The 72089-nt window shown below is 35.0% G+C and overlaps 1 non-coding gene across 1 annotated transcript; it reads left to right on the top strand.

Annotated features, from left to right (window-relative positions):
• The first annotated feature begins 64370 nt into the window (after positions 1–64370).
• Positions 64371–64477, top strand: LOC131156829 (small nucleolar RNA R71). Its single transcript, XR_009137099.1, has one exon. It is a non-coding gene; the product is annotated as a small nucleolar RNA R71 (small nucleolar RNA).
• Positions 64478–72089: the final 7612 nt, after the last annotated feature.

Genomic DNA, 72089 nt, shown 5'->3' with positions numbered 1-72089 from the left:
TGGTACCGTGCTCATAACATAATGGTCCACAGGGTTCCTAAAACATATTATGCAATTTAAGTAATAGAAACATATTTCATACTCATTTCATATAAAACCTGCCATTTAAAACCTCTGGCCCTCGGCCGTCATATAAAACTCGGCTTACAGCCGTTAAACATAATCCTAGCCCTCGCGGCCGTAAACATAATCTTGTATTTTCATAAGCAGTTCCAGTATTTCACAAATATTCATCATTTCGGTTACAAAAGAGTACATACATATCATTTTCCTGCCACACAATATCCTGTACTTTAAATATAACCCGTAGGCAACTGAGAAAACATAGCATATATAGTTTAAAACATAAAACCGAGCTTCCCACCGTTCATTTATACTAAAAATACCATAATGTATATCCTAGGTTTGAAAACGGATCCTTTGAATAGTTGGTTTTAGAAATCTCAACTGAAAACATAAATATACTTACTTTATAAACATTTCAAACAGTTCAATTTCATTAAAAAGCTAACTTAATTTAACCCCCTTCCCTATTTCTAAAAAAGAATCTGAAACGCTTGAAAAACTGAATCCTAACTTTTTCCCAAAATCAAGAATCTACTCCGCTAGGATTGTAGATATTTGCTCCCTAATCCTCATGGTAACCTCTGATCGACGAATCAGGTGACGAACAACCAAGAAACCGAAGAGAGAGAGAGTGTGTGTGGGCGTGGGTTAGAGAGAGAGAGAGAGAGAGAAGATATTTTTATTTCTTAACAATGAAGCAATTGAAAATCTATTTATAGGCCCCTTGACCCGGTCAAATTCGTCGATGAAGTGGCGCCTTCGTCGATGTGCTACATAAGGTCGTTCATTGACGAGAGAAGGGTTTCATCAATGAACCCTAAACCTAATATTTTTTTCGCCATTATGGATCTCTTCGTCGACGAGACTTTGAATTTTGGCAACGAACCACATAAGGGCCTTCGCCGATGAGAACTTGGACCACGTCGACAAAGCCTGCTGTTTTTTTTTTTTTTTTTGAAAATTTTCCCTTCTTATTTTATTTTCCTTATTTTCCAGGTTTGGGTCTATACATTTTTACCAGCGGTCGCAATTTGCAGCTAATAGTAAACTTTTACCAGTAGCTACAATGTACAGCTAATAGTAAACTTTTACCAGTAGCTCCAATGTGCAGCTATAGCTAATAGTAAACCTTTACCAACGGTTATCAATCCGCAGCTAAAAACAGTCTATACTAATAGTTTTCAAAACTGCCGCTAAAGATTACCTGCTACAGTAGTCCAGACAACCACTGGAACAAGTAATTGGCTATGGGTTTTATAGAAACGATCATTAATTAGGTTTTACCAATAGTTATTAAAATTGTTAACTAAATTAACGATTGATGCAAAGGAAAATTACATCATTTAAAGTTGAATAAATTATTAGAACTCACAACAAGGGGACTCTTCACTAATAAATTTTCATCTACTACCCCACAATGATGTAATTAATGATGATCTATATGTATTAATTAAATGTTGTCCATGAAACAATTAATTAATTCCCGAATGCATAGTAGTAAATAAGATGCTTAGATCCTTTTAAGGTAGTGTGCATTACTAGTTGTTATGAATGCAGGTAGGAGAACAAATTCCAAATTAATTTTTGTGGTTTTGAGATATAAAAGATTACTATCTTTAAGGTGATATTTGTCTTCACTCGAATGAGATTGATGCGAAAACAGTTGTACAATTCACCTCTCTAATACAACAAAATCATTAAAAATCTAAAAACAATAAACCTAAAGATTTACATGCAAAACTTCTTTTGAAAACAGAGTATTTGACTTATACAAAATGTTAAAAATTGAAGAGAGAGAGATGAATTTGAGTTGATTAACTTGCTATAAGATCCCTTATTTATAAACATGAAGAGACATAAATAATACACTTTTATATATATATATATATATATATATATAATAAATATATAATCCCTCTTCCAATAGACATAATTCTTTAAAGAGTTGGACTTAACTATTATATTCAAACCAATGGGTAAAACCATGCAGCTATATATATTTCCAAGTTCGGCCCACTACAAAAATGCATGCGGGAACCTAAGTCTAACGGATAAAACCATGGATGGTACACATACCCTACATTTGTAGGGCAATTACCCCGCAGATATACAGCGGTGGGGAAGAGATGGACAAGGTTCTTCCTGCAGGGGGCGGGGTGGGATCGAAACCTAAAAGGGCACAATGCATAATGGAGCTGAGAGTGGTCCACAGTAACTAAAGGGATGGACCCCAGAATTAAGCCGAAATGGCTTTGGAGGGAAAGCCAGCCCCTGGGGTGGCCATCAGCCCTGCCCCCTACTGCCGGCCTGCCCTGTCTTATCAATCTCTCTCTCTGCGGATTACAATTGGTGTGAGCTTTATATGTGTGTGTGTGTGTGTGTGTGTGTGTGTGGGGATATGGGGTATCTTTATCTTTTGTGAAATGTGGTTTGACGCAAAATTGAAAAGAAGAAGAAAGCCAGAAAGGGCATTTCAAAAGGAGGGGGAGCTCTGCAGTGCATGCATGGATGATATGATATGATGATCACCGACAGCACCGTCGCAACCCCCGCCCCTTCCCTTTTACGTGTGAACGGTACTTGCGTGTCTGCCCTTCATTTGCTCAACCCTTCCCCATACAGTCTCCATCTCCCTTCCATTGACCTCCTCATCTTTTTAATTAATTCATTATTTTATTTTGCTCATTTGGGTCCTTCTTTGGTTAAATTATTTATCGGGCCAATCTTCTTTCCAAACCTGCTAAATAATTAATTAATTAATTAATTGATTAAACCACAGCCATGAACCCACCGTCATTTGATTCCTCCAGATTTGGCATTTGGAAGTAACTGGTGATCTGAAGATTATGAGTCTGATTTCTTTTTTAAAATTTATTCTGATAAATTATCAGAAGTGACTCTCACCTCTTCGAATTTGGTGTCACATCATAATATTCAAAATGACACGATAATAATTGTAGTCTCCACATTATTAAAAAAGAAAAAAAATATAGAATTAAATAAGTGGCGTGAAAAGCATCTTAAAAAGTTAAAATTCTCAAATAAATATCATGCATTTCTGAATATGAACCACATAGCTTAGCGAAGAAATTATTGAACCATTTCAGCATTTGTCTCTCATGGCTACAATATGTTTTCGATGATATATTATGGACCAACAATGGATGGTATGCGCATATGCCTTCTTTTGCAGGGGTTTGTAGGCCACACCTTTTATGTTCAACTTATTCATGAGGCTTTGAGCCAAACCTCAAAGATAAGCATAAAGGTTTTTTCACATTTTGTTGTCTTTTGTTTTGTTTGATTCATTGTCTTTGTTTGTTCTCTCTCTTTTTTTATAAAAAAAAATCTCATTTTTGGGTATGTTGTTGAAAATTTTTGGGGGGACTGTTTTGGGGGTTAAGATTTAGATTTTCGAGAGATTTTGAATTAGAATTTGTCTGGATTTGAACTAAATGTAATACAAAATTGTATTGAAATTTACTCAAATCCATACAAATTTAAATTTAAAGTTCGAAATTCATATTCCTAAATGTATTGTAAAAATAAAATAATATATGATAAAAATTTTATGTGATCAATAAAAGTTTTTTGAACTATTTTTATTTTTTATGCACTCAATTAAGAAAAAACTAATTTTTAGACTAATATATATATGTTTGTTTTGAAAATTTTAGTTAGTGATATTTATTTATTTCTTTTACTTATGATTTGTGTTTTAAATTATAAAATATTTTTAAAGCAAATTATTAAAATCTAAGCAAACTGTTTTTAATTATATTTTTTCCTTGATTTTTTTTAAAAATTTTATTTTTTAAACTTGCTTTAGTGTGTGTATATATGGGTAAATTTCTCATTTTTAAATAATTTTGTCCGCAATCTCACAATCAAAGTATATTTTTTAGCGGTCAACGCAAGTAAGGGATATAAAAGTAACTATAATTTAAATTCTATAGGGGATAATTAGATAAATTGCATTTTCAAAAAACTAAAATAAAGTATAAAAACTCTGAGAAAAGATATGATAATTTACTCTTTCCAAAATCGCCATAACAAGGTGAGTAAAACTTGGTTTAGTGTTTTTGTGTATGAATGCACCAATGAGATATTTAAAGTACGACTTCACTAATTAAAAAAAAAAAATTACTCTTCAATCTCTTTCAACACTGAAAACATCCATTCGAAGTAAAATGTAAAATCCACTCTGCGAGTCGAAAGTGAAAAAGAGAAATTGACATGAAGTGGAGCTCTCGATAGATGGACAGATGTATGTATGTATGGCTAATAATAATAATTAGCTTATCCATCCGCTGCTCATACCAACGCTTTTTCCAGTGAAAAAGAAAGAAGCAAACTGACACTATTCATTTATTACATATACTTCTCTGTCCAGCTTTGTTCATGTTCTGCTTTTTCATTTGATATTTATTTATACATAGATACATACATCAAACAACCCATCCATCATCAGCCATTCTTCTTCCCAATCCTTAATTAGTCAACGTGATCACACATGTGTCATTAATTAATCACATGATCAATGCCTTAATTAATGATTCCAAAAATTCAAACGAGAGAGAGAGAGAGAGAGAGAGAGAGAGAGAGAGAGAGAGAGAGAGAGAGTAGGGCAGCATGATTTGGAATTAAGTGAGAGTGGGGGGGCCGGGGAACTAGGGACCAGTGGTGGTGTTCACACAAAATGTTAGCATTGAGTTATCAATTCAATCTGTAGGAAATGAAGGGTAGCAATCAAAAGGGTCTCCACCCCCCCCACAGCTACCTAGCTTTTTCTCCATTCACTAATGGCCGGAGGGGTTGTGCTGGTCCCCCGCCGCTGGGGCCATTCATGCTTGTCCTAGGTCCCTCCCCGGCCCAGCCCACGGCCACGATTCACCACTGGCAGTCATCGATGCACCGGCCGGAGGGAGAATGCATGGCCATGGACCAGTGGTCCAAAGCCAAAGGTTCAGTGAGTCCAAATCTGCGTCTCCGGGGACCAAGTTTCGTGATGTCTAATTCTCACAATTTGGCATGCACAACCACAAGGGAGCTAGCTGACGTTGATGCATAATGTGCCTCCTCTCAATCCAAAATTGGAGGGGTCCATTTTCTTCCCTTCTTTTCTTTTCTTTTCTTTTCTTTTCTCTTCTCTTTGATTGATTCAGAGATGCCGGCATGCTGGCATGCGATACATGGATTATGATACCTAGTGATCGCTACGCACACATACGTTTGAAATCAATAAATTTTTTAATCCATAAAAATACGATTCTAAAAAACTCTCTTACCCAATATGAAGAAAACAACTTATTAGAAAAAATAATAATAATAAGTCAAAAAGATTACAGTTTTTTTGTGACGACATAAATTTGACTTGGGTCTCTCTCTCTCTCTCTCTCTCTCTCTCTCTCCTCCCATCTCCCCATCTCCGTTTCTTTTGCCTCTCTCTTCTCCCCTCAGTCTCTCTCTCCTCTCTCTCTCTTCTGATGTTGGGTGGTTTGAAAAATGAGAAGAGCTAGGGTGGCTATTTAAGATGTGCACGTACCCATTTAATGAAGAGTTTAATTTCCATAAATGCAGGTGGGTTCGGATTATTCATTAATGGGATATATATATATATATATATATATATATATATATATATATATATAAATGAAATTAAATTAATTGGGGGGCTTCAGCCTTGGCATGAGAATTAGGTCAACTACCACAGTAGAGGCCCTGGGATTTTGTGCGTACCACGGTTGTTTATTGCGTTGCGTACTAAAATGAAATTAATATGTTAAGCCAATATAAGTGAATATGGGCCCAAGCTACTGGGCACCATCGCACTAGCTATAAGTATTTGGAAAATAGATAAAGTATCCTCAGACAGTTGGATTTTTCTCATAAAAATGTAAGATAAGATTGTCGGTAATAAATTTATATTATGGTTCATCTATTTTTAAAAGTCAACATACAAGAAAATTGTTTGAATCGAGCTGCCCTTCATAAGAAAAGAAAAAAAAATTTATTTTTTTGAGTTTAACGAGTGTAACATACATCTCAAAATTGCATGATGGACTTACTGACCCTACATAGGTATACACATTTTTATTATTTCTAATTAAAAGACAATTAACTAGTTCTTTCAAATTGTAAATTGGATTAATCATTTTTAAAGAAAAAATCAGTTTAATTTTTTGTTTATTTATGATGATAATATATATATATATATATATATATATATATATATATATATATATAGGAGTAACAAAACGGATCGAAACTTAATGGGTAATCTGTGACCAACCTGTTTAAGCAGGATTTGGGTTTTATACAACTTGACCCGTTTATTAAACGGGTTAGGCGGATTTGGGTCGAGTGACCCGTTTAAAAATAAAATGAAATGTTTTCTTTTAATTTAAAAAGTCATTTTATATAAAATGTCTAAATATTTTTAAAATAAATAAATTATATTCTTAAACGGGTAACCCTTTTATTAAACAGACAAATTTGAATTTATATAATAATCATCCGTTAATAAATAGGTCACTTGAGCCTATTTGACCTCGATCCTTTATAACCCACTTGAATCCGGCCTGTTAACCTTTTCGGCCACCCCTATATATACTGAAAATTAATTCATATACAGCTTGGTGCAGGAGTACTAAGTGTGTACATATGGATGATGATTGTTTGATAATGTGAAGGCATGGGTGATGACGATACACAGCATGGGACCATTGGACGCATATAATGCGAAAAAAGCAACACTCTTCAAATGATTGAGGCCAAACTTTTGAGGCTAAACCACTGGATATGTGCACTTTCTTTTAGAGGTGCTGAGTGTTGTGAGGTTCCGGAGTGCGTGAGTGGCAGCGAAATAAAAATTGTGATTTAAATTTTTAGAAAAAATTAGAAGGAATTGTCACTAATCTTTTAGTATGGTTAGAACACCAAATTATTACCCAATTAAGAGTAGATTTGGTTTGCGTTACTAAAACTAGGATCAAGAGTTCGGTTATACGAGGGAAAGGTACAAGCACCCCCTACGCGTTCATTCTTACAAATGGTACCTAATTAATTATTAAATTATCCCTAAATAAATTTAAAAAGTCTTTAAAATTACTCCATTTTAATGAATTTTTAAAATATCAACAAAAATATATATAATATATATTCTCTCAGAAACCAGGGTACGTGAAGCACGAAAGAGCTTGTACCCTTTTTAATTGCTATCATAGGGATAAAAATCGAAAATATTTAATAAAATACACTCCTAAATTTTGAAATCTTATAGGGTTTTTCTAAGTATGAAAATACTAATTTGGAAGGTTTTTGAAACTCAAATGGGGTCAAAAAATGATTTACAAGTTTCAAAATATTTTTCTTGACTTTTTCTATTTTTTTGATTTTTTTATATTGTCCCACATTTTTGTAGAATTTTGAAATAACAAAAAAAAAACAATTAAAGAAAATAGTGAAATTCAATTCAAAACGTTTTTAGAATTTTCTCCAAATTTTCTATTTTTATGGTTTTTTTTGTAGTTAACCGAATTTTCAAATATCTAATAAAGAAAATAATATAATATTAATACTATATATATCACAACGCGTAAGTATCATATATCATAATACTTGAAACTTCAATGATAAAGCCCCAATATTCACAATCAACCCAAACCTAATAATACGACCTAGATATGCGTATGACCACCGTAATGAAGAAAACCCAAAGTAATGAATATACACTCACCATGGAAACCCTAAATATGCATCTATTAAATGTATCAACAACTAAATAAATCCTAAATGTAAACATAACACCAATAATCAAGAAAACCTAAATGAAGATCACACAAAGAAACGAAAACCTTAGGAATACATATTAAACCTCAAGAATGATGTAAACCTCATAATGTGAATATTAACCTTTTATTAACTACTACCATAATAAAATCATAAATAACAACCACACCCTAAAGAAACAAAACTCTTAAATCACAAGTGGAACGTGTGGATGCAAGATAGATAGAAAAAGCACAAGTGGAACGTGTCATTTTCTAGGACACTCTTTAGTCTTCTGGTCTTCAAAGAAACAAAACTCTATAGCATTATCCACAGCAGAAGCAGAATACATAGTAGTAGGGAGTTGCTGTGCCCAAACATTGTCTATGAAACAACACTAAAAGATTTCAAAATTCATTATCAAACTATTCCAATAAAATGTGACAATACAAGTGCCATTAATATTTCAAAAAATTCGGTATCTCACTCAAGAACAAAACATATTGACATAAGACATCATTTTTTGAGAGATCATGTGCAAAACGAAGATATAATGCTAGAATTTGTAAATACAAATGACCAATTAGCAGATATATTCACAAAACCTCTATCTGAAGAGTGATTCATATTCATTAGAAGAGAATTGGGAATGATGCATATTCAAGAAGTAAACTAAAATTTTTTCTACTTGGCAGGCAACTATCAGGCTACTGATTTTCAAGTTTCTTTATTGACAGGCGTCTGCCTTATCCTAGCAGGCGACTGTCTCACGGCGGGTAGGGTTTAAAACCCTGTTTTATGTCATTTTAACTTCCTTCAGGCGCCTGCTCCTTCTTCTCTTTCTCCAAAATTATTCTTTTCCACACAGACTCCTCCTCCAAATCAGCCTAAAACCGAGCATCAAACCTACCCTCCACATCAAATCGCAAATATAACCTAGGGTTTATCAGCTTTCCTTTTCAATACAAACATGCCACAGATGAAATCAGTTGGTAACAAGGGTTCTTCCTCTTTGACAAGGATCAACAATGATGAAGTAGAGAAATGGTCAGTAACTCCACATGCTAAGCAACTCTATAGGAATCAAATTGCTTCAGCCAAACCCATTCTAGGTAAAGTTCTTGATGTTACATTCTTCAATTCAGATTTTCCTGAAATTATGGAACTTTTTAAAGAAATTGGGTGGGATCGGTTTATTACTTATCAAGAAAGAGGATACTATCCAAACGTGGTTCGGATTTTCTATGCAAATATGGAACGGTTTGAAAATGGGATCAAAACAAATCTTCTAGGGCGAAATATTCATCTTACTCCCATATCTTTGGGAAAAATTCTTCGAGTCAGGCCAGGAGATTTTGAGGTCCACATTGTTGAGAAACAATTGATAATGTCTCAAGGATTTAGTCTAGAGGAATTTTTACCCCTAGTCATAATTGATACACCTATCTCCTTTGGGCATCTACCTCTTTACAAACAGCTCAATCTACAAGCTCTAATCCTGCACAAACTTATTACATATAATATTCTACCACGTTTCGGTTCTCATGATCATATTTCATTCTTAGATTGTTTTGTTATGTGGTTTATTCTTAAAGGAAAAAAGTTGGATCTTCCAAGTTTATTTATCAAATGGATTATTATGAAATTTGATGTCCCTCGTGTCATTTTACCATAGGCTGGAATGTTAAATATGGTATTTGCTCATTTCAATGTTCTTACACCATCATTTAACTTCACTAGAAAAACCCATTACGATATCTTTTCTGATACTATTCTTAAGCATAAGGGATATAAAAACTCTCCTCAAGGGTAGTTTCATAAGGGACCTCGTTACATATCATCTGCACCACCACCTTAGTCTTCCATACCAATCTCTTCAGTTCAACTTGACCTAGAAACTCCTTCTTGGTTCGATCCACTTTTTAATCACTATAACCTTCAGTGATGGAATGCAATCTAGACTTGGTACACTTAGGGAGAAGGTTTCTACTGTGGAAACTCATTGTTCCAGCCTTGTTCAGTGTGTTGACAATATTGAGAAACATCTGGCTAGCTCTTCTAAAGGCAAATCTCATATGGATATCAGCTCTGCTCCATCGAGTGATGATGAATCTGCTGAAAAATCTGGGGAACAAGAAGAAGAAGAAGATGAAAGTGGGTTTATGGAAGCCTCCGATTGATATGTTTCATCTATGTGCTATTTAACACTTTTATGTATTAGTGCTTCACCAGATAGTATGTTCTCTACATTTGTAAGATCTACAAGTACTATGTATTGCAGCACTTTACTATGTTTTTTTTTTTTAATCACTCTTTTCTCCTTTTTGATTGATGTCCAAAAGGGGAGATGTTTGAGAGAAGGGAGTGCAAAAATGAAAAATGTTAATATGCTCTATGATTTGTAAAACTATGAATATGTATGGATCATTTATGGATTATCTTGTATGGATCTTGCATGGATCATTTTGCAAGTAACATGAATTCATTACTTATGTAACTATGACTATGAATATATCATGCTTGTTGAAAGAGGGACTCATGAGTATTATCTCTTATTAGTTTTGCTCTCGATTTGTCATCATCAAAAAGGGGGAGATTGTTGGCCTAACAAGAGTTACAATTCTTATTTTGATGATAACAAATCATGATGTGTTTAATATGGTTTAAGTGAAAGTTTTTTAGTAAAAAAGCAAAGCTTAAAGTTAGTGACAAAGCTTAAAAGGATGATAAAGTTTATGGATCAAAAAAGATCTTGAAGAGCATTAGGATTAAAGATAACTTGATGAAAGTTCAAAAAAAAGATCAGAAACTCAAAAATGATGGAAGAACAAGGACTTACTTGAAGATCAAAAGGAATAAAGTTTTAAGGATGTTTGTATGTAAGTACTTCAAGTTAATTTCAAGTATAAACTAAATTGAAGCTCTCATAAAATCAAAATAAATTTAAAAATATATTTTTAGAAAAACCCTAAAGTATGTTTTTCAAATCGAAGAAAAAAGGGTTTTTAAAAAAGAAAAGTTTTTTAAAAATAGAAGGGCCAGGTGACTGCCTTCATGTGGCAGGCGACTGCCAAATAAAATGAAGAATTTTTCAAAGAGGCAGTAGGGTGCTAGGCGACTGCCTGAACATAGCCAGGTGCCTGGGTGGTCATGTCAGGCAACTGCTTGGGTTCTGGTAGGCGACTGCCAGTGTTCTGTGTTGTGAATTTCTTCTATAACAGGCGACTGTCAGGTCGTGGCAGGCGACTGTCAATGTTCTGTGTTGTGAGTTTCTTCTATAACAGGCAACTGTTAGGTCGTGGCAGGCGATTGCCACTCGAATGTTGGTTTAGAAACTTCCAACGAGAAGATTTTTTAAATGAATTTTTTAGACACTACTATTTTAAAAAACTTGGGGATTACTTCAAGGAAACTTTAAGGGTAAGGAATTACTTTTAAACTTCTATAAATAGCCCCAAACTTCAAAGATTTTATACACCAAGAAATTTCCAGCAATCAAAGTTCTCTAAAAAGCTCTCAAACTTTCTTGTGCTCATCCATCTTCAACTACTGAGTTACTGTTGATGCAAACTTCAAAGTAAAGCCTTCAAAGTCTAAATCTTTCAATACTTAGAAGATATTTGGTGATTTAAAATTCAGTATTGAGCTTCAATCCTTTTATATTTGATTTACTTTGAAGTATTCTTGTGTTGAATGTTGTATTAACCTACTCTGCTGTGAAAGTGTTTTCTTGTACACAAACTCTTCTTTATCTTGGCTCTTGTTTATAAATAATTCTGGGTTGTAGAATCGTTGGACCAAATGAGGGAATATCGTTTGGAGAGGTAGACTCTAGCCTAAAGGAAGGAGTGATTGTAATCGGTATTGTTCCACCCATCAACGGAACTAAACTAGTGAATCCTTTGGTGGTTTGCCAAAGGTGAGGACGTAGGCTGGGTATAAGCCGAACCTCGTAAAATCTTGTGTCTCTCTTCTTCCTTACTCTTTATTTTTCAGCAATACTTACAACTTGCGTGTATGCTTTAAATTGTTAATTCTGAGTGTATGGTTGACTAGAGGATAATTTGTTTTGGCTTGATCAACATTGATTGTGAAAATCGAAAGGGACTATGTTGGTTGATCATTCTAAACTTATTAATCTGAAAGTTTGTTTAAAAGCTAAACACGAAGAAGAATTGTGAGTTTGGAATAAATATAGGGCTTACATAAATTCAGCGTGCTTTACAATTTATTACAGGGCTATTGATACAAAGATCAAGATTTTGATTATCTTGTTGATTGGTTGTGGTTGAATTGTTTTTGTATTTACTTGTTGTGATTGTTGATATAAAACAAAGAATTAAAACTTGAAATAATTTTAAAATTCCAATTCATCCCCCCTCCTAGGAAGCTATCCTAATTTCATATATATATATATATATATATATATCACAATGCGTAAGTATCATATATCATAATACTCAAAACTTCAATGATAAAGCCCCAATATTCACAATCAACCCAAACTTAATAATACGACCTAGATATGCGTATGACCACCATAATGAAGAAAACCCAAAGTAATGAATATACACTCACCATGGAAACCCTAAATATGCATCTATTAAACGTGTCAACAACTAAGTAAACCCTAAATGTAAACATAACACCAATAATCAAGAAAACCTAAAATGAAGATCACACAAAGAAATGAAAACCTTAGGAATACATATTAAACCTCAAGAATGACGTAAACCTTATAATGTGAATATTAACCTTTTATTAAATACTACCATAATAAAATCATAAATAACAACCATACCCTAAAAATACCTACTAAACATGCAATAATAAAAATCTTAAATACATACCATAATGACAAATACCCTAAATATTCAACCTATAGCATAACAAAGAAAACCCTAAAATATTTTAATAAGTACAACTTCAACAAAAGAAATAAACATGGATATTTAAATGTAAAATAGTTGAATCCCACAACCATAATATTAACACGTATAAACTAAAAGCTTAAATATGAAAACTAAATACATATATCACAATAAATAGGGCATTATAAAAACCTAAACATTAAATATTAAACAGACCTACATGAACAATAAAGAAAACAAAACCCAAATATTAGATGTCAATACAAACCAAAACCAGAAAAGAAACAGAAATAAAAAAAGAAATAAAAAATAAAAATGAAAATCTCATGCATGTGTGTGTGTGTTCGCGTGTCTGCAGAGGCTGTGCAGCAGAGGGTGGTGTAGGGAACTCACTGCGAGGGGATGACTCGGTTGTGACCATGGTGGTGGTCGGAGATATGTTGGTCGTGGCGATGAGGATGACGAGCTGCTGGGTTGTGATGACCCAAAAATATATATACGATTAAAGCATAATAATAATAATAATAATAATAATAATAATAAAGAGTCATTAAGTTAATATCAATACAGAAGTATTTTTCTGTAGGATTCTTGATTCCATGTTTGATGCCTAAGAAAAACCCTGTTTTAGCGAGTGTCCACAAACCATTGCGACTCAGTTGCTCCCTAGAAGTCGACTTGGTCAAAATGGAATTTCATAACATAAACATAATAGACACTTTTTGTATACGTAAATAAGTACATATACATAAAATAGTGTTTTAGAGACATAATTTGTAGAAATATATGGTAAAATAAAAATAATAATATAGGTATCCTATGTGGGGCCCACATGAGTCCCAAAGTCGTGTGGGGTCCACATGAGTCCCGAAGTTATGTAGGGCTTATAAAATCGTGTGAGGACTAATGAAGTTACGTAGGACCCACTTGGGTCTCGAAGTTGTATTGGGACCCACAAGACCATGTGGGGCCCACATGAGTTTTTGAAATTCAAACTTAATTTTTTTAAAAAAGAAGTACTAAAACATAACTTAAAATAATAATAATAATAATAATAATAATTTTTAAAAAATAAAAAAATATTAATTAGTTAAGTAATTAATTAAAGGGGAGTGATGGCAAGCACTCCCACATGACCTCCATTCCTATCTCATACCCAACCCATGTCTAACACATCCTATGCCCATTCTTTAATTTAAAAAAATTATAATTTCACTAATCTTCTTATACTTTTACAAATTCTATTTTTTTCTCCAAAATTTTCCTATAAATAGGAAGCTCTCAACCTTCATTTTTCATAAAAAATTTCAAAAGAAGAGAATGAGTAGTAAGTGAAAGAATTAGCGGTGGAGAGAGATTTTTTAAGTAAGTTCTCACCCACTCACTCTTTACGATCTCATTTCTTAGAGATAGTCATTGTGTTCGTAGCACAAGGTAAAAGAAGAGTTAAGTAAATTTGATTATGTTAGATTTTTACTTAAAATTGAAACCCGAGTTTATCTGTAACCCAACACTCTCTCTTCCCTACTCCATTTAATTTCCGCATTTTACTTTCTACACTTATATGCATATATTCAATTTGTGTTGAATGTTATAATTATTTTAAATATTTGCATACATTATTATTTGTGGAATTGATGTTTGTTTAGAAAGACTCTAGGTTGTATTATACTGATTGTAGAATTAAAATAGGGATAACTTGACCTAAGAAGAATTTTTAGATACCCAATTCACCTCCTCCCCCCCCCCCCCCCTCCCCCTCCCTCTTGGGAATACACCATAACTCTCACACCCTATCTTCCACCCCTTGAAGACACACATTGCATGCTTGAAGGAAGTAAATATATAGTAAGGATAAGAGTAGAGGAGAAATAAAAGAAGAGAGATATTTTGTACAAGGGATAAAGAAAAGAGAGATATTTTGTACAAGGCCACTCCAAATCTTCTTGTAATTTCTCCTGAAATAGTGAAATTTTTTACTCCATTCGCCCATGGAGTAGACATATAGCTAAACCATATAAAATTTTTGTCCTCTCTCTATTTTATTTTATGCATATTTTGAAACAAAATCTTTTTCATTATTCATTCTATTTATATAATTCTTTGATACATACACTTATTCCATATTTAGAGAGACTTTGATTTGGAGTTGTACTGATTTAGATAAGATCATTTTTAAAAATTTTATTAAAATATATCCAAATCTATCCAAATTCAAATTTAAAATTCAAAGTCGATACTGTCTTAATGCATATTTAATTGGTGCTTAAATATTTAATTGTAGTACAAAGAAGTTTAACTAATGGTAATTGATGTCTGCATTCTCTATCAAATTTTGTTCTTCATTTCTTTGTTTCTATGTTTAGCGTAATGGATTATATATATACACTTAATCAAAATACATTTTTGAGTTAGCGAAATATGGATCCTAAAACCATGTAGTATTGCATTTGTGTCTCGCAACCATTCTAATTAATGCTTATAAAGATCAAATTAGCTTTCAAGTTAAAGATTTAAGAATTGAATATTTGGGAGGGAGAGAAGAAAAATTAAATAAGAGATAGATTATCTTCTGTTATGTGTTGTAAATCCAATATTAGACTCTAATAAACTTACTTTTTCCAAATAAAAGTTAGTTGATTTATTCTTTAAACTTAAAATTATATAGTTGAATCAATGCCCATTTGGCGAGTTTGATTAATTACAAAGAGTTAGTGAATTTGCGTAACAATTATTTCAAATTTTTTTAAAATAAAATATAATTATATATATAGTTGACAAGCTTTTTTTAACTTTTTGTAATTGCAGACCTAATTCATACTAATGATGTACTTTTGAATATTAATTTTCTTTGAAAATTTTATTATACACTTTTATATACACATAATTATCATTATATGAAGTATAAACCAATGATATGCATAATTTTGCTCCCTATAGCCTATCTAATTATGATTAAATATTAAATACCAACAAACGATATAAATATGTATACAATTAATTTTTCAATCTTAGTAAATTAAGAAAATATTTTTCATAATTATCACAAATGAGTGGACTTAAACTATCTATATACATACATACATACATTTAGGGGTGTGCAATTGATCGGTTTGGCCAATTAACCGAATTAACCAAAAAAATTTGGTTAACTATTCATCATAACCGAACCGATCAAATTACTCTTCTTACCCGAACCTTACCTGACCGAACCAAATTTTCGGTTAATTCAGTTAACCTAATTTAACAAATCAAATTATAATTAATTATGAAAAAAATATGATTGTATGCTTTCAATATTTAATTTATATTTAATTAATAATTATGGAACCATAATTATAAATTATATAATTTATTTTTAATTATTAATTAATTCTATAAATTAGTTAAATCGGTTAACCTGAATATAATTTCTCCATAATCAAACCGAAAACCGAATAACCGATTTTACCGAAATATAAAACCAAACCAAAACCAAACCAAACCAAACCGATCAAATTTGATCATTTATTTCAATTAATTCCATTTTCACCTAATTATGTACTACCCTACATACATTCATATACATATATAATACTTATTATAATGGTATTGCACTTTAACTTTACTATATTTGTAACGGTAAATTTGCAAAGCATGTCATTATAATAAGTATTTTTCATACACACACACCCCCCGGCGCGCGCGCGCGCATACACACACACCGATATATATATATATATATATATATATATATATATATATATATATATATATATAATAGAATAGAAGATCAATTATATATGAGATGGTCATGATCCTATAGATCTAACTTCTGTACTGCATCATGATTTGATGCAAACCAAACTGGGTGCTACCAACTAAGCTAAGCTAGGCCTATATATATATAATATGGTTTAGTTTCAAGCGTTGGGGTTGATCTTGGAGAAATTAAATGCTGTATTTTTTTTTAATGGGCCAAGCCTCATTGGGCTACCTTTTAATTATTAAGTAGATGGATCCAATTAAGTCTAAGGGCCCTGGTTGGGCCCAGTACCGACACATGTGTTTCTTCACTTCTTTTTTTTCTTCAAGTAAAATTAGTTATCTTGCACACCATCATCATATCATTCCTAACATAAAATAATATTCTTCTATTTTAGGTAATTTAAAATAAATTTAATATCTTTTATCGTTTACATTTTGTTCAAAATTACATAATTTTAAATTTAAAATATGAAATTTCGACTCTAAATACAAGGTAAGTATTTAATTGCTCTTATAAAGTTAAAAATATTTATCCTATGTCTCGAAAAGGATTGGATTTGAATTTATATTGAAGTTGGATAAAATATAATATAAAATTGTTCTAAAATTTGTCCAAATTCATCCAAATCTATATTTAAAGTTCAAAATTCATACACTCAAATGCAACATTAATTGAACTTTCCCTTAAATATTTAGTAATTGTCTAAATTTTACAGCGAATTATTTTTAAAAAATTAATAAATACAAAAGCTGATTATAGGTAGAATTTACTGGTTTTTTCTTTTACGCAAATACAACCTCCAACAATAACAATAACAAAAACAAGCTTACCCAGACCAGTTCAAGTGGTAAGGGCGAACTTGTGACTTTGATGACCCCAAGGTCATGAGTTCCATTCTCCCTTGAGGCGTTACGTCGGTAAATTACCAGGAGTGCATCAATGGACGGATGATTTTCACCCCTCGAATTTGGTGTCGTACTATAGTGTCCAATGTGGCCTGTGGTGGCTGGAGTCCCTAGGTTAAAAAAAATAAAAAACAACAACAACCTTTCCTTGTAATTTCCTTGTTTATTAAATATTATCAAAAATGAAAGTTTGTTTTAATATGATTAAAATTTAAACAAAAAAAAAAATATAACAGTAATAATGTGTAAAATTAAAATTTCGTTTATGAATTTGATTTTTTTTTTCTCACTTTCTTTGATAACAAAATATAAAAATATGAATTTCTTAATATTTTTCTTTCCTCCCCTCAATATTTTCTGAGTTCGAAAGGAAGGGCTAATGTTTGCAACTATAATTTCAAATAAAATTTGTTCGAGGGAAGAATTAGGAAAATTAATTGTCAAGAATGATCTTGTATCCAAACACAACCCCCAAAATTTTAATTAATTTTGATGGTGACAAAAAGGAAGCCGAAAGATAGGCAAATTTCAAACCTACCAAAGTACCAAATCGCAAACAAGCATTAAATTATGCTAACAAACAAACAAAACAATGAAGAATGAAGGTAACTCTTACTTATTAATAGGCAGTAAAGGAAACTATCAACCTCATCTTTATTGAAGTTAGTTGAAAATGGGTCTCAAGACCAGGCCCATCCGGATCCGGATCTTACCAAATTTCTACTCTCTGGGTCCAATTCCAATATGTGCGGGCCCAAAGATCATGAATCCAGGCCCACCAATCACGGTGTGGAAATTAAAATCCCAACAGGAATTCAATTCCTTTCCTGCCCACTAAAGTTGGCTTTTTAATTGCTTACATAAGGTGGCAAAAGATTCGGATAATTGGACACAAAATCTAATTAAGTACAATTAGTTGGCCGCAATCAGACAGAGGAATTGAAATCCTGGCCTTTTCCCGAATCCATGTGGTACAAATATTTTCAACTGCAAAGTTGGGAATCCAAGCAAACACTGGATTGTGATTTCGGCAGAAATTGTAAAAAGGAAATTTCAAATTTAAAAAGTACATCATTAGTAGGAAGATTAGGAAGGATAATTAAATTGACCCACCATCAATGAGCTCACATGGCCACAGTTGTTCACTAATTACAAGTTCATGACTACATGCTTAGGAAAAAAAAAAAAAGATATATTTTTTTATCAATTGGTTGAATTTTTAGAAAGTAATTAATTGCCAGCGTACCTATCAAAAAATCTTATTTAAAATGTTTTCTTTAAAATAATAAATATGCCATGTGCATTAGTTTGAATAATCTTGTTCAAAATATTTTTATGATTTTTAATAAAAAATGACATTTAAGAGAATCAATAATATATTTTGTCAAGGACCCTTTTCTTAATTTCCAATCTCGTTTGGGCGAGTAGGTGTGAGATTCAAGATCCTTACTCACTATTGCAACAACCCAGAGGACCGCTTCTTGAAAGGAAGGGGATCAAGTCTTTGAGTCGGTTCGATTGAATGTCAACCCTAAAATAAAGAGAATAATGTGCTTAAATATTGTACCATGAAGTTGCCACTAACCTTATTTCATCCTAAGTGAGGTTAGAACACCTGATTAATTACTACCAATTGATTGGTCTCTAAACTAGTCTAGAGTCAATGAACCTACAGTCAAGGTCTATGAAACTAGATAAGGTTTGAGACTACAGTTATGTGAGATGAAAGTCTTAACACCCTTTACATGCCTATCCCATGGATGGTACCTAATTAACCTAAGACTATATTTAAAATCAACCGATTAAGACTTTCATTCTTCCATTATATAATTACCAAACCTTTGATATTGGATAGTTCTGCGAAACACAGAAACTACCCTAACCTCAGGATCCCCAAGGGCATGCACGGACATAACCCCCAAGAATCCCTAAGAGGAATTATTCTTCTGTTGTATAATGATCAGATATAGGAAGTACAACGAAATAAGTAAATGTAACAAGCAATCAAACACAACCAGTAAATGAGAAGCAAACAAGAATCAACACAAGGTTTACGTGGTTCGACAATGCCTACATCCACGGAAGCAATCGACTCAACAATTTCACTAAGAAATTATAAAGTATACAATACACTTCTCAAAATGATCTCTCTTATCTCACAATACACTTAGACAAGAATATATAGACTCTCCTTTGGAGGTCCCCCCCCCTCCCCCAAAAAAATCAACCAACTTAGCGTTCAAATTCAAATTTTGAATTTCTATCTCGTTGCCTAGAAACAAAATTGTCGACGGTTTTCCTGAGATTTCCTAAAACCGTTGACGATTTGAGATATCGAGAGCATGTTTTTGAAGATGTCTGAGATTTCAATGAAACCGTCAACGGTTTCAGAAAAGCCTTAGCAAATCGTCATCGATTTTCTCCCAGAATGTTGCACTATGTTCTTCTCCTTGTGTAAATTAGTCATTTCAAGAAATAAGCCACCATTTACAACAATCTCCACCTTGGCAAATTTTTGCTCCTTAGGAGAAACATGAAAAACATAGTCCGACACTCCACCTTGACCTTAGAACATTAAGTTAGGTCTGTCTCCCTTCTAACACTGACATACATGAAGTAAGTCCAAGTAATGCTTTAACTTTTTAGAAGTAACCGATTTCGTCAAGATATCCGCTGCATTTTCAAATGTGTGAACCTTTCCTAACACTAGTTCACCTAAAGTAATCAATCCCTGAACCCTGTGAAACCTCACATCAATATGTTTAGTTTTAGCATGGTATACTTGATTCTTCGCCAAGTAAATAAAACTCTGATTGTCACAATGCAGCACCACTTCATCTTGCTGTAATCCCAACTCTTTGACCAAACTGGTAAGCTTATATTCCGTCTCAGTCATGGACAATGCTACTAGAGATTGAACCATGAATCTCCAACATATATATCCTCCTACAAGGGTAAATACATAACCCGTTGTAGACCTTTTGTCATCCATATCTCCTACATAGTCAATATCTACAAACCCCATAACTGAAGGACAACCCTATTACTTGCCGAACATGATTCCATATCCCGATGTACCCCACAAGTATCTGAATATCTATTTGACGGTTTCCCAATGTTTTCTTGCTAGATTAGAGAAAAACTTACTCACCACGCTTATTGCATGTACCAAATCTGGCCTCGTACACACCATGACATACATTAAACTCTCCACAATGCTAGCATAGGGGACCTTTGACATGTCCCAGATATCCTCATCCGTACTTGGGCAATCTGTGGTAAACAACTTAAAATGACTCACTAGAGGTGTACACACCAGTTTTGCATCAGCCATACTAAAGCTCTTCAACACCTTATGCACATAATCGCCCTAAGATAGCCATAACCTCCCTACAGTTCTGTCTCGGCAAATCTCCATCCCAAGTATTTTCTTGGTTGAATCAAGATCCTTCATGTCAAACTCCTTATGCCACAGTTCCTTTAACTAATTTACCTCAGTTAAATCTTTTGTAACTATCAACATGTCATCAACGTACAATAACAAGAAAATAAGATAACCATCATCAAGTTTGCTCACATATACGCAGCAGTCATACTCACACCTTTTGTAACCAATCTTGATCATATAGGAATCAAATCTTTTATACCATTGTCTTGGAGACTATTTTAACCTATAAAGAAATTTCTTCAACTTGCAAACTAAATTTTCTTTCCCCAGTTCACTGAATCCCTCCGGTTGTACCATATAAATTTGTTCCTCCAAGTCACCGTGAAGAAATGCCGTCTTCACATCCATTTGTTTTAGATGAAGATTATAATGAGCTACCAACCCCAACACAATCCTAATAGTAGTATGTCGAGCCACAGGTGAAAACATCTCATCATAGTCTATCCCCTTCTTCTGTGAGTACCCTTTTGCCACCAACCGTACCTTGAATTTCTCTTATTCCTTTTCTGAAATTGCTTCCTTCTTCCTATATACCCATTTGCAACATATCGGTCTCTTCCCATTTGGAAGTTCCGCCAATTCTCAAGTTTGATTTTTATGTAGTGATTTCATTTTTTCAATCATTGCTCTAATCCACCTACCTTTCTCTTGGCCGTGCACTGCCTCTTGAAATGTAGTTGGATCGTTGCAACTGGTAAGAAAAGCATAAGTCTTCAAATCCATACCTTGGTAGAGGTCTGATAGTACATTTAGATCTCCGTATTGGAAGATTGTCGAGTTGCTGGTTTCTCGAGCTACAACTCCTTGCAACCATAGGACCATGATCTTTGTCATTGCCTTGAGCTTCCAACTCCACCTGCACAACTTCTTCATCACTGCCCCAATTTTCTAGCTCCTATTTCTTTTCATCACAATCTTGAGTACGCTTTACCAAAGCCTTTTCATCAAAAACTACACCCCTACTAATCACCACTTTATTTGCCACTAGGTCCCACAGCTTGTACCCCTTCACACCCTTTGGATATCCCAAAAAGATGCAATGACGAGGCTTTGGGTCAAGCTTAGAACTCTCCTTATTAGACACGTGAACATAGGTTGGACACCCAAATACTTTCAATCTAGAGTAGTCTATTGCATTTCTCGTCCATACCTCTTCTGCCACTTTACCCTCTAGTGACGCCTTTGGTGATTGATTTATCAAAAACAAGCCATACTAATTGCCTCGGCCCAGAAGTTCTTAGGTAGCCCTGTATTAAGTCTAAGACACCGAGCTCTTTTAGCCAGAGTTCGGCTCATCCTTTCTGCCACACCATTTTGATGAGGTGTCCAAAAAATGGTAAAGTGTCTCTTAATGCCCTACTGCACACAAAACTCCATAAATCGAGAATCAACGTACTCGGTCCCATTGTCCAACCTCAAGCATTTAATTCTCCTTCCCATTTGGTTTTCCACTTCAGCCTTCCAAATCTTAAACCTGGCAAACGTATCAGACTTGTGCCACTTGAAGTATACCTAGACTTTCCATGAGTAATTGTAAATAAAACTCACATAATACACATGTCCACCCTTTGATGCAACTCTAACTGGATCTCAAACATCGGAATGTACATAATCAAGAATACCCTTCGTCTTGTGAATAACTGACTTGAATTTTGCCCTGTTTTGTCACACCCCGAACCCGCGGATGGGTCCCAGATGTGAATATAGTAACCTAACCTGTCTCTGTATTAATTTAAAACATACATGATACTAAATTTAATGAGGGTCCGACCCCGTGGGGTACACGTACACCCTATACACATTCACATACATATCTATACTCATCAAATACGCAGTGGAAATGTTCTTTATATACATACATCATACCATACCAGAGTCTATATAGAACTAGAATATACGTTCCCATAATTACAGTACATACTCCAGTGTCTACAAAACTCAACAATGACAACCCAGTTACAAAACTCGTACTTACACAAGTACTAAATGCAGGTAACCGACACCCCCGCTTCCGGACGCTAGGATGCTAGTTTCAACTACCCGAAGGACTTGAAAAATATTTGTATATTCAGGGTGAACACCTCTCAGTAAGGAAGAAAGCAGGTTATATCAGTGTGTGGCTTACGAGTGTTATTTCAGCGTAAAACATAACACAATACAATACAATACAATACAGTTCCAATATTTTTCACAATCCAGTTTCAGTACATACAATACCCAAACATATGGTCAGTGTTGTCACATTAAGCACCTAATTACCCTGTGATAACCTAAGTCTCACAGCGATAATGTTGCCAATACGAGCACCCGATAACTTGCGATAACCGAAGCTTCACAGCGATGTCGTTGCCACTATGATGTAGCTCACACCCATCTGTGACCAGCCAAAAAGAACAGATGATATTTTACACCCTCGGATATATAGCCAGACACTCTCACCCACGGTAATTAGCTGAGACATGGCGTCAATGTACAGTAATTAGCCGCCCCTAACTAATTCAGCATACGGTAATTAGTCGCCCCTAGTTGATTTACAAAACCTGGAACAATATTGGAACTCGTGTCCCTATACTCATCAGCGTATGGTAATTAGCCGCCCCTAGTTGTTTTTACAAAACCTGGAACATTTTACATACAACATTTCATTCCACACTTATTTGAGTATACAACAAATCAAATCATTTTTCAGTTCAAGAATACATTTTAATACAAATATGGGTACGGTCATCTCAATATTACAATTTTATTACAACATACGATTTCTCTAACAAAATAGAGATGATACTCGAAACCCCCAAATTTTCCCAAAAACTATAACCCGAAAATCCTGCATTTTCACCGGATAGATTTTCTCAAATAAGTAACCAAAACATATATACGATCATAAACTGCAAGTTTACCGATTCCAATTTCCAAAAATAACTGATATAAACAGAATCCCCTTACCTTTTCCCTAATACCAAAATACGAACTCTATGGCTCCAAAACTACGAACCGAGTCACCAAAACCTAAATAATGAAGAACTATACTTCACTATAATTCTTACTACTACACGTATTCCGAAATGAAATTGAAATCAGGCCCTTACCTCGGTTTTGGGTCAAAACTTGAAAATCCTCGAAATGAAGATCTGATCCACTATTCTTGAAGAGATTCCTCCCTTGATCCACGCAGTAACGTCGAATCGTCAAATCAGGTGACGAACAGAGAAGAATCGAAGAGAGAGAAAGAGAGAGAGAGAGAGGAGAGAGAGAGAGAGAGAGAGAGAGAGAGAGAGAGAGAGAGAGAGAGAGATAGAGTTTTAGCTTAGTTAGCCATGAAGGAATGAAATAGGATATTTATAGCCCCTTTGACCCGACCAACCTCATCGACGAGATGACGCCTTCGTCGACGAATCATCCATACATTTCGTCAATGAACCGGCTCCTTCGGCGAAGAACCCTATTCCGATATTTTACAACACGTTTGGCATCTATTCGTCAACGAGACTTTGAATTTTGGTGACAAAGAGTATAAGGGCCTTCATCGATGAGAACAATGGCTTCGTCAACGAAGCCTACAAAATTTACCTTTTAACCCTTTTTCATTTATTCAATCTACATACCTCGGGTCGAGTTCTTACATGTTTTGTTTTCCAAGTACACAAATTTTGAAAAAAATCCACCTGACATGATTTTAGACCTTTCAAGAGTTTCCTCGTGTGTAATTCTTTCATACCATGTTCCCTCATATGCTCAAGACGCATATGCCACAAGACGGTTTCATTAGATTTAGCATCTACGGCTACAACTCCACCTACAATTGTAGTTCCCTACAATGTGTAGATATTCCCATATTACTTTTGCCCTTTTAATCACTGTCAGATTTCCATTCCATACTTTCATAACTTCACCTTCAGATTTGTAATTGAAACCATTACAATCCAAGGTGCCAAGTGATATCAAACTCTTCCTCAACTCCAGAATATGTCTTACATTGCTCAAGGTTCTCACAGCACCATCAAATATTTTTATCTTAATTTTTCCTATGTTAATGATCTTACAAGAAACATCATTACCCATAAGAACAGAACCTGAGTTCACTAAACTGTAAGTGCTGAACCACTCCTTGTTTGGAGTCATATGTTAAGAACATGTCGAGTCAAGTATCCAAGAGTCCATAAGGTTATCCGACCCTGGTGAAACTGAAAGAACATCACCATCACTACAAATTGAACCTCCTTCTTGAACCACATTCGTTGATTTCGAAATCCCCTCATGCCTTTCAGCATTTCTTTTCTTCCAATCCGGACACTCCAGTTTGACATGCCCCTTTTTACCGCATTTATAACACCAGATTTCCTTTTTCTTCTTGGATTGAGTACAAGATTTCTAACTTAACCCACTTTTAAACTTTCCTTTGCCATGCTCATTATTACCTTTCACCACCAGTCCTTCTCCTTCATTACATATTTTTAGCGTTTAATGAAAATTCAGTAAGACAATTGTTACCTCTTCTAGATCAAGAGTCTTTTTCCCCACATAATAGTGGTAACTATACTTTCATATATACAAGTCGAAGGCAAGGAGTTCAGTAACATCAAAGCTTTGTCATCTTCATCAAACTTAACATAAACTCTCATCAAATCACTTATGATTTGATTAAAGGCATTGATTTGTTGATCCAAGTTTGATCCTTCAACCATCTTAAGCCAATAGAGACGCTGCTTAAGAAAAAGTTTATTATTGTGTTTTGGACATGTACCGGATTTCTAACTTTTGCCATATAGCCACCAGAGAATCCTCCTCCATCACACGATAGAGTACTTCGTCGGTCAAACACAAGCATATTGTAGAAGCGACCTTTACTTGCAATTCTCCTCATGTTGCCTCATTCGTTCCATCTGATTGAATGCTAAGTAAAGCCTTTCCCATTCCTTGTTACACAAGTATGTCCTTAACTCTTCTCTGTCATAAACTGAAATTTTCGGTTCCATCAAATTTGACAATGTCAAATCTTGCAGACGATGATCCCGATGCCATGACAACAATCACTCTAATACCAAGTTGTTGTATAATAATCGGATATAGGAAGCACAACGAAATAAATAAATGCAACAAGCAATCATACACAACCAGTAAATGAGAAGCAAATAAAAATCAACACAAGGTTTACATGGTTCGACAATGCCTACATCCATAGAAGTAATTAACACAACAATTTCACTAAGAAATTATAAAGTACACAATACACTTCTCAAAATGATCTTTCTTGTCTCACAATACACTTAGACAAGAATAAATAGACTTTCTTTCGGAGGTTCCCCCCCAAAAACCAACAAATTTAACGTTTAAATTCAAATTTTGAATTCCTGTCTCGTTGCCCAGAAATAAAATCGTCGACGGTTTTCCTAAACTTTCTTGAAACCGTTGATGGTTTGAGATATCAAGAGCATGTTTCTGAAGATGTCTGAGATTTTAGTGAAACCGTCGATAGTTGCAGAAAAGCCTCCGCAAACTATCGACGATTTTCTCCCAGCATGCTGTACTATGTTCTTATCCTTGTTGTAAATTAATAATTTCAAGAAATAAGCCACCATTCACAACATCTTCTTTATTGAATTTGTTTCCTATTGCTTATTTTGTGTGTCCCTTACCTTACCTTTAAGCATTGGGAAGTTTTGCATAGGAAAAAAACCTCCTCCACTTCCAGATTCTCAAAGGTATGCAAAGGTGTCACAGTCTGACTATTTTTACACAGTTGTGAAGGGTCGTGCGGCGCTAGCTAAAGCAATTTTGCTTAACTAGCCAGCCTATCGTTTACCAACATTCATCCACAAAGCACTTTCATTAATATTCATTCAGATAGCAGTGGAAATAGTAATCAATTCATGAAAGTTATGGCAAGCAAGCAGTAAACATTGAAGCAAACGTAATTCATTAACAAATCCTCCGTTGACATGTTGTACTTAGTGAGGGAGGCAAGTAGGCTAAGCACGTTGACAATTGCTAGTGAGTTTTACAATGACTGATGAACACTCACCCTCCCCTAAAGAGGTTTTTATATAATTATCATCCTGGCATTAGGAAACATCAAAGTGACTGAGGAGTCATACTACCTTATTTGGATTACAAAGACTCTATTAGCAGAAAATAATCCTACACTAGTATTTACATGATGGAAACCCATCCCAAGCACATGAGAAAAGCGGTCACAGACAAGCATAATGCCTTGAACAAGCTTAACTCGTGACATTCTCCCCCACTTATGCTGTCGACGTCCTCATAGACTTTTGGCAGTAGGTTCATTTCAAATTTGTCCACGATTGATTGAATATCTTCCGCAAAAATCCAGCTGATTTCTTGGTCATCAAGGCATTTCCACTTCACTAGGAACTTCTGCCGCTTCTTCCTTGAGGATATGAACTTTCTGTCTACAAGGATCTCTTAAACATCATGTCTGTCAAGTTGCACTGTCTTCAACTGCGCTGTTTGACTGACTTCTGCTCAGGTCGTTGGTGTTGGCGTTGAATGGCTTGAGGTAATTGACATGAAGTTGCGTCTTCTCTCCTGATCTGCCCACTTCTTCATCTGCTCAAAAACTTTCTCCAGATAGGCTTGGGCAAACTCTGCATTCTGTCTCCCTACACTGGTGAAGATGTACGCCCTGGGATTCTTTCGTCTATACGGCTCGCCCACTGTGTGAGGTAACAACGCAGCTGGCCTGTAACAAGCTCAAAAGGGCTCTTGTTGGTTGTTGAGCGCCTTTGGGCGTTGCCACAGAACGGAGCCACATCAAGTAGTTGCACGCCATTCTTCTGGTTGTCATTGACAAAATGGCACAAGTACTCATCTAGCAGCTCTCTGAATCTCTTCATCTGTTCGTCTCTCTATCGGTGATAACTTGAAGAGATGTCAAGATGTGACCTGAATATCCTGAAAAACTCTGTCAAGAAGTTGTCAGTGAACATTAAATCTTGGTCACAAATAATAACTTAGGGAACACCCCAATGTTTCACAACAGTCACAAGGAACAATTGTGTCGTCTCCTCTGCCGAACAGTACTTTGGTGCGGCCATGAAAGTATTATACTTCTTCCGCTCCCCCTTATCTTATTGGCAAGTGAGACAAGTTTTGGTATAATCAACCACATCATCCTGCATGTACGGCCAGTAATACCTCCCTAGTAGTCTTGTCATTGGAGTCATTCTCCGCGAATACCCCTCAATGAACTTCCTGCAGTATCTAGCAAGGCCAAGAAAGGAACACAACTCCTTCACTATCGTGGGGATCTTCCGTTCTTGAATCATCCTTACCTTCTCAATACCCCTCTGGATACGACCTTGTTCAACCACTTGACTAAGGAATTTGTTGCTCCGCCGAGCGAAAGAGAAATTCTCCTTCTTCACATCCAGACTGTTTCCCCTCAGCCTGTCAAACACCTTCTGTAGATGCTCTTCATGTTTCCTCTAAAATAACACCAATGCTCCCAATGACGTTTTGGAAGGGTGAACACATCCCGCTTCCAATTCATTAAGCTGTTTCCCCAAACTCTACTATCTCTCGAGGCGCAATCCGATATGGCCCTTTAGTAGGTGGTTTCACTCTTGATAACAACTCGATCTCATCCTCCACAGTCCGTCGTGAAGGCAAATTGTGAGGCAACTTATCCGGCAACACCTCCTTATACTTATCCAACACTGCTTGGATGGTCGTAGGCTCCAGCTCTTAGCCTACTTATTTGTTTACCACCACCGTGACTAGACGTATCTGCTCACCCTTACCCAATCCTTCATTGAGTTGTATGGCTGAAAGGGACTTCCTGTCGTGTCCTTTCGTTGCAATGACTTGCACTATGCACGAGTGATCTCCCATCAGACACAGGCAACCAGCCAAAGGCATCAACACTACCCTCGTCCCCTTTAGGAATTCCATTCCTAGAATGACTGGAAAGTCATCCAATGACATTGCTGTGAAATTCGCATGACCTTCCCACTGTTTAAGCTTTATAGCCACTTGCTTGGCTACTCCCAGAGTAGGCTGGGCTACAGAATTAACTACTTTCATGCGTCCTGTATCCTTCTCTAAGGATAAGTTGAGTCTCCATGCTTCCAACTGCGAAACAAAATTATGAGTAGCTCCCGTATCCATATAGCGTGAGTACTCTTCCCATTTATCCTCAAGTCCACAAACATTAACCCTTTTGCTCGTGTAACTTTCGGTGTTTTTGCCTGCTTTTCCAATGCTTTCACCAGCCGCACTGAACTCACCCTTGGGGCATCATCCTCTTCCTCCTCGCTTTCCACCCCTTTTTCCCGAAGTAGAAGCTTGTAAGGCATTGAGTAAACTTTTGTGTTGACACTCACTCATTTTGTGAGATCCAACACACAAGTAGCATGAAATTTTACTCTTTCCCTTTCCATTAGGTGTGTTGAACCCTTGAGATGACGAAGCTTCCTTTGAGGTTGATGATTTAGAGTCGGCTCCCCCACTCTTGGGTTTGCCATTCTTGAAAGACTTTCCACTGTTTCCCTCTCCGCCAAACCGTTTGGACGAAGCGGTATCATCACCAGCGTAGTCAGTCAAGCGTTCTGCAGCCGCTTGTGCAGTTGACAAGTCTTGAACCCTTTGCCTATGAAGTTCAGTTCTTGCCTATGGTTTCATCCCTTCTAGAAAATAGAACAACTTGTCCTTCTCTGACATATCCAAAATATCCAACATTAAAACAGAAAATTGTTTCACATATTCTCTGGTCGATCCCATATGCTTGAGATCCCTCAGTTTTCTCCTTACATTATACTCAACATTCTCAAGAAAGAATTGGGCCTTGAGCTCTCTCTTCAGGTTTGCTCAATTATCAATTACATAGTTTTCATTTTCAATTTCTCTGTACTTGGTATGCCACCACAGTTTGGCATCACCAATCAAGTACATGGTCGCAGTATCTACCTTTGCCTGTTCTAAGGCCATCCTCACAACGCGAAAGTACTGCTCCACATCAAATAAGAAGTTCTCTAACTCCTTGGCATCTCGGGCACCCCCATACGTCCTAGGTTCTAGCACCTTGGTCTTGCTAACTCCCGGAGTGTTGGAGTTTCCCATAGCAAGAACCATCAAATTCACCTTTGCATCCAGATCTGCCATCCGAGTCTGCAAAGTCTCAACTGTGTGGCGAAAGTCCTTTGACAAGTCGCCTATCAAACCTGTTTGATGTTTCTGTGATCCCATCACCTCATCAACAAGTTCTCTCATCTAGGCCATCTCCGCGGCCATAGTGTTGGTTGTTGTCTTAACCTGTGCTTCCAGCACGCTGATCCTCTCAATAGTGTTTGGTGCCATGGTCACTTACCAAAACTTCCCAAATCCAACAACGAAGGCAATCAAATTCACGTAGCAACTCAACCTTGGGCTCTCACCAAGTGTCATCGACTTGGCTCTGATACCAAATGTCACGATCCGACTATTTTCACACTGTTGTGAAGGGCCGTGCGGCTCTAGCTAAAGCACTCTTGCTTAACTAGCTAACCTATCGTTTACCAACATTCATCCACAAAGCATTTTCATTAACATTCATTCAGATAGCAGCGGAAATAATAATCAATTCATGAAAGTCATGGCAAGCAAGCAGTAAACATTGAAGCAAACGTAATTCAATAACAAATCCTCCGTTGACATGTTGTACTTAGCGAGGGAGGCAAGTAGGCTAAGCACGTTGACAATTGCTAGTGAGTTTTACAATGACTGATGAACACTCACCCTCCCCTAAAGAGGTTTTTATGTAATTATCATCCTGACAATAGGAAACATCAAAGTGACCGAGGAGTCATACTGCCTTATTTGGCTTACAAAGACTCTACTAACAGAAAATAACCCTACACTAGTATTTACATGATGGAAATCCATCCCAAGCACATGAGATAAGCGGTCACAGACAAGCATAATGCCCTGAACAAGCTTAACTCGTGACAAAAGGCAAGACACCCAAGTTCCAAAAGAATGTTCATTATGAACATCTATTCAGTTTAATCAAAGAAGAACATAGAGAAAATTCATACATACAAATGAATAGGTCAACAAACTTTATGCTCAAGTATAATTGTAGGCCACCATATTAAACAAACAATTATTAAAAACATGCATTGAAATTAGAGGGTATAAGAGAATCACATCAAACGGGTTCGAAGTGGCTCTATTAGACACCCTCCCCCACCTTAGGAAGTGACCGAGGCTTACATGACCTCCCCCACCCCCTCATTTTTTTTTTTTTTTTTTTTTTTTTTTTGAGTTTTCCTCGTAGGAGTGTGCACACGCATACACATGCAGGCAAGACCAATCCTTTTTATTTTTAAATTTTGGACTTTTCTCATATATATATATATATATTTTATATTAATAATAATAATAATATTTTATTTTTAAATTTTGGACTTTTCTCATATATATATATATATTTTATATTAATAATAATAATAATAATAATATTATTATTATTATTATTATTATTATTACTATGAGTATTACTATCTACTGTATTGTTAGTATTGTTATTATTATTCTTATCATTATTAATGTTACCATTTTTATTATCCCTGTTATTAGTACTATTATTACTACTATTTTTTTAAAAAAAAGAATAAATTTAATAAAGGAGCGACAATAAAAAAACTTTTACTACTATTATTATTACTATCACCATTATCATTACTAGTATTATCTACATTATAATTATTCTGCATAACTACACCGCAAACACACACACACATACTCATTCATCATTGCACTCACAATTCACAAACATATACACACTTCCCCTATCGAGAATGCATCAATGGAAAAGTCTCTCGAGCACTATGTCGTAGAGAGAGAGAGAGAGAGAGCAAGTCAACCTGCAAAGGGGATGTCAAATAGAAGTGGACGGAGCTGGGGAAACGAAGGTCCTTCGCTTCTTAGGGGCTCAGCGTTTCCCTCGATGTTGGGTAGCCGAGGCGACGAGGGCAAGGGTGGAGGACTCCGTTCGGTTGGCTTAGCCGAGACAGGGGAGGGTCTTTGGTCCCTGGCCGAGGGATCGGAATGCAGAGGGTTGGCTGGAGATGCGAGGGAGGGCAAGAACGTTTGGGCCTTGAATTTGTTTCGAAACATTTTTGGGCTCAAGTACTAATAGACCCAGATCCAAATTGGATCTGGATCTCGCAGGTTCCTGAGTCAAACGGTTCGGGTCAACCCAGCCAAATGGACTAGGTTATTAGGTTCGGTTAAACTAGTCGAATCTACCAATTGGATCCGACTCTCTAGATCCTTTTCAATGCATTTTGGCATTCCAAATTAAATACATAAAAAATAAAATTAAAACTAAGACCTACCTCTGGTCTACAACTCCACCAATCTTTAAGACCCTTTTACTGTAATTTTGAAACCTAAATCTTCATCTCTTGAGCCTCTAAATTCATCAAATTTTTCCAATAATTTTTTTGTGTAATTCACTGTTTCTGAATATCCCTGTCTAAATACTTCTGTCTATATGTCTTTATGTAATTCTCACACAGTATATATGCAAATTTCTCTCTGAAGGCCTCTGTTTGAAAGCTTCTGTGTCCTCTCTCTAAATATTTCTCATACCCTGTATGTGAATTTCCGTGTAAGAATCTCTATAATGCTCCCACTATGTGTGTCTCTCACTATTTGAATATTGTAATGCTCTCATTATGCGTGTCTCACACTTTATGAATGTTGTATCCTTCTCACAAAATGTATCTCTCTATTTATAGGCTTTTGAGAAATATTTAATTAAATTGATTGATTCTGATTAATTCTAACTTACTAAAGAAGCTTTCAATTTCATCAATCGGCTATTCAATTTAGATTATTCCTTTTAATTCTGAATTTTAGTACATGTTTATCATTTTTCGTCTTTCTTTCTCGCAGGTTACAACTTGCTGTTGGAAGAGTGTTGACCCACCTTCCTCTCATTTTCTTTTTTCCTATTTTTTTTCCAATGTAAAAATATATTTTTTTTCCTTTTCTATATCTGCTTTTTTGTTTTTTTATTTTTTTTGTATGGAAATAAAAAAAAATTATTTGTTTGTTTTTGTTATATAAAGCCCCTAAACAATTTGGGGCGTCTACAATTGCCATTAGGATATAATGGTCATTAAATTTTAAGAGAATGTATTTTTTTTTTTTAAAGGATAGTATTGTTAATATAAAACTTGTCACAATGTACTGCCTAAAAAAAGTCTTTATGTTTTTAGAAGTATAATAAGATAAAGTGTTAATTTAGGTGGTAAAGAGTAGGTTTAGAAAAAATCAAGTCTCATTGATTCTAGGAGAAAAAAAAAAATGATAAAATTTTGAAGGGCTTAGAGAGGTCAACTCGAGGGTTTTTTTATATTGTTACTATTTTCTACCTTTGTTGACATTAAAGAAAAAGATTGTAAAAGTACAATGACGTTAATTTTTTGTTTCTAGTATAGATTTTAAAAAAGTTAAAAATTAAAAATTATATTTTTCAATTATTCGGGCAACTTGTTGCTATAATATATACGTTAATATCGACAATTAACTTTTAAGGATTAGATAATTCATTTTATGAAAAATTTTAAAAACTAAACCAAAAAAAAATGAAAAAAACGATGTCAATTTTAAATATAATTTTTAAAAAAATCATAAATTTTTTAAGATTTTGAAAAATATAATAAAAGTCACTCTTAAAAAAGTCATTTTTAACCATCTCAAGTCTCATGTTCGATAGTATTATCAATGGAGCACTATAATATGAGTTTAAATATAATAATTAAATAAAATAACTATAATTAATTATTTTTATTATAATATTATTATAATTTGTATATTTTTATATTTTTATTATTTTAGTTATAATTTGTTTCATACTCAATGGTTGTTCAATCAATAAAATAACACCTTCTGTTTTTCATAATAATTTTTTACTTTGCTCTCTTTCTAACTATTCTTTTATTCTTTTTTATTTTCATCTCCTGGTATGTTACTAATAAAACAATAATTTAAAGGTAATTTCATTTTATTTATAAAAATATTAATAATTTTAATTAACTTTTAGTTTTTACTTTCTTTTTTATAGTTTTTTCTTTGGGGTTTGGGCTGCGTACCATAAACAAAAGCAAATTTGTTGGGCATTTAATTGGGCCTCGTGGAGGCCCAATCCCAGCGCTAAGTGCCCAACAACAAGGACAAAAGCCCAAATCACATGCTTTATGGCTTGCCAGGAGCTTGAAAGAGATGGGCCGCCCATCTCTAATTTAATTGGGCTTCCATCCCACGCTCAAATTTTTTTTCTTAAACTTATAGGCCCTAAAATTGAAAAATATTTTTAAAAAATTATCAAAAAACTGATTTTTTATATTGATTATTAAGGAAAGTGATAAAGAAATAAAAATATATCAAATCAATTAATAGAAATTTGATTTTGCGCATCATTAACTAAAAATTTTAATTTTTTTTTTATTTTTACGTATATTAAGACAATTTTTTAAAAATATTTTGACTAGTATTTAATATAAATATAAACAACAACAATAGCAACAACAAAACCAAGTTTTAGTCCCACTAAGTGGGGTCGGCTATATGAATCATTTTCCGTTAATTTATGCGATCATGGACCATTTCTTTTGATAGATTCAAGGATATTAAATTCTTACTCATTATCTCCTCCCAAGTTATTTATGTCTACCCCTACCCCTTCTACTGTCCCCTACAGTAACTAAGTTACTCTTCCTCACAGGTGCACTATAAGGCTTACGTTGCAAGTGTCCATACCATCTGAGTCGTCCCTCCCTTATCTTATCTTCTATAGGAACTACACCTAACTTACCACGAATATGTTCATTCCTTAATTTATCTTTCAATGTTATACCACTCATCCATCTAAGCATCCTCATCTCGGCAACTTTTACTTTTTGGATATTATGTTTCTTCGTTGCCAACATTCTGATCCATATAGCATAGTTGGTCTTATAGCTGTCCTATAAAATTTTCCTTTCAATTTTAGGGGTATTCTACGATCACATAGAACACTTGAAGTACTTTACTTTTTTTTTTTTTTTCAAAAAAATCTCTAAATAATATTATTGATCTAATTACGAACCCTAGAGAACTATATGCAATTCCTTGTATATTCAAAAATGTAACTAGTAGAATGCCTATGCATGCAACAAGACAATATAAAATTTGTATTGCCGAGACTTATAACGTAAAGAAGATAATACCATTTTTTTTTTGTTTCTTTGTTATCATATCCAATAATGAGTGCAAAATCAAATATTTAAATTCTTTTGACCATTTAGATCACTTAAAAATAATAAATAATTTTTTTATAAAAACAAAAATAAAGAATGGTTCTTCCTACAAGTTGATTTAGTGTGTTATTCTCCATTAACAAATTGTTTTTTTTAATATTAGTAATTAGAAAGCACAACATTATTTTTTGATTTGTCCATTAGGTCAACTATTTTTCTACATATTTATAGCATCATGTTCAATTTGAGATTATAGAAAAAGTTAAACCTGTCACTCTATATCATCACCATCCATTAATCGTACTTATAAGTCGGAAAATGGAAAGACCCAAACCATTAAACATTATGGCTCTATTTAAAACTTGAAAAATATTAGGAAAATGAAAGAAAAATACAAAAGAATTTACTTTTTTTGCATTTGGCTATTAAGGAAAGTGAGAGGGAAAAAAAAAAACCAAATCATGAACAAAATATTGATATATACATTATTAATATTTATTTTTCTCAATGTTTAATCATATTAGAGCAATTTTTTATTTAATTATAGTGATATTTGATATGAAGAGAAAATATAATGAAACATATATTTCCCTCTTCTTTTCCTTTTCTCTCATTTCTCTCCAAACAAAATATTTAATCTAAATAGATCCTATGAAACATGAAATTTGCAGAAAAAATAAGTAATATTACAAAATATATAGCCTTTGCTACCTATTTACACTATGTTAGTGCATTTTAATATTTTAATATTATTAATTTATATATGGAGTGAACGTATCTTGGGATAGGACATGTACCTTTGAAACGTCCAGAACCCTAGTGGGTTCCTATACATATAAATTTTTCAACGAAAGCAAATAAATCTCAATTATTTTTTTTTTATATTACCAAAACACTAATTAGTTTTATTACAAATATATATTTCAACTATTAAAATTAACATTCTTAAAATTCTAAAATACACAAACATATCCTAAAATTGTATTATGCTAAATTTTTATTCTACTTTGCTCTTTCTATTTCCGCTCATACACTTGTTACACCGGATTTTTGGTACACTCTTAAGAATTATCTGAAATGTAAAATAATGATTGGGGGTGAGATGACGCTTAGTAAGTAAATAAGATTATTATTAGTGTGTGGCCAAAATAAGCTTTCACAGTATCATATTTTTGTAAAATAACATTTAATACTATAATTTCTAAACTGCTTTTAAAATAATAGTAAATCTAAAAATTACTGCATAAAACTTTTACTATCAACTATAACAATAAAATTTTATTACTATATACTTCAACTGTTAAACTGAACTTGTTAACTTTAAAAATTGTAACTATAAAACTTAATTATATATATACATACACATGCACTTCTTCTCATACGTTTCCTTCAGATCATAATTTAGGCACAAAAATGACCTTGTTCACATAAACATATGATTTTCTTTCAAATCATCAATAACTTTCTTCACGTAATTTTATATATACTGTAAAAACCTCCCTTAGGTCTGTTAATTGTAAGTCATGTATCCCATGACAGGGTTGTGCGGTCCAAAAACTGGACTTAACTAGCTGGCCGACCAAACTAAATCAAATCGTAAATCGTAAGTAAGATTTTCCCTATTAATCCCTGATCCGACCCAGGTGTGCACTTAGGAGAAATCCACTGTCATATAAAACCACTCTATAAACAATGTGAGTGTACTCTAATCCATTTAAACTTTAAGTTATGATACCAAATATCTGTAACTTTGAACTTTTTTCACCATAAAGAGTTTTAAAACATCTTATTATAATTTATGCAATTAAAATAATATCATGAAATTTTCATTTTTACTTATATTTTCATGAAACATGCAATGTAAAAATAAACTCATGTCACACGATTTTCGTGTTAAAAATATTTTCTTGAATAGAAAGTAATGTTGAAAATTACCCAAGTGGATCAGAACATTTCTTAACACAAAAATAAGTGCAAGTATAATAAAATTAAAACGAATATAATTAAATATGTGTAAAAATAAATTCAGGTAAAATTTAATAAAAACTTAACAAAATCAAATTTACTTACTCCGACTTAGTCTTATGCAATAGTCATAACAAATTTTATCTCTTAAAGTGAGATTTGGAAAGAGTGAAGGAGTGAGAATTTTAAGTATAAAAATTTTCTCTCTGCTACTAATTATTTTACTCACTTTTCTTCCTCTTTCTCTACAAATTTTCTTATAAATGAGATTGTGAGATTGTGAAATTTCAATAAAAGAATGACCTATTTATAGGAAGTGGGAAGGGGGTTGCGTAGAGAACTTATTTGGGGAGGAGTCAATTGGGTAAGGGAAGACAAGAAAGAAATAATTAAAAATGGTAGGGCATCTTGCATGGTGGGTATTTGTCTTAATGCATGTAAGGTTAAATAATACATGGAGGGATATGATTAAAACAAAAAAAATGTGTTGGGAGTGGGGGAATGTGGGGAAGGGGAAAAGAAAGAAGAAAAGAAAGAAAGAAAGAAGAAAAGATGAAAAGAAAGAAAGAAGAGAAAATAAAGAGGGGAAAGAGAGAGAATGAGAGGGGTGCTTCGACAGCTTGCTGCCGACACCCATATATATATATATATATATATATATATAAAATTATATGATATTATTGATAAATTATATTATTATTATTATTATTATTTATTATGAATGAAGAAGCAGGTTACTGATATAATTAAATATACGTAAAAATAAACTTGGGTAAAATTTAATAAAAACCTAATATAATCAAATTTACTTACTCCGACTTAGTCCTGAGAAATAGTCACAATGAATTTGATCTCTTGAAGTGAGATTTGGAAAGAATGGAGGAATGAGAACTTTAAGTATAAAAATTTTCTCTCTCTTACTAATTCTTTTACTCACTTTTCTTCCTCTTTCTCTATAAATTTTCTTGTAAATGAGATTGTGAGATTGTGAAATTTCAATAAAAGAATGACCTATTTATATGAAGTAGGGAGGGAGTTGTGTAGAGAACTTATTTGGGGAGGAGTCAATTGGGGAAGGGGAGACAAGAAAGAAATAATTAAAAATGGTGCGACATCTTGTATAGTAAGTGTTTGTCTTGATGCATGTAGGGTTAAATAATACATTGAGGGATATGATTGAAATCAAAAAATGTGTTGGGAGTGGGGGAATGTGGGGAAGGGGAAAAGAAAGAAAGAAAGAAGAGAAAAGAAATAGGGGAAACAGAGAGAATAAGAGGGGTGCTTTGGCAGCTTGTTGCCGACACCCATATATATGTAATTATATTTTATTATTTATAAATTATATTATTATTATTATTCTTATTAATTTCATTATTAATTTTATTATTTATTATGAATGCAGAAATAGGTTCAAGTCCAAGAGCCTTGTGGGCCCCACACGGCTTTGTGGACCCTACATAGCTTTGAGTCTCATATGGGCCCCACACAACTTCAATAGGCCTTACTTGGTCTTGTGGGCTCCACACAATTTCAATATGCCTCACATGATCTTGTGAGCTCCACACGGTCTTGTGGGTCTCACATAGTTTCAAGACCCCATATGCGTTGGATGTGGAAAAGATCACTTATATTACGAAATTTATGAAACATATACAAAGACACCTATATTATTATTATTATTATTATTATTAGTTTTTTATCATATATTTCTACAATATATGTCAGTTAAAAATATTATCTTATATATGTACTTATATATGTACACTAACTGTGTCTACTCTATTTGTCCTATGAAATTTTACTTTGATCAGGCTGACCTCTAGGGTGTGACTAAGCCGCAATGGTCTCTCGCTAAGATAAGGTCTTTCTTAGGCATCAAACATGGAATCAAGTATCCTAATAGAGAAACACTTTCGTATTGATATTAAATTAATGACCATTTATTTTATTTTATTATTATTATTGCGCTTTTGGTTTGAAAGGGTAATTTATTGAAAGATTTGGCTAAGTCTTATGATAGGCAGAATGTTTTGTCTGAGAGACTGAAGTGAGAATCGTTGGTCTAATAAGGGTTGAAGTGGAAGAACTTAGAAAATGTGGAAAAGGATTGAACGAATATATATATATATATATATATATATATATATATATATATATATATACATATCTCATAAATTACAAAAAAAAAAAAAAATTCGACCCTTTTTCCCCCATATGTGGCTTAAGTTAGAGCCTTAACTCAACGTTAGCATCTATTGAAGTGTTAGCGGTATCACCGCTATCTGCTTGGGTTCTTTTTCGGTGACGTTGAACTCTTGTAATGTCGCCGGCTTGGGTTGAAAAAAGGGAGGGAACGCTCGTTTGTTTGGTAAGGGAGGAAGAGCTGCCCTCTTCTCCTTGTGGCCTCAGGTGGGGATACTCGTAATGGTCCTTCGAGTGCTAGTATATGTTTCTCAATGCATATTGAAGGTGCTAGAAGTGAGTGAATAGACCAGCATCTTCAAAAATATTCATTGTGGTGATTGCGGTGCTGATATTGTAAGGGTTAAAGCCCATTGGAGTGATGACAATGGTAAGCTTTATTGGCAGAGCATTGCTGATGAGGATGAGGGCACAAGTAGTCAAGTAAGTGGTAGGGACACTACTCAGGGTGATGGTAGCGGGTGAGGGACGATTGATGACTAGTGGGGCAATAGTTTAAGTGGCAGCCTCTTCAACTGATCATCGCCTATGCCTACGATTTTCAAACCAGAAGTGTGAGGGCTAACGGTATTGTGCTCCTTTCTAATCCTACAGGTTAAAGCCCGGGTAGAGGCCTAGTGAAAGTGTGTGAATCAAAGCTTAACCCAAATCCGCTACCCCACATTTATTCACATGTTATTAAAAATATGGAAACAAGATATCTACAATTAATATATTTATTCAAAGAAATATGGAAACACAATATCTGCAATTAATATATTTATTCAAAAAATTTGCAAACAAAATATTTTTAGTTAATATGTTTACTAAAAAAAAAAAATATGGAAACAAAATATTTACGATTAGTATACAAAATATCTATAATTAATATGCTTATTCAAAATATCTACAATTAATATGCTTACTCAGAATATTTGGAAACAAAATATCTAAAATTAATATTCAAAAAATTTAGGAAACAAAATATTTTTAATTAATTAAGGTTATTTACAAATTATGGAAGTAAAATATTTACAATTAATCAAAGTTATTTACAAATTACAATATTTACAAAATATGGAATAATTAAAAGATTTATTAAATTTGAACTTGGGATAATTTCTAATTAATTAATGGTTCGACTCTCTAATGTCCCCAGCGGAGTCGCCAAGTTGTCGCGATGTCCCGAGAGCGCGTGTGCCTCGGGCGGCGAAATAAAAAATGATTTAATTTTCAAGGAAAATTCATGAAATGTCGGAGTCGCCATTAACCTTTTAGTGTGGTTAGAACACATGATTACTACCCCGTTAGGGGTAGAATCGGTCTATGTTACCAGAGTTAGGCTCGGGAGTTCGGTTACACAAGGGGAAGGTACAAGCACCCTCTACGCGCCCGTTCTTACGAACAGTACCTAATTAATTTGAAATTATCCCTAAATTAATCTAATGAGTCTTTAAATTACTCATTTTTATGAATTTATAAAAATAAATAAATAATAAATAAATAAATATAATATAATATATATACATATATTCCCTTAGAGCTTAAAGTACGTGATGCCCGAAGGCTCATACTCCCGCAATAAAATCATAGGATAATATACACACGAAAATAAATAATACTATAAAATAATAAAAATAAATATCATAATACATAATACAAAATATGAATATACCCAAGAATCAAAAATACTAAGAATATTTAATATTGGAAGTAATAGGCAGTAATGGTAATAATAATGGTAACATATTACTATAATGACAACCCTATGCTAATTATATTACATTAATAATACAACCCGATATTATGATAGCAATACATAATAATATCATAACACTACTACATAAATAACAATATTACAATAATTATATAACACGCGCTCATAACGCATAATCATAATAACACTGCCTTAATAATAATATAATCCTAGCTTAACAATAATAACACATCAATAATATAATGGTAGTAATAATACCATAGTAATTCAGTACATAATAATAATAATAATAACAACTATATGCCATGTATACTATATACTGATAAATCACTATAATACCTAATAACATATCCTAATAATAAACCAACTTAATAGATAATAATAATAATAATAATAATAATAATAATAATAATAATAATAATAATAATGTAACACCTACCATAATAATACTAAACTTATAAAAATAATAATAATAATAATAATAATAATAATAATGATATATCATACGTAATAATAATAATAATAATAATAATAATACACTAGCATATAGTAAGACATTAACATCCTATAAATATTATAATAATCACTTAGAAATAATCAAAACCCCAAATTTAACTCTCAATATATGCACATATGGAAACAATTAATCCCTAAAAAAATAATAATAATAATATGGAAACAATTCGAACCCTAAAATAAATATACGATATATACAATAATCATTATGGAAATAATTGAAACCTTACCATTAATATACAATAACAATGTGAAACAAATTAAACCCTAGAAATTATGTACTTTTATAGACTTGTAAGGAAAATGAATGTGATTATGGACAATAATTCATGTCATGAATCTATTATAAAATATACACAAACTCTAAAATATTAATATAACTTAATATGGAAATGCTGTAAATAAATATGGAAAATAAATCAAATTCTTCCAAGCCATATAAAAGCCAAAGAAGTAATATACATTTTATGGAAACCCTTAAGATAAATATTCAATGGTATGGAATCCCTAAAATTAGTACACAAGCTATGAATTCTAAACATGGAAACCAATCAAAACCCTAAACATGCTTAAACAATAACTTAACATAATTACAACCCTAAATTATTATAAAGTTTTAACAATAATATATAATGATTATGAATAATATAAAGAATAGAACTTTAAATAATATAACCAGAAATGAGAATATAAGCACGTATACTAGATATTAAAGCATATAAAAATCCACATGTATAAAATGACAAAAATAAAGTTAGCTTATGACAATAAATCGTAATTACAAAATATATCTATATATATATATATGTACAAAGGAAATCAAAACAAAACAAGCATATAGTAATAATACATATATATTATGAAAAACATCTTAGCAATAAATACTTTACCATAAAAATAAATAAAAACTAAACAAAACCATCAAACAGACATACAAACAGAGAAAAAAAAAACAAATAAATCAACAGAGGAGGCACGTGCATGTGTAGTGTGTGTTTACTGTGTGTGTGGGGTGCGTGAGTGTGTGCTTTGGTGTGTGAGTTAGTGTGTGTAAAAGTGTGTGTGCAGGTGTGGGAGTGTCGTGAGTGGTGAGTGCTCACGGTTGGGTGCGTCGGAGCTCTGGCAGGTGGGTCTGTGGGGGGCTGCAGACGGTGGTGAAACTGGTGCAGAAGGAACAACCGGCTGGTCTGAGGCGACTGAGGCAGAGAGATGGTGGAGTGGTGGCTGCCGTGGACGGTGGTTGGAGCAGAGGGATACCACGAGGCAGCGAATGAGCGATGGGCAGCGAGCGCGACGAGCAGCGAGTCAGCGACGGCGTTTACGTGTCTGTGCTGCGGCAATGAAAGAGAGACCGGAGCTGGTGTCACCGACTTGCGGCGTCTCTGCAAGTTCAGTAGGTTCTGGATCTGTAAAGGTTCTCTGCGGCGACGGGTGGTGTCGCTGGTGCAGGTGAATAGAACTTCTCCGGCGTGGCTGTTGTGTCCATGGGAGTGGAGGTTCTTTGCAGCTGTGAGGGGAGACTTGTGCGTAGAAGACGGAGAGAACAGAGAGGGAAGGCAGGGAAGGTTAGGGAGAGGCCGTGGCTGTGAGAGAGGAAAAGAAACGAGTGAGGAGAGGGAGCGTGGGGTTTGATCAAGCTGGAGGTTCTGGATGGATGGTGTCTGCGAGATGATTATGGGAGGATGGAGGGCTGCGGCTTGGCGTGAATGTGAGAGGAGAGGATCAGAGTCTGCGGCTAGGTCTTTTTTTTTTGTGTCTCTGCCCCCCTTGCTGTGCGCCTCATTGCCCTTATAAAAAAAAATAAAAATTGAAAGCCCTAAAACAAAACTTCCTTTTTTGATTTTATTTTTTTTTTCTTTTTGCTTTTATTCTTATGGTAATAATGAAAATAGAAATAAAAATAATAATAATTATTATAGTAATAATATAAGGATAATAATAATAATAACATCAATAAGGTAATAATAATAATAAATAATAATAATACTACTACTAATAGTAAATAATAATAAATAATTATGGTAAAAATAAATAATAAAGATACTATTAGTAAAATAATAATAATAATAATAATACTAATAAAAATAAAGTAATAATACTAATATTAAAAGTAATAACTAATAATAATAATAATAATGATAACATTACTACTAAAAACAAAGATAATAAAAATAATAATAACCAAAATAAGATACTAATGCTAATAATAATAATAATAATAATAATAATAATAATAATAATAAAATAATAATAATAAGGTAATAAAATAAATAAATAAATAAAAATAATAGTAATAATAATCCAGAATAATTATAGTAAATTAATAATAATAATAATAATAATAATAAATAATAAAAATAATTAGAAGAAATTAATAATAAAATAACAATAATAAAAATACTAATAATAATAAAATAATAAAAGGGAACCCCCTGTTCTATTTGGTTATGGCAAAAATAGGGTGTCTACAAGTTGGTGGAGAGTTATCCAAGAATATGAGAGCTTCAGTAGTTGCAAGAGGGGTAGAGACAGGCTTGGCATTGTCCATGTTAACTCGATGCAAGAGGTCGTGGATATATTTCCTTTGAGACAAAAACAAACCATTAGAGGTAAAGTGAGCTTCAATCCCAAGAAAAATATGTGAGATTACCAAGATCCTTAAGAGAGAATCGTTTGGAAATATTGGTGATGAAGACAGTCACATGAGCAGCAGAGGATCCAGTGACAATGATGTCATCCACATAAACTAATAGATAAAGAACTGTGCCGGAAGAGTGAAGCATAAACAAGGAGGTGTTCGACTGAGAGTTGGTAAAGCCTTCCGAGATAAGAAAGTTGTGAAGTTCATGGTACCATGCACGAGGTGCTTGTCAAAGCCCATATATGGCCTTGTGTAAGCAACATACATTATCAGGAAGATCAGGGTTGGTGAAGCTAGGGGGCTGATCCATGAAAACTACCTCAGATAAAAAGCCTTGCAAGAACGCATTATTTACATCCAATTTGCAAAGAGGCCAATCGTTAGTCACGGCAAGAGTAAGTAATAATCAAATAGTTGTAGGTTTGACAACTAGGTTGTAGGTTTCAGAAAAATCTATCTCAGGTTGTTAATGGAAACTTTTAGCCACTAAGCGATCTTTATAATGAGCGATGGACCCATTAGGATTTTTCTTGGGTTGTAGGTTTCAGAAAAATCTATCTCAGGTCGTTAATGGAAACTTTTAGCCACTAAGCGATCTTTATAATGAGCGATGGACCCATTAGGATTTTTCTTGATCCTATAGACCCACTTACACCCAATAATGTTTTGTGTAGGATTGCGTGGAACAAGAGGCCATGTGTGATTAGAGAGTAAGGCCTTGTATTCGTTGCTCGTGGCTTGTCGCCAGGAGAGGTGTTGTTGGGCCTGTTTGAACAGGAAGGTTCAATAATGGAGGGAGTGGTGGTTGTGTGAAGGTTAAAGATACATTTTGGCTTTGTAATGTTATTACATAGCCTGGTATTATAAGGATGAGGTTGTGCTGGAATTGTAGATGAGATACTTACTTGGGAAGGAGTTGATGCATCCAATGGTGGAGGTGTGGAGGAGGGTCCCAAGGATGAAATGGCTTGGTGGGAAGATTTAGTCTGATAAGGAGAAGACTCACCATGTGAAGTAGAAGTAAGAGGAGGAGATAGAGATTCAACTCGAAAGATAGAGGTGATAGGCACTTGGAAGTGATTAGGAGAAGTTGTAGGAGTGGACACCTGAGTTGATTTAGATAACCAATTGGTGAAGGAAGGTAAGATGAAAGGTGACACATTGTGAGACTTTGATATTTTGAAGGGGAAATGTGTGTTCCACAAACACGACATGTCTAGAGATGTAGAGTTTATTGGTGAAGGGATCAAGACACATATAGGCATGATGTGGGGTTGAGTAGCCAATGAATATACAAGGACGGGACCGTGGTTGGAGTTTGTGAGAGGTGTAGGGGCGCAACCATGGATAACACAGATAGCCAAATATTTTCAAGGATAAATAATTAGGTGACTGCTTAAAGAGATGAGAGAATGGAGATTGGTTATGTGTTACTGGAGAGGGCATTCAGTTGATAAGGTAACAATAGCTTGAATTGCGAAGGACCAATATTTGAGTGGAACAGATGCATGATGTAGCAAGACTAGTACAGTTTAAACAACATGGCAGTGTTTATGCTCAGTTGTGCCGACATGTTTTGGGGTATGGGGAGGAGAGTTGAGATGTTGAATACCAACTCGTGAGAGAAAATGTCCAAGACTGGTGGCTTCGCCACTTCCATCTGTATAAACTGTTTTAATCTTTGTAGAAAAATAATTTTCAACAAGAGATTTAAATCATTCAAATACAGAAGTAACATCTGATTTTCTCTTGATAAGATACAACCAAGTATATTTAGTAAAGTAATCCACAAAAAAAAAAACACAAAACGTAATAGTGAAAATTATCAAAGGAGGGGAGAGGAGCAAGACGCCAAATATCCATAAATAGAGTTTCCAAAGGTCTAGAACAAGTTAAGGATGAGACACCAAAAGGGAGTTTGTGACTTTTATTTATATTACAATGATGAGACAAGGAACGAGACTTAGAGAAAGGTAGTTTATGAGATGCAATGATTTGATGAATAATTTTGGAGGATGGATGACCAAGACGACTATGTCAGAGACTAATGGTGGTAAGTTTGGATCTAGATAGGGTTGTTATGAGAGCCGAGTGTTGTGGTGAAAAGGTTGTTCTGCTAACTGAAGGAGGCCACTTATAAACATTTCCTCTATTCCGGCCTCGCACCAAGGATGCCCCCGTGGTTAGATCCTTCACAAGAAAAAAATTAGGAAAAAAATTCAATAGAGGTGTTATTTTGAGAGCAAAATTAAGAGACAAAAAGAATATTTTTCTTGATGTTAGGTGCACACAAAACATTATTGAGTTTGAAAGTGGAATCACATGAATTAAGAGTGGTAAATCCAATATGAGTGATAGGAATGTTATTACCATTTCCAACCATGGCATCATCATTGCCACCATACTTAGAGTGAATGGATAGGTTATGCAAATCTGAGGTGATGTGATGACATGCCTCGGAGTCAACTATCCAACCTGACTGATTACTCGGAGTGTCATGAGTCGTGAAGTTGGCTTGTGGCCAAGTGATGGGTAAGGAACGTGATCTGCATACTTTGGCAACATGACCAGGCTTGTCACTCAATTGACAGACAACTCGAGGCTAATTCCCATTGAAGTTAGGCCGCCAAGTCTGATTTGAGTAATTTGACAAAAGTCCTTGAATTTGTAAACTGCTAAAAAAATTTAGGTTGCCAAGGTTTCTATAGGAATTCTATTGGAGCTTATTGTTGTTGTTCCCTGGGCAACCATTATTGTTTCATCTGAATTGAAATTGGTTTGGAAAGCAATTGAAGGTGTCGTTTCTGCCTTTCTTGCTGTGTTGCTTTTGTGAATATTGGGCAGTGATGTGAGAGTCTTTCGAGTGTAATTGCTCTAGGCTCGTTTCATAGTCCATGAGTTTTTCTACTAATTCTTCAAAGGAGATGGGTGATTCTCTTGCACATAAGGCAGATTTGAGTTCTTTGTAATCATCGGTGAGACCATTGAGTGTATGTACCACTATTTCTCCATCACTCATATTGTGCCCAATTATAGCAAGATCATCAATAACGGTTTTAACAATTTGTATAAATTCATAAATGCTCTTTCTTGCTTGTCTGACCTTGGTGAGGGAATCAATTAGACTAACCATCCGAGTATTAGATTTGTTGGCATAAGTAGTTTTGAGTTTGCGCCACGCCTCCTCGGCATTTTGCATCGAGATACAATTGGTCCTACTAATCCAGTGATAGTTGTTTGGATAGCAAGAAGCAATAGTCGATCTTGACGAATCCAAATTTTATACTTTAGATCATTAACTGGTGGGCATGGATGAGTTCCATCTAAAAATCCCATGAGATCATATCCAAGAAGAAAATTTGTCATCTAGGAGTTCCACATTGAATAGTTTCCACCTCTTGAAAGTTTGGAAGTAATAAGTGTGAATGTATTGATTAAGACAACATAAGTATTTTTGCTGGCAAATATAACTGTGGATTCAGCCATAATTAAAATATGGGAGAAGATAAGCTAGTTGTACCTATATATATATATAGGAGTATGGGAGTCTGGGATTTATTAAGGGAAAATATGGAAGAGGACAAATGGCTGGAAAAATGAATGAGGAGACGGGTGCAAGGCCCGCAGTATGGGTCTGTAGGAAGGGAGTTTTTAATGGATGGGTTGAATTATTGTATTGGAAGTGGGGCTGGAATTGTTGAAATGGAAGTGGGGCTTGAATTGATAAATTGGAGACGCAAGAAAGTATTTAATATATAGAGAGGTGTCAGGAGAAATATTTAATAGGAAGTGGGGCTTGAATTATTGAACTGGAGATGCAGAAAAATATTTAATTGGATGGTGGTGTCAAGAGAGATGTTTAATTGGACCTTGAAATGTTGAATTTGAGATGAGGGCTGCGCTACACAGCTGCGATAGAGAGTTGTCGAGGAAGACGCCGCAGGTGTTGTTGTTGCAGCCGGGGCGGGGGGCGGAGAAGCAATCGCCGCAACCGTTGGCTTTGGCGAGGGAGCACTGGTCGGAGTGACAGTGAGCAGGGTGGTAGGAGGAAGAGATGTAGTTTTGGTCGCAGTCGGCCCAGAGGAACTCACCGCCAAGGTCGAGGACGAGAGACAAACGCGAATTTTCTATGGAAGCTGAAGGCGGAAGCAAGCTGGGAGGGAAGTGCAATGCGGGTGCGGCCAAGCACCCGGGGTAGAATATGGTGCCGGCGAGGGGAAATTTCACAATGTAGATTCGTCGGCGGAGAGGTCGCAGTCGATTTCAAGAATCGGCGCGCTCTGATACTATGAAGAGGATTATTAATCTTGTATATTTTCTTCTTAATAATATATTGCTATACATGACATTTTATACATAATCAATGATAAATACGGAAGTTATATACAGTGAATTCAGAGAAATCTTAGCCAAAATTCACAGAAATACTGGAAGCTTGAGCAGTGGAATGATTGACGGCTTGATTAGAGGAGCAAAGGTAAGTGTTTACTTATCACAAAAATGACAAAGAAACTAGGTTGTAATCTCTAGAGTCCCCACTAATTATAGAAAGGTAAGTGCTACGTCAAACAGAAAGAAGCTTGGCATCAATGTTGGAGTCATCACTCGCAGGTGCAATGGGGAAAACGGAAATCACGGAAGTAAGAACTAAATTTTACTCAGATATAGATAGATTTTTGCTGCAATTCTCTAATTTAATTCTTAACTCTCTGGGCATCTTGACCTTGGTGACCATGGTGCAATGGCAACGCATGTTTGAACTTGGGAACTTGTCCTTACATGTTTATTAGACATTGGTTGCATCCTCCACGTGTCCTTTAACATGATGCATACCTCCAGTAATAGTGTCATGCATGTATGCCACTCGTATTCATACATTAGCTTGCCACCTTACAGTATGCATGTCCACTTATCTTACACCCACCTTATATTCAATATGTATATAAAATTTACCACCTTATTGAATTGTGTGTTGTGTCTACATATATATATATATATATATATATATATATGACTAGGAGATTGATTTGATGGACTTAAAAAAATGTATATATTTTTGTGCAATGTTGTTTTCTTTTTGTGCTTTTTTGAGCTTGCAGGGATTTTGTATTTGACCCTACTTGGTACATGCACTTGATTCAATTGTTGGATATGTGGTTCATATTGAGTGGAACGCATGTGCCGAAAAAGTATGGTGAAACAAAAAATAAGGAAGGATGTTGTAGGAAGAAACCATCGATGGTTTCAATCGGGTTTCAGTCTTCAAGATTGGCTTCGATATTAAACCGTCGATGATTTGCCTAAAACCGTAGACGGTATTGTTCAGCACAGACCACAAAATTTTGAATCGGGAGATCAGTAGATTGGAAGATTTGGAGGATTTTCCTCAGGAATTTTCTACAGAAGTGTTTTAGATGCATGCTAAGTCTTATGTACGCATATGGTTAGAATATAAAAAATATTTTGTAACCCTTGATGTAAGCTTTGATATTTGATAGTGAAAATTAGCCGCTTGCTCCCGTGGATGTAGGAACATTGCCGAACCACGTACATCTTGTTTCTTTGATTATTTGCTTTCCTTTTATTCTCTTTGTGGTTGCTTGTTTTCGTATATTCATCGTTGGTTTCTTGCATTGCACATTCCAATTCGATTTGTGGTTTCCGCTGTGCATTGGCATTCAGCACTTTGCACAACATCAACAATGGCATTGTCGAGCCAATGTGCACTAGCTTTTTTGAGGTATGTCATTTGCCATGTCATGCACAAAATTTCCATCTCATCGTGCAACCACAAGTAATTGTACATGATATTTTCGATATTATTCCTATGTCAATGACACACTTTAATGACACCTGTCTTGACCTTTAAATTTTGGAAACATACTTTTCTTCTTTTGAAAGTACACCTTTACTTGTTCTCCTACAATATAGGTTGACCACCTTGGGTGTCTCGTAGGGGTGGCAAAACGGGCGGGCAGGCCGAGTCCGGGCGGGTCGCCAACGGGCCAGGTCATAAAAATTCATGTAAAATGACATTTTTTTTAAAACAAAATACTACATTTTATTTATTAAAGAACATTGCATTTTATTAAATAAAATGCAGTATTTATTAAATAAATTACGCCATTGGAATTAAAGAACAAGAAAACTAGAAATATATATATATATATATATATATATATATATATATTTAACAGAACGCATGGCATTTCACTGAGCTTCTTAGACGTTTGGATTACAAAAGTACCATAAAAAGCATAGAGAAATTACAAGAAACTGTGGTCCAAAGATAGAAAAAACAAAGCCCCCAAAATACAAACCCATCTACGAATAAACCACATTCTACTATCCATTTTTTAGCATTTTTCTCTTGTATTTTCTTGAAAGCAAGACTTTTGATGCCGAAACCTAACCACCAAATCCATAGAGGGTCCTACCTTGCCTCTTGAAAGCATAGACGACGTCCATGGCGGTGAATTGCAGAACTCAAAGTTCATGCCACGCAGGCAACATGTCCAAATGCGGTGCATAGAAGGGCAGGGGGGCCACGGTGGCGTCTTCCATGGAGATTTAGATTCAAAGAGGCAGAGGGGCTCTGTCGTCATCGCCGACGACGGCGAGACAACACTCTGACGCATGCACAGATACTTCCATATAACAGCACTCATTCATTTTATTTACTATAGAGGGGGGTTGATGCCTGTGGAGGAGACGACGACTCGATCTTGAGGAGTGGATCGTTTGCAGCAGGCAGCCAGAGGAGAGGGCTGAGAGAGTGAGTGCTGAGACTGAGAGCCAAGAGGAGAGCCAAGGATTAGGGGTTTTTTTTGTGGGTGGCGTGGTTTATGATGTATATAAAGGATCCAATAAACGAGTCACTCAGCGGGTGATCTGACCCGAACCCAGTTGACCCATTGATAAATAGGTCAACTCGTAATCCGCCCATTTATTAAATGAGTTGACTTCTCTAAATCTGAACTCATTTTAAATGGGCAGGTCACGGGTGATCCGACGAGGTCATGACTCGTTTTTCCAGCCCTAGTCTCTTGTAGTATGAGTTAACCACCCTAAATCTCTTGCAGTGGGGGTTCACCATCCTGGGTCACTTTCCGTGTGGATTGACCACCATAGTTCGCTTATAGTATGAGTTGACCACTGTGATTCACTTGTCATATGGGTTGACCACCCTACATCTCTTACGGTATGAGTTGACCACCATGGGTCACTTGCTGTATTAGTTGACCATCCTACGTCACTTGTAGTATAGGTTAACCACCCTAGGTTGCTTGCAGTATAGGTTGACCATTGTTGTGTCTCTTATAGTATGGGCTAACCACCTTAAGTCTCTTGTAGTAGGGATTGACCATCTTGAGTCGCTTGCTATATGAGTGATCATCCTTCATCGCTTATAGTGTGGTTGACCACCTTAGGTCTCTTGCAGTATAGCTTCACCATGTAGAGACCTGAAGAAATTATTATGATTAAATAATAGAGAGGGAGAAAAAGGAAATTAAAAAGGTAGTCGCGTTCATCAACAAAGTGGCTTATTGGGCTCGTCGACAGGACATACCGAAAGACTATTTTTCAGCTCCGAATTTCATCAATGAGGAATGAGTGTTAGTCAACGAACTTCCTTCGTGGCCTCGTCGATGAAGTGACGTGTCTCGTCAATGAAGGTTAGTGTATAAATAGCCTAAACTCAAATTTTCTGCAAAATTTTCATGCGCAAACCCTCCTCTCTCTCTCTCTCTCTCTCTCTCTCTCTCCCTCTCTCTCTCTCCTCTCTCTCTCTCTCTCTCTCTCTCCTATTCGTCCCCTTCCCCTTCTCTCTAAGATTTCGAGCCGGATTCTTGTCGGTTTGACGATCCGAGACCACCACGACACTCCTGGGAGAGTTCTCTTCAAATCTATTGGAGTAGATCGCTGGTGGGGTTAACTTGGATTTCATCCCAACTTCAAGGTAAGGTCTTTTATTAAATATTTGGTTTTCCTAAAGTTATAAGAAATGTAGTACTTGGAGAAATAGCAGGGAGATATCGTTTTCAGGGTGTTGAACGGGAAACCCTGCAGGCGTAAGACTAGACACTATAGGGGCTTTTCAACAGTCAGGTAAGGGAATAAACTAAAGCAGTAATTTTTCCATGAAAATTACTATTATTTATTACCAAATTTATGTTCAAAAAGCATGTATTATATATGAGTATTATTGAGAAAATATATAGTTGGGAAAATACTGTTGTTGCTCAGGAATGTATATTTTTAGTATGAAATGTTAGGAAATATGATTTCAGAATAGAATTCATAATTTTATACAGTATTGTGTGACATGAATATTATTTTACGCATTTTGTATTATGTAAAGACAATTTTACAGAAGAAAAAACAAACATGTTTACGTTATTTTCAAGAATAACATGATAAATAGGAAATTATGATTTCAGAATACATGATATAAAGTACATTTATTCAGATCAATATTTATGATATGTTCGGCACAAGGCCGTGATTAATAGTCGGCGCAAGACCGTGGATTATGCATGTTTTTAGCGCAAGATCATAGTTATGAATGTAATCGACGCAAGGCCGTAATTACTTATGTTATCATAGAAATCAGAAAATGCTATCAATCTATTTATGTTAAACAGTATATTATTATGTATTATATGTTATCAGAATAAGGATGATAGTTTAGATCAGTTTCAGGAGCACGGTACCATAGCTGTATAGATCAGTTCAGTTTAGACTTGTGCTAATCGCCACTGCTAGTAGAGGGAGTGGGAGATGGATAGTAGATGTGGCTTTCAGTGTAGAGTTGTAGACATCCACCTGACAGTCCGGACCAGGGTGTAGCGGGCCCTTCGTACTTATAGACATTTTTTACTCGGCAGTGGTCAGCAAGCCATTGTCGGGTCCCACCTTTGGACTGCACAACCTATTATGAGGGTTAATACATGACATCAACTAGCTATACATCCTGGATAAATTTCAGAATTATTAGTTATATCAGACGATTTTATGAATAGTAAAAATACAGTATGATTTAGTAGAATTATGAAATTGCATGTTTATTCAGTTATGATACTAATAGTGTTTTCAAGTATGCAATGTGTAATGTATACTTATTATAGCATGTAAATATTCATGTGGCCACACAACTGTATTGAATTTATTTTCCTTACTGAGAGGTATCTCACCCCAACACTTAAAACATTTCAAGGAACTCAGATAGACAGGTAGATCGAGGCCGCCGTTGAGGCAGTGTTTACCACCCCGCTGGGAAGGTGAGTCTTTTGAACTAGGGTGGACTGGTTTTTGGTATTAGACCCTAGTTTTATCTTTTGATGATTATGGGAGTTGTATATATATAGTATTATGATGGAATGTAGGTAACTCTGGTAATATATATAGTATTATGATGGAATGTAGGTAACTCTGGTATAATGTATCCTATAGTTTGGTGAATGAAATTTATATTTACTGCTGTTTAGGTTTCCGATGTACATGACAAGTGTGTCCCCATTACCCATGGGTTCAGGTTGACTTTATTATGTTTTAAGTTAATGATAATTAATATGGTTGATTATGTAGTAAATTAAGTAGGTCGTTACAGACCACCTCAGGTTGTTTGCAATGTGGGTTGACCACCTTAGGTCACTTGCCATATGGATTGACCATTATGGGTCGCTTGTAGTATGGGTTGACCATCCTAGGTCACTTGCCATATGGATTGACCATCCTAGGTCTCGCTTAAAAGTTGACCACACTAGAATATAGCACAATGGATAATCAATTTGAACACTTTTTTATCATAGTCCCTTGGCAAAGAACCTCACTATTAGGCGATATTGGCACTATGATGTTCATTAATTGTGACAATTTGATCATTCCAAACATTTTAGGAATTGCTTGTGTTATTTTTTTTTAGTTTATTGGAACACTTGTTTATTAACTACCTATTATTTGCTAGATTTTCTTTTAATGTGCACATACAAGTTTTATATGCCACAGCTTATAAAAGAGACCATTATTGGTCATTGCCAAGGAGCACGAATGGCAACTCCTTCTAAAAAATATCCTTATTTTACCAAGCGTGCAATTAAGAACAAAGGCCGATTACAAAAGTTATTGTTGATATAGGACAACATACATGAAGCTAATGAAAAGGCCACAAGATGCCTTAATCACACACCTATTGTTGGCAATTATTCTAAGGATTGGGGCTCAGACACTGCATCTCTCTATCACTTAGATAAGTGAACAATAGAAGAGAGAGATGAAGTAATTTCTCTTGAGGCCAAAGAGCACCAACAAGGGAATCAATAAACCATCGTGGAGTTATAAGAGAGCCACAACAAAGAAAAGGCAATTTAACGTTTGCTAGCTACTTGGAGAAAATGCCCTGTCTCACACGAGGCATGTTGGGATAAATTTAAATCTTCTAGGAATTTCACTCCTTGTAGTGGTTACTACGAATGGACACAGCTTTATTTTAAGAAGAAATAAAGAAATTCTCTCAACTGCTAGAGTTTATGTTAGAATAATTGCTTCATTGTTTGTGTATGATTGATGCCCCCACATGGTTTGAGCTCTCTACAAATCGTGGTGCCTAAGCATTAATTCCTTTGAAACCACTCAAGGTGAAATTTCTATCTGCTTATGAGATTTAAGGTGAGTGGAGGACTTCCAATTATATATAGGCGAACTTTTTTAATAAATTGACCCCTAGCTATGAAGATTTTACGGGACTCAATAAGCATTTTGAGCCTATCCATTACTTTAGTTGCAAATTTCTCTTTTATGCCTATCACCTTGTAAGATCATAAAGGAGTTGGCACAACTCATCACGTCCCTACTGAGTTATTATCCAGACTTGGATAGAATTTTGGTTTCATGGTGATTTGAAATATGAAAACCTATTTTATTTTGCGAAAGATAGGAGATCTACAAGGGGTGCCTACATTCTTTTAGGATTTGTGAAACATCGCGAGAGGATTTGAAAGGAAGATGAGGTATTTGGTGACTTAGGGGTTAACAGTGACAATGAGGATGAAGCACATTTGGCTACATTTCTAACAAGTTGGCTATGTATCTTTGCTTTTCCCTGTGAACATGGGGCATTCATTTGACCAAAGATATTTAGAGTAGCATTTTTTATGGTTAGAAGTGTTTGCTTTTGTCTAGTTATTCCAGTTCTAGCTAATATTTGTAATGGCTTGAATCAAATAGCTAGTTTCGAGGAAGGACTTGGCTAATGTCTAGCAATACTACCATGACATTATGTCTATGCTTGGATAGCATCATATTTTGGGACATACAATTAGTCCAAAAATTCCTAAGCCATGCCTCAATGTTGTTATGGAGGTCATAATCGATGCAAAATCTATACAGTAGCCAGGAGCCGATAAATCATCTAATAAATGAGTGGATTTTCTTGGCAAGCGTCTACACGTTCAATCGAGCCTTCAAGGGTAGTGTTGGAATTGATGTGATCCCAAGAGGGGGGTGAATTGGGTTTTAAAATATTTTGGCTAAATTTAAATATTTGCCGATTCACCATAGTTCATATCTCATTCAATATACATGCGTGTATGTAAAATAATTTTAACAATGAAAGCAAACATACATGTGTGCAATATATCTTATTTAAATCAAATGTGTGTATGCAAATAATTATGAAATTAAATAAACATTCATACACATGCTGAAATTAGAGTGCAAGAATTTAAATAAGATAGAGATAGAGAGAGAGAGAGAGAGAGAGAGAGAGAGAGAGAGAGAGCGACACACAATATTTGTTATCGAGGTTCGGCCAAACCAGCCTACGTCCCTCGCCTTGGGCATACCCCCCAAGGATTACACTATCCCTACTCACTTAAATGGGCAGAGCAGAAGTCGTTTACATCATCTCCTTACGGGGCGAGAAAAACCTCAGCTCAATTATTAGGTTGAGTCCAACTGGTCTCCCTTATGAGGCGGAGACACTCCAGTTCAATTTTCAGGTTCAACCGAATTGGTCTCACTTATGGGCCTGAGACTCCCCAATTCAGTTAATGGACTGAACCCAATTGGTACAATAAAATTATTTTTGTATATAAAAATGCTTCTGAAAAATACAAGCAGAAATGTACACATTTAAGCTCAACACATGCACTCTCTAATGATATGCATTACGCCCACTAGAGTAAGGGTATTAATCTAAATAATTATTGCACAAATAAAACGTACGAAAATATTAAAATGATTATTATGTTCTCCACCAAAGATTTTTGCTAATAAAAACGTTTGGAGAATTTGGAGTTTAGGCTCAAGAAAAATATTTGTACAATAAATGATTTCTTCCAAAAAAATGTTTATCAAGAAAAATAATCGAAAGAAATCTTAAGGCTACTCTCAAAAATGATTTTCAAGATAAAACCTAAGTGAGAATATGTGCATGTGAATATAAAAATAAATGCCCAAAATAAATATACTCTATGTAAGAATAATTTTGAAATGAAAGAGTGAAAAAGAGTTGGAGAGTTTTGCTTAAAATATTTTGCCCCAAAAGAATAATTTTAGCAATAAAATTGATTTGGGGGAACTTTGATTAATAAAAAGATTTGAGAGAAAATTTAGGCTAATCAAAGTTACTAATCTGGAGTAATGAAGGGGTGTTTATAGTTTTTCTAAAAATTATGACCGTTAGGGATACGGTTGGTATTTTTAAAAATGTTTAATTAAAAATTAAGCGTGTTTAGGCGCTGAAAATAAACCCAACCCGAGAGGTTCGGTCGCCCGAACACTCACAAAGAGTAAAAGTGATTTTTCGGGTTCAGTTAACCGTGGGCAACACCCAGTTGGCTAAAGTTAAGGCGATTTCCCAACTGTCGCAGGTTTGGGCGCCTGGTGCTTGGTTCGGGTTGCTGATTCTAACTATTCGGTCACCCGGGATCATTTTGAACTAGAGGTTCAGGCGGTCAAGGCTGGTAAAAAGTGTCAGCATTCAAGGTTCGGTCAGCCGTGGAATTTTAGTTCAAATATAGGTCGGTCGCCAGAGCCAAGTCAAAGAATTGATTTTTTACCAGTTCGGTCGACCGAGTCATTTTTAACGTCCTATGTTCGATCGGACGAAGCCCTTTCAAAGATCAATTTAGGTCCTAATTTTTATTAGAATTCACCCCTGTTAATAATGGTATACTTTTAAGTTATAAGGGATTTTCCATGAAATGTTTGTAGGGACCTAAAGTCAGTCTAAGACCTACCTGAGCATTAAGTCATATCATGCAGGATGTATGCATTTATTACAGACCAAAATATGAAAACCAAATGCAATTACAATTGAAATAAACAAATGTCTTCTTTCTTCTTTGCTCTTCTCTTCATGGAACATACCTGTATGATGTGAGCTCTAAGTCCTTTCTGACTTCCATCTTCCTTTTCTGTGTGTGCATTCTGAATTGTAAACCTATTCAAAACACTAGGCACACACATGAGACACTTGTGTTTATCAACATCAAAACAGAGATTAAACTCAAAAACCCAACAAGTAGTACTTGCTTATGCAATCAATGCTTTAGCCAAATTAGATGACTTTGAGTATATAGTGAGCCTCCACTCCTACTTCCTAACTTTGAGGCGAGGTAACTTTTATATGATGGAGTCTTGCAATCCTCACTGCTTTAGCAGATAGTTTTGATATTGTCAAGATAGTCTAGGAGAATGGACCAAAGATATACAAATCGCAACACTTCATAAACTAGTTTGACTATTGCAATGTAATATGTTCAAAGGGCTATCTTGTGAGATAATGATTCCTTGGTTTATTCCTTCAGATGACCATCTTCTTGCTACAAGATGATTTGATCGATGGTGGAACAATGCTACTAAGTAATACTTACGAAATAGCTTGCTTGTATTTGCTTGTATTGAAATATAGTGGGCATGTCAATTTTCATATCTCCATTACTCACTCGCAAAAAGAATAGGTATCCAACCCCTGATGATAAGAGGCTCTAATCATGAAGCTGAAGGCATAAATAATATCGTTGTTGATATCCCTTCACAAACATATGGTTCTTTAGAGAAAGAGTTGGTTACTCTTAAAGTGTCAAACATGAAAAGGGTGAGTTCTAATGTTGAATCAAGTTGTCCAATTCATGATGGTAGTTGTCTTAACAGTGACATGATGCAATCCTTAAGAGGCTAAAAAAGCACGGTAGAGATTCTTCCCCAAAGAAAGCTTAGCATGCAGTTGATTATAAGCTAAAAGAGAGAGTCTTACTAATTATTCCCATCACTAAAGTTCACATAAACAAACCTCGGTCAATTCATCTAAAAGGTAATAGTAAATATTTTATTTCTTTATTTTGTATTTATCTTAAACCATACACATTCCCTTATATTATACATATATTTTTTTTAGGTCACTCCATTGTCTCTGGCGACAATAATGATGTTTTGCCTATTAGAACATTATTGGAACAAAGGAAGGAGAAATAGACAAATGAATATGCTTTGGCTAATATGTAGAACATATCAAGGAATGAATCCTCAATGAGCGAAGATTCCATAAAGAATATAGATTAGTTGGAGTCATTGACTAGTTAGTTGCCTAGGGTCCTTGAGTTGGGATCTACAACCACGCCTTTTATACTCATCTCATTGCAGTAAAAAAACATGACCGGTGCAAATTAAAAGTGCACAGTATCGTAATTTTATAATATAATGATGTGTAGAGTATCGTTCTTAGGGATTGATGTCTTAATTTTACCAAGTATCGAAATTTTACTAACCTTGATTTTATTTAGAAAGATTAATAATTTTAGACTGCAAAATTTAAATAAAACTACTTTAAATAAACTATTCAAGAGAATTTAAAATTGAATGTCGCGTATCAAATTACTGATGGTGAAAACTTCTAGGAAACCGATTTCGCTTCGTTTCTCATTATGCTTTACTCATCTAGTCAATTCGAATTTGTAATCCCTGTTTGTTAGCAAATCTCCAATTTTTCCAAAAGCCTCTTTCGATAGTCAATCAGAACCTATTCTTGTTTGTTATTTAACATAAGATTATGCAAATTAATAACGCAAGAATGCAATAAGACCCTCGATTTTTAATGCTACGTAGGTTCATACAAGTCTTTCGATCTCTATATTTACTTACGCTGAATTATCCAAGATCTATCCTATAATCCCCCCTTTTGGTAGCAAATCACAAGACTAATATCATTTAATTAATGGTCAGTTAATTAAAAGCATTAAACGCAAAATAACTTAAACAAACATAAAGGAAAACTACTTCAGATTAGCATCAACGAGCAAACATAGTTTAAAACCGGGTTAAATCGTTTGCCTAGAATTCAAAAATTAGTTCATTATGAAAATTAAATCCAACAATAAAGATTTCACCATGTCATTTTTATTTGGAGAGTAGAGAAAAAATCAACACTTACGACACCGCCGTCACGTGCCACAAGCACCTCAGGCACCGTCGTTGTTCGCCGCCTTCCAATTCCAAAAAGATTTTATTTTTTTCTGCGTGCCGCCAACTCTCCCTTGTTGCTATGTCTTCTCTCTACGCTCACCCCCAAAGGAACCAGCTGGGAAGCTTTTTGATTGTGGCCTCTTCTCCCCACCAAGAAAGAATTTTTCAACCCTTCTTCCGCCTCCTGTATGTAGCCTCCCAAAAGAAAAAAGAATAGTCCTCCCCTCCTTCTGTTTGGCCGCCTCCAGAGAAAGCAAAAAGATCCCCACAACAATTCTCTTCTTGCGCACGGCCTCCCATCCTAATCCTATGCCTCTTTGACTTTTCAAACTTCCCTTTCTTTTCCTTTCTTTCTTTCCTTTCTTTTCCTTTATTTCTTTCCTTTTCTTTCTTTCCTTTCTTTTGCCCCTCACCCAGCATGCTGCTCTAAGATGACCCGGCTGCATGGCCGGGTCGCATCTCACTTTTTTTTTTTTTCTTTTTTTCATAGGCATACGATCTGCCCTCCTCCTTCAAGCCCAATTTCGACCCTACTACAGCCTGTAACTCTCAAAGTTCAAAACACAAAAGTTGTAGAACTCTTTCTCATATTTCATTAGAATTTTAAATCATCTCGATTGGAGCTTGGACGAGAAAGTTACGCTCAGATTATAGAGAATTGTCGAAATAGTCCATAAAACAGTATATGGTAACTTTACATCTAATTTCGACCTTGATGTAACCAGTATTTCGTAAAATGCAAAACATAAAAATTGTGGAGCGTTTTCTTCTATTTCTATGGAATCTTGAATCATCTAAATCCAAGATCGGATGAGAGAGTTACGCATAGATTACAAAGTACCATTGGTTTTTAGCTTCCAATAGTTGTCCTGCAATAAAAAAATATCAAAATTTCATAAATTACTCGATAAGACCCAAATATTATAAATAGAACTCAATCTTAGAATATTTATAGTAATTAGGCATTTAAATAAAAAAATATAATTCATAATGCATGAATTAAAACACCTAATTACGTAATTTAAGCGCGTAATCACACCCCTCCCCCCAAACTAAAGTTTTGCTAGTCTCTAGCAAATAACGTGAATGCAATTCAAAGTGGTACCCAAAAATTTCATGAATAAACGCACATGCAACACAATCATACCTTTTCACATACAGGAATATCACCAAATTTCACACAAACTTATTCATACCCAATTCAGGCAACTCCGAAATAAGTCATTCATGTAAGTTTCATCATTATATAGTCATTAAGCACATTATACTCACATAAGATTAACCAGCAATCTTAATTGAGAGTTAATGTAGTCATATAAATTTGAGTATAAATAGACAAAATCTCGAAGCATGTGTAATGTGTGTAACTTGTTACACTCAAGATATCCATGGACACTTAAAGAACTATCGCTTTGACTCGGCCTAACTGATATATCCTCAAAAACACTCAAAAATGATGGTTTCACTCGTCATATGTGAGGAGTGTCATGATTAAACATCCCACATACTGTAAAGAACACACGCTAAATGTACGGAGTGGACCAATCTGAAAAGGATCCAGCCTATTTACGAGGTGTCAAGCCTTCACCTTAGCATCTTCTCACCTACTCGCCATATCCAACCAAAATCACCCTAGATCAACTTATTCACAAACCAGACATGAATACATCTGAGGCATTAGGCAGGTGAAGAGTCTTCATATATGGAGAACATGTGTCGTGTCCCTGACTTTTGTTGTAGTTGTGTGGAGCAGGTATTAATCTTTCACCTCTTCTGGGGTATTTCTATTTCTCTTTTTCTTTCTTCTGCTCATCTTTCAATTTCTTTCTTTTCATGGTCAGTTAGGACAATCATAACACTTCTATTGTTGTTTTCATACCACCCATGTGCATTAAGTTAAATAAGAGTCCATGAAATAAGTTTATTTCTAGGGGTGGCTCAGCGTTCACATCTTAAGTAGGCTACAAGACCTAGGTTTTTATCTCCCCACTAGATGTCACCTCTAGGCTAGCAATTCAAAAACCAAGACGAGTGTACAAATAATATCTAGAAAAAATAGGGAAAGTTGAGTTTCATGAACTCTGAGTTGACGTCAAAAACTCAAAAGAATGATAAATGGCTCAACACTACCTCACAAGGTGTCAAAGTCGCCACGGGCGCTCTCCCAGTGTTCACAAGGAACCCTAAGTGCTACAAGTCACGTGAACGTGTATTTTTTAGCCTCAAGAGATACCATGCAGATACAAGAGTTTATATAACCAGATTAACACATTTGATCTACCAATCAACCTTTAATGAGTTACAATTCACGGTTTAGCCATATAAATAGAAACTACACATAAATGACCCAAGTGTGTATTCCTAGGTTATATGCAAGTATGTTAAGGGCATAAGTAGTGTCACGCATGGCCTAATCATCCATATTCACACAATTTATTTATTTTTTTCAATGTTATTCAAAAATGAGAAAGAGTGAAGAAAAGGAAGAAACTTCCCTGGCTTTTTGGTGAATCCGTTGAGGAATTAAATTTTCAGCTCTGTACTTGTGCTAAATAAACCTGCATCGAAAATCTAAATTATTCAAAAGTGCATAGATAAATAAATAAATAAAGTAATAAAGATAAAAGAAATAAACAAAAGAAAAACTCTTTGGGTTGCCTCCCATAAGCGCTTGTTTTAACGTCTCCAGCGAGACGTTTCAATCTTCATCAACCAGGGCCTCCAAGAGGAATAATGGCACAGTTCCTCTCCATTTGTTCTCCACAATAGTATTTCAATCTCTGACCATTCGCTTTGAATATTTTCCCTGTCTTGTCCTTCAAGTCTATTGCTCCAAAAGGGAAAACTTTGTCAATTGTATAAGGACCTATCCATCTTGACCTTAACTTATCTGGGAAGAGTTTTAATTGTGAGTTGAAGAGTAGAATCTGTTGTCCTGGAGCAAACTCACACCTAAGAATCTGTTTTTCATGCGACTTCTTCGTCTGCTCTTTGTAGATTTTTGCATTTTCATACGCATCACCTGAGAATGCATAGCGAAGATGCACAGGGAATTGTTTCAACTTTGGAGACATAGGTTGCTGCATATTTTCTTTAGAGATTTTAGAATTTGTCTTTGCTACCATAGGTTCTAGCCTCCCCACACACTATTGTGTTGTAATTTGTTGCAAGGATCGTTCTAGGTGATCAGTTGGTACATCTGAAAGGCTTTTTCTACACCTTGCTGAATGACATCTACCCGAAAACAAGTACTTGGATCTTCTGGGAATCTCATGTCTTGGTAGATGTTGAACATAACCCCTTCCTTGTCCACTCTCAATGTTAACTCACCCTTTTGAACATCAATTAAAGCCCTTCCAGTGACCAAGAATGGTCGGCCAAAAATTAGTTGAACTTCTTTGTCTTCCTCCATATCTAACACCACAAACTCAGTAGGAAAAATAAATTTGTCCACCTTTACCAATACGTCTTCTATGATTCCACATGGATACTAGATGGATCGGTCTCCTAGTTGCAAAGAAATGGTTGTTTGTTTCATCTCTCCAAGTCCCATTTTCCTGCAAACAGAAAGTGGCATAAGATTAATGCTAGCGCCAAGATCACATAAAACTTTATCAAAAAATGATTTTCCAATAGTGCAAGGCAAAGTAAAACTCCCTGGATCTTTTAATTTTTGAGGCAATTTCTTTTGAAGAATAGCACTGCACTCCTCAATAAGCTTCACTGTTTCGAACTCCTCCAACCTTCTTTTCTTAGAAATGATGTCCTTCAGGAATTTGACATAATTTGGCATTTGTTCCAAGGCATCTGTAAAAGGAATATTTATGTGAATTTTCTTAAAAATATCCAAAAATTTAGAAAATTGCTTATCTAATTTTTGTTTTTGAAAGTGTTGAGGATAAGGAAGTGGAGTAGAGAGAATAGGAGGATTGTCTGGAAATGAAATTGCTGGTGACGTGTCAATCTCTCTTGGTGTGTCATCCAGCATCTCCTCTTCTTCCACTTTATTCTTGCCTTGGCTATTATTTTCAACTATAGGTGTGGACATGGTTTCCTTTGCTAGTGACTTCTCAATTTCTCTTCCACTCCTAAGTGTGATGACATTGCATTGTTCCTTTGGATTCACTTCAGTGTTGTTAGGAAAATTTCCTCTCTTTGGGTATTTATGGTCGTGGCCAATTGCCCAATTTGCATTTCAAGGTTCTTCATAGTGGCTTCCATATTATTGCAATGAGTATCTATGTTATCCAGTCGTGCATCTATCTTTTTAAACCTTACTTTTTTCTCCTCAACAAAAGATATCATGGCATCCTCAAGTGACATCTTCTTCTCACTTTGTTGACTATCAAATCCTGCAGGATATTGCAGCACATTCCTTGTATTTTCATAAGACAAATTCTCATGATTTCAAAGCCCTGGATGGTAATATTGTGGCAAAGGATCACCACGATAATTGTAGTTCCGATTATTGATGTATTGAACCTGTTTTTGACTCGCTCCATTGCTCGGATTTGTTCTACTTGTAGCTACCACATATTCTGCACTTTTTGGTATCCTTTGGGCTGTCAAAATCGAAATCTGATGGGATAGAGAAGCGACTTGAGCTGAAAGTGCAGCAAACGGCTCCAATTTATAAATTCCAGCAACTTTCTTAGCCATAATTCTTTCAGTTGGCCATTGATAGTTATTTGAGGCCATTTCTTCCAAAAGAGCAGTAACACCCTCAGGTGTCTTTGACATCAAAGTTCCCCCAGATGCAGCATCAACTAAAGTCCGCGTTTGCCCATTCAACCCATTATAGAACATCTGAATTTGCAACCAATCCAGGAATCCATGTTGTGGGCAGCGTCGAATCAAATCCTTATACCTTTCCCAAGCTTTGTAGAGTCATTCAAAATCATGTTGCTTGAATTAACCAATCTCACTCCTAAGTTGAGTTGTTTTTGCAGGTGGAAAGAATTTAGCCAAAAAATTTTCAGCAATGTCTTGCCAACTAGTGATACTCCTAGGTTGTAGAAATTGTAGCCAACCTCTTGCTTGGTCCTTCAAAGAGAAAGGGAATAATCTCAGTCTAATGGTGTCTTCAGTAACACCATTGATCTTCATAGTATCACAAATCTCCAAAAACATCGCCAGATGGATATTGGGATCATCAAGTGGTGATCCTTTGAATTGGGCCTGCTGCACCATGCTAATTAATGCGGGTTTGAGCTCAAAATTGTTGGCATTAATGGGCTAGCGTCTAATACTGGAATAGTTGTCATTCACAACTGGTCGTACATAATCCTTCAAGGCGCGTGGCTGCACGTTATCTTGTCCATTCTCCATGGTTAATACCCTCTTTTTCCTTAGTGCTCTGAGCGTTCTTTCAATCTCCATATCAAAAGGAATAATGTGACGTGTTCTAGCACTGCGCATCCAACATAAAAAAAAAAAAACACACACACACACACACACACACAAGAAATATAGAAAAAAATAATAAAATAAAATAAATTAAAATAAAAAGAAATAAATAAAAATATAAAAATAAAATTCTAAATTAAAACCAAGATTACTTTGTATCGATATTGGCAAAAATAAGAAAAACTCAATCCCCGGTAACGGCGCCAAAAACTTGACCAGTGCAAACTACAAGTGCACAATATTGTAGTTTTATAATATAATGATGTGTAGAGTATCGTCCTTAAGGATTGATGTCTTAATTTTACCAAGTACCGAAATTTTACTAACCTTGATTTTATTTAGAAAGATTAATAATTTTAGACTGCAAAATTTAAATAAAACTACTTTAAATAAACTATTCAAGAGAATTTAAAATCGAATGTCACGTATCAAATTACTGATGGTGAAAACTTCTAGGAAACCGATTTCACCTAGTTTCTCACTATGCTTTACTCATCTAGCCAATTCGAATTCGTAATCCTTGTTTGTTAGCAAATCTCCAATTTTTTCAAAAGCCTCTTTCGATAGTCAATCAAAACCTATTCTTGTTTATTATTTAATATAAGATTATGCAAATTAAGAATGCAAGAACGCAATAAGACCCTCGATTTTTAATGCTACGTAGGTTCATACAAGTTTTTTGATCTCTATATTTACTTACGTTGAATAATCCAAGATCTATCTTATAATCCCCCCTTTCGGTAGCAAATCACAAGACTAATATCATTTAATTAATGGCTACTTAATTAAAAACATTAAGCACAGAATAACTCAAACAAATATAAAGGAAAACTACTTTAGATTAGCATTAATGAGCAAGCATAGTTTAAAAAGGGGTTACATCATTTTCCTAGAATTCAAAACTTAGTTCATTACGAAAATTAAATCCAACAATAAAGATTTCACCATGTCTTCTTGAAATTAGGAATAGCTTCCCAAGAGGGGAGGGGGGTGAATTGGCTTTTAAAAAATTTCTTTTAATTCCATTTTAGAATTCTTAAACTTATTTTATTTCTTTTAACCAATTTGTGACTTATTTGTTTAATTTGTTAAGCACTCAATAACTTAGTTTCTTTACTTAATCCTTAACCATACAAACATCCAATCATTCAACCAAATCAATCAACTATAATTAGAAAGCAAACAAATAAGCCAATACACAACACTTATGTAATATAAAAACTCAAAATGGTTGTGTGTTGATATTAGCCAAATTTGAACCAAGCCCTGTAGTGAATGAGAATTTATGCTTGCTTATGTAAAGCCATGTATAAATGAATCAAATCACTCTTTACAAATATTTAGAACTCAAATAAACTCTTGGTAAATTTATCTTTGGGATGTTAACCAAGTAACGTACTCCTGTAAGGTTTTCGCAAGATATGGTATAACCAATGTACTCCCTTTCGATTTCCGCAACCCAAATCAAAATTAAACCTTAAGTTTGTTTGATTTCCAAATACACGTAGTTTATATGATTTTCAAATTTAAACCATCCACGTAATTTTAAATATGCACTGAAAATAAAGAATAGGGAAAGAGAGAGTGAGACGGGAATTTTTACGAGGTTCGGCTTATACCCAGCCTACGTCCTCGCCTTTGGCAAACCACCAAAGGATTCACTAAACCTGTTTCGTTGACGGGTGGAACAAAACCTTTACATGCGATACCCCACGCTCAAACACTCCTTCACTAGGCTAGAGCCCGCCTCTCCAAACGATGTCCCCTCGTTCGGTCACTCCTTTAGGCTAAAGCTCGCCTCTCTAAGCAATATCCCCTTGCTTAGCCAACAATCCAAACAATCCTTGGAACATCAAAGAACTATAAGAAACACAAGATAAGATCTGCGTACAAGTATACTCTCTCAAAGAGCAAGTTAGTACAATTTCAACACTATATACTTGAATGTAAAATATCAATATGAAATACAATGAAACTCAAGTGTAGAATTTACCAATATCCTTCTTAGATGAGGATTAGTAGTAGGAATTCAGAGAGGGAAGGATTAGCACTTCAGAATATCTCATAAAAAGAGTTTTGCAATGAGTGAGCAAGAGAACTTTAGGAGAACAAGAGTGCTTTCAGCTTCTCAAAACAGATTTTTCAATTCTTGGATGTATTTTGATTTGCAAAACCATGTATTTATAGGCTTTCAAACTTGTTTCCATGTTTCTAAAGTTTTTCCTAGAGAGTTTCCTAAGTTGTTAGAAAATTTGGAGCTCAAAACGGCTGTATTTTAAAATATTAGAATTTAAAAAAAATTTCCCGTTGAACAGTGCTCAGATGTTTAAAGAGAGGGTCCAGACGTCTGAAGTTTTATAAGACTGTAATTTTCAAAGTTAGTATAGGTTCAGGCACTTGAACTCAAAGGGTCAGTCGCCCGAGGTTGTTCTGTCTGCTGTTTAGGCGCCTAAAGTTCTGTCGTGAACAGTGTTTAGTTGCCTGACAGCTTTAACCCCACTTCAGTGTTTTGACCATAACTTTTTCTATATAACTCCAAATTAGGTGTTCTTAGTGTCAAAAGAAAACTAAGAGAAAATCATAAAACTTTAATTTTGAACAAATTTTAAAATAAGGAGTTTTTTATAGATAAAAGGTCACCTCAATGCGGATGTATAAAAACTGACAGCATTTAGAAAAACTCTTTTTGGTGCTTTTCATTCCAAAAATGATTCTAACCCTTTTAAAAAAATTTTTGACCTTATAAAAATATTTTACAAGTATTTTAAAAGGTATTTAGGTCCAATAAGTTAACCTAAGAGTTTCAAAATATTTCAAACGATATTTTAAACATTAAAGCACTTATATGAGACTTCTAAGACTTTAACATTCTAGGTTCTTGAGTCTTTATGCTTTGTCCTTGGATAAAGTCCATCTTTTCTTTAAGCTTCCATATTCTTTGAGCTTTCTCACTTTGCTTTTCTTTGGCTCTTTTGACTTTAATATTCCTTGGCTTTCAACAACTCATTCATGTCCTCATATTCTTCAAGGTTTAATATATCATCTTTAAATCCATGCTTTCACCCTTTTAAGCTTCATTTGATCCTTGTGAGCACTTTGACTTTGCTTTCTCATATATGAGCCCTGAAATAACATTACTCACACAAATACGTTAAATTCCACTTGTCTGTTAGCATCAAAACAAGATAACAAGATTCTAAGCCTTGTAAGGCCAACACTTCTTTTATTTGGAGAGTAGAGAAAAAATCAACACTTACAGCACCGCCACCACGCGCCACGAACACCCCGGGCGCTGCCGTTGTTCGCCACCTTCCAATTCTGAAAAGATTTTATTTTTTTCTGCGTGCCGCCAACTTTCCCTTGCTGCTATGTCTTCTCTTTACGCTCACCCCCAAAGGAACTAGCCGGGAAGCTTTTTGATTGCAGCCTCTTCTCCCCACCAAGAAAGAATTTTTCAACCCTTCTTCCTCCTCTTGTATGTAGCCTCCCAAAAGAAAAAGAATTGTCCTCCCCTCCTTCTATTTGGTCTCCTTCAGAGAAAGCAAAAAGATCCCCCCAACAATTCTTTTCTTGCGCACGGCCTCCCATCCTAACCCTATGCCTTTTTGACTTTTTAAACTTCCCTTTCTTTTCCTTTCTTTATTTCCTTTTCTTTCTTTCCTTTCTTTTTCTCCTTACCCAGCGTGCTGCTCTAAGATGACCCAGTTGCATGGCTGGGTCACATCTCACTTTTCTTTTTTTCTTTTTTCTTTTTTTTTCTTTTTTTCAAAGGCACACAGTCTGCCCTCCTCCTTCAAACCCGATTGACCCTGCTATAGCCTGTAACTCTCAAAGTTTAAAGCACAAAATTTGTATAGCTCTTTCTCATATTGCTCCATAATTTTGAATCGTCTTGATCGGAGCTCGGACGAGAATGTTACGCCCTGATTGCGGAGAATTATCGAAATAGTCCATAAAACAGTGTATGGTAACTTCACGTCTAATTTCGACCTTGATACAACCAATATTTCGCAAAACTCTAAACATGAAAATTGTAGAGCGTTTTCTTTTATTTCTATGGCATCTTGAATCATCTAAATTAGAGATCGTATGAGAGAGTTACGCATAGATTACAAAGTACCATCGGTTTTTAGCTTCCAATAGTTGTCCTGCAATAAAAAAATATCAAAATTTCATAAATTACTCAATAAGACCCAAATATTATAAATAGAACTCAATGTTAGAATATTGAGAGTAATTATGCATTTAAATAAAAAAATATAATTCATAATGCATGAATTAAAGCACCTAATTAAGCAATTTAAGTGTGTAATCAGTCACTTGTTGCTTTTGACCCCATAATCAAGCACCATGCCCCTATGGAGGTGGTAGTTGGTCATGCACTAGTTATTTTCCCCATATCCATAGGTGATACTAATGAAATTTGAGATAGATCATCTTAAAGTGGTGGGACCAAATTGGCGAAGGCAACACCCACCGCTTCAATATCGACCTACTTGGAAAATAGTCCTCTAAAATTTTTTGAAAGGTGATAAAGAATATGGGAGATAACTTGTTACATGACCTACAAATAGTGATTTCTAGCATGAATCAGATGATCTCCGGGTGGTTATTCAGGAACGACCAAAGGATTTTGGTGAGTTTTGTCTATGTAAAATGTTCTTATGTTGAAAGAAAGGATTTATGGTGGCAACTAGAGGCGTGCCAATCGTATTTCCCATGGTTGGTCCTGGGTGATTTTAAAGTTATTCAAATGGATGCAGAAAGAATTGGTGGAAATCCAAGACCTCTTTTACCTATGATGGAGTTTAATGACTGTTTACATCATTGTGGTCTTTTTGATTTATCAAACACGGGCTCTCGTATGTCATGGTGCAATGGCCACGAAGGGGTGGCTCGTAGTTGGGCTAAGCTTGATTGAGTTCTTATTAATAATTATTTTTCAACCTATATGGTTTGGCTAATTTCAAATATCTGAGTCGAAAGTCCTCATATCATAGTCCCATGGCGGTGTATACGAATACGCCATCCTCTTTGTATGGCCCTACCCCATTTCGGTTCCTTAATATATGGAGTTTGCATGAATTGTTTTTGTCATGCATTAAAGATGTTTGGATCAAGAATGACTCGGCCTTGGGTCCTTTGAAACTTCCTATTTGTCTTAAGAGAACTAAAGTTGTTTTACGTGCATGGAATAAAAATGTTTATGGGAGAGTAGAAGAAAACCTACAAGCTCTCGAGGAAATGATGGAATCTCTAGAAAATCAGTCGCAATTAGGTTTTTCTGAGGAGGTCAAAGCCGATTACTTGATTACTAAGTTGGAGATTTAGGTGTGGGAGAATAGGGAAGCATCTCGCCTAGGAAAAATTGCGAAAAAAAAAATGGTTGATTGAGGGGGATCAAAACTCTAAATTCTTCCATTTAGTTATCAATCAGAGGTGAAATAAGGGTCGTATAGACTGTATGGTTCTGAACAACGGTAGTATTTTGGATGGTGTGGAAGGAATACATAATGAAGCCATTGTTTTTTTTTTTAGAATTTTCTCTTAGAGGCTTCAGTGGTTGAACCTTGTGATCTCTCCGAGTTAATTCAAAGGCAGATCTCAGATGTTGATAATAATTTTCTTTGCGCCAATCCAATGGAAGAAGAAGTTAAAAGAGTGGTGTTATTTATTCCCAAAGAAAGCGATCCAGGACTAGATGGGTTTGGCTCTGAATTTTATATTTTTTGCTGGGACATTGTTAAAAAAGATGTCTTGGATGCGGCAAAGAATTTTTTTCAGGCTACTCCACTTTCCAGGTTCTTTTTTGCTTCGTTTATTGTTTTAATTCCGAAGGTGGACAATCCTTCTAGCTTTGATAAATTCGAGCCTATTACTTTGTGCTCTTTGGCTTACAAAATTTTTCCAAGATTATTTTTTTTAGGCTTACTGAGATTGTTGATAAGTTGGTCTCCCATAATCATGGGGTCTAATATTGAGAGCACAGTACTGTTGCTAGTGGAGCAGTGCAACCACATGGGCTTATGGAGCTTGTGGTGTGACAATAAGCTGAGTCGTATAGTAGAGTTGTTGTGCCCCCTAAGTCCGGATCAGGGCTTTGGCCGGCCAGTCGTACTACAGACATGAGATATATGACGACATTTAACCTAACTGGGTCGGCCAACCATGATTAGGTCCAGCCTTCAGGTCGCACAACCCTATTCATAGGGAGAAGCATGACGTGGAGTGAGATCCTTAGGGCAGCGATGAGTACAGACATGGATACTTCAATATGGTGACACTCATAAGCTAGATATGGAAATGGAAATGAAAAGGGAATGGAAAATGGAAATGAAATGAGAATAGAAATGAACATGAAAATGGGAACAATAATGAAATGAGAAATGAATAGTGTGAGTTAATAAATAATTAAAGTTAAGTAAAACACACCACCTGAGGGCTTGCTGAGTAAGGTGAGTACTCTGATAAATATCAGTTGTAGCTGAACCCGAGTTAACCGGGCTAGGCTACAAACGATATCAGGGCAGAGGGAAGCTGCTTGTATGGGCGGGTAAGCTTCCCTATTCTCAAGAACTTCGCTGGTAAATTTGGATTATATTGAATGATTTTGGAAATGTAAATAGAAGCTTTTGAAAGCTATCTTGTATATATGTATGATGATAAATGTGAAAAGGTATATTTTCTTAGAAAACACTAACACTAGTATGCGTATATGTTATGATATAATGAATCTCATATTGCCACACACTGTAGATCATTTATTTCGTCTTATTGAGATGTGTCTCACCTAATCAATTGAATATTTCAGGAAACTGAAATAGGCCCAGTGATAGAGCTCCGAGATAGAGGGGAGTAAATACCCTGAGTAGTCAGGGTAAGTATTTTGAGTTAGGGAGGTTTGGTTTCCCTAGAGATTTTGTATTAGACTTGCATTTATGCATGGTTTTGTACTCTGGTATGTGTATTTGCTGTGGGATGTATATATATATGAATATGAAATGAATTTCGTTGTTAGGATTATGTGTGTGTGTATGATGTAAATATGGTACCCACTTGCTGGCCGAGTTATGTACTTTGATATCAGTGTTTGATGTGGCTGATATGTGGATATATGTAATGTTAATAAAAAAAAATTGGT

This window comes from Malania oleifera, chromosome 5, assembly GCF_029873635.1.
Source record: "Malania oleifera isolate guangnan ecotype guangnan chromosome 5, ASM2987363v1, whole genome shotgun sequence".
Classification (NCBI taxonomy): Eukaryota; Viridiplantae; Streptophyta; class Magnoliopsida; order Santalales; family Ximeniaceae; genus Malania; species Malania oleifera.
Note: the sequence above shows the minus strand (reverse complement) of the source record. Positions and strands in the feature narration are given on the sequence as shown.